The sequence below is a fragment of the Muscardinus avellanarius genome (genome assembly GCF_963383645.1).
Source record: "Muscardinus avellanarius genome assembly, chromosome: 2".
NCBI classification, from domain to species: Eukaryota; Metazoa; Chordata; class Mammalia; order Rodentia; family Gliridae; genus Muscardinus; species Muscardinus avellanarius.
This window is the reverse complement of record NC_137787.1, coordinates 16,340,336-16,412,424: the sequence shown is the minus strand read 5'-3', so window position 1 is coordinate 16,412,424 and position 72,089 is coordinate 16,340,336. Positions and strand designations below refer to the sequence as shown.

General features: G+C 39.9%; 1 protein-coding gene across 2 annotated transcripts; it reads left to right on the top strand.

Moving 5' to 3' along the window:
• Window positions 1-27,913: 27,913 nt before the first annotated feature.
• ACSL3 (acyl-CoA synthetase long chain family member 3) lies at window positions 27,914-65,983 on the top strand (the record flags this gene model as incomplete). Of its 2 annotated transcripts, none has more annotated exons than XM_080688963.1 (14): window positions 27,914-28,291; window positions 40,428-40,605; window positions 42,376-42,485; window positions 43,881-44,019; window positions 46,424-46,574; window positions 47,530-47,653; window positions 47,890-47,961; window positions 49,650-49,789; window positions 50,789-50,961; window positions 52,070-52,144; window positions 53,209-53,400; window positions 54,706-54,820; window positions 57,147-57,304; window positions 65,826-65,983. In XM_080688963.1, the coding sequence occupies 14 exons, from the start codon at window positions 27,914-27,916 to the stop codon at window positions 65,981-65,983; spliced, it is 2,163 nt and encodes a 720-aa protein (XP_080545089.1). The 2 variants fall into 2 exon arrangements, with proteins under 2 accessions (XP_080545089.1, XP_080545088.1); XM_080688962.1 differs by having other exon boundaries at window positions 46,424-46,581; window positions 47,474-47,653.
• Between the last annotated feature and the right edge of the window lie 6,106 nt (window positions 65,984-72,089).

Genomic DNA, 72,089 nt, shown 5'->3' with positions numbered 1-72,089 from the left:
CCCTGGCGGGGATGCTGGACCCATGGGGTTGGCAAAATGGCCTCAGGTACAATTGGAGGGTGTTGAATAAAAAGGGAGCTATGGAAGAGTCTAGGAAAGCTCTGAGTAATTTTACTTTTGAAAAGGAAGTGGTAAATCAGTAAATTTGGGAATCTTCCCAGATCCCATGGGAAACGCCATCATGCCCTGATCAGCAGGCCGAGCTGGTAGAAACCAGAGGCCGACCCTGTCTTCGGCCAGTTCTTTTCTCTGTGCCTGCCTCTTGTTAAGCACCAAGTATTTCTACATCAGGTGGTAGAGAGAACTGATAATACGGTTAAGTCAGAGCTCAAACATTACCGTGCACATGATTCGCCTTGTTAAAAGCTTGCTGCCAGCTTCCTATTCAGCTGACCCGGGCGGGGGCCTGGGCCGCTGCCTCTCTCTCACAGTGGTAACTGTGCTGCTGTTCCACGGAACACATTTTCTTTTTTCTTTTGGTACTGGGGATGGAACCCAGGGGTGTTCTACATCAGTGCTACACTCCCAGCCCTTTTTAAGTTTCAAACAGGGTCTCACCCTTGGCACATGCTGTCCTTCAAGCCGTGATTCTCCTCCTCCTCAGCCTCTTAAGTACTGGGATTACAGGTGTCACGACACAATTTAAGCAACAAAGCAAAGAAGTCACGGGGTAGGTTCCCAAGCTTTCTTTAATGCTGCTCTGTGTGTGCTTCAATGGGGTAAATTAAATATTCTCCCTGGACTTTTAGTTAATGCTTTGGCTTCCATGATTTATACAACTTTGTGCACCATGCTCTTAAGCAAGGTGTTAGCACATAAAGAAATTTAGAGTGTTTTGGACTAAAGATCACATATGATGCATACCTGGGCATGGGGGCACACACCTGTAATCCCAGTACTTGGGAGGCTGAGACAGGAGGATTTGAAGGCAGCCTCAGCAAGTAGTGGAGACTCTCATCAACCTACTGAGACCCTGTTTCATAATAAAAATAAAATAGGGCTGGGTGACCGGAGGTTGAATTCCCCTGGGTTCGATCTCCAGTAACTAATACACACACACAAAACCACCACCACCACCACCACAACAACAACAACAACAATAACAATAGAACCCAAACAACAAAAACTGCATTGTATATGTTTTGTTTTATTTAATTAGAAAAAAATCCAGACAGTAGAAATACCACATTTTTATTTAGCCTCTCAAACAATAAACAAGATGAGAAATCAGCATTTTAATTATTAAGAATTTTTATAAAGTTTAAATATAGTCCTATACTATATAGTGTACACATTCCATTATATGGAGATTATAATAAAGAAATGTATTGCCCAAATCCTACTCATTTGCCTTATGCTTATTGATGGGGGAAAAGGGTTCTATATTGGTTTTCCTCTTAGAAGCGATTTGGTTTTTCTAGAGTTTCCTCTTGGCTCTAGAAGGCCTTTGAAGATATGCACCCCTTTGCAGAGCAGAAATTTTGCATTCCGCTTATTTTCCCAGTCTCCTTTGATAGCATTTAATCAGATTAATAAACAGAGGAACGGAGCTGCCAAGTTTTCTAGTGGGAAAACAGGTCGCCTGAGTCAGGTATTCATTCCTTCAGGTAGCTGAACTGGCCCAGGCCCAAGGTGAGTGTGAGCTTTCTTTGCCTGGTGTATCATGGCTCCACCTAATTCAAGTTCTGGCAGCTTCCTGATTTTGAGATTCTATTGGGAAGCCCGTCCCTGTTCTAGCCTAAGGCTGGCTCATGAAAGCAACCTTTCACCTACTTAAAAAAAAAAAAAATCACAGACTAAATAATACGTTAGGTTAAGAAAAATAAATAAAGAGCTCCAATCCCACTCCTATTAGGTTAATGCAAGTCTTCTTTCTTATAGTCCATTGCGGCTGTCCCTGTAGTCACTTGTGTTTTGTTGTCTGTGTTTTATTTCCTCGCAGGAAGGGAGACTACCTGAAGTGGATGTCTTTTTTTCTTCTCCTTGCGCAGCGTCCAAAACAAGATGCAATGGCAAACTTTAAAAATAAAGAAACACTTTTAGATTCCCCAGATCGTTCAAAACCAACAATTTGAAGTCAACTTTATCCTTTGAAAACAAATATCAAACTTGCACAGTGAGTATATTTAGGGGGAAACGGATGCTATGCCGGGTTAAATGAAGCCCACACAAGAGAAAGAATAAAGCGTCTGCTTTCAGCTTTTGGAGACCCTTCCCGCCCCGGCATTTCCAAAAGTCGTTTTATTTTTCAAGACTTGCCATAAATTTATCCTGTAAAAACAGGATAACGAATCTACTCTAGCGAAGCACAAAAAAAAAAAAAAAAGCCTATACGCGCTATTTCATGATCTATATTCAGATTTTTACATTATTCCAAAAAAATGCGTTTGCAGCTCTTGATGTTTTTTTGGGGGCGGGGGAGTGATCTTTTTTTTTTCTTGAGGGAGGTCCCTTTTGCACACCCTAAGGAACCCGCCTCTCCGCCTCCCCCTCCGCGGCCGTCCACCCGCGCTCTGCCCGCGCGGGCCGCGGCGGCCCCTCCTCGCGACCCCTCCCCGCCCCGCGTCTGCGGCGGCCAGGTCCGTCGGCGGCGGCTCCGCAGAATGACCCGTAGTAACCCCGCCCCGCCCCCGGCCGTCTGCGCCGCGCTCCCCGGCCGGCCTGCGATAGGCCCAGCCCCGCACGCGCCACCGCCCGCGGGCCAATGGGCGGCGGCCTCTCTGCATATGCAACGAGCGCGGCCGGGGGTGCGCGTCCCGGGGCTCCGCTCAACAGACGCTGCTCCGCCGGCGCCGGGGAGCGACGCTGCGGTTGCGGCTGCGGTCGGGGTCGGGGCCAGGAGGCGGCGGAGCGGGCGGCGGGCGGCCGTCCCCTCGCGGTGCGGCGGCGCCAGGGTCCCCGCAGGCGGCGCGGGGCGTGGATGCCCCGGGGCACGGCCGGGCCTGCGTGGGCCCGAGCCCGAGGACCGCGCGCGGCCCCGGCGTCGCGGTGAGTGCGGCGCCCGTTGTGGGGGCTGCGGGGCCGGTTGGCGGCGCGGCCTCCTCCGCGCGCGGCCGGCGGGGCCCGAGGGGCGGCCCGGCTCGGGCTGAGGGGGACGCGGCGGCCCCGGGGCTCCTCCCGGGCGGTGCGCGCAGGCGGCGGGCCGGGTGGGAGGCGCCCGCGCCCGCCGGGATCCGGGGATCCGGGGATCCCGGGGCCCACGTGAGCGAGCGGGACGCGGCCCCGGGAGGATGCGCCGGTCCCTCCCGGTCCCTCCCGGCGCTGCGGGGCCGGGGGCGGGGCCGCCCACTCTGCTCAGGTGGAGCGGTGCCCGTGGGAGGAAAACCCAGGCTGGAGCCGTGGGACCCTCTCTTGTGCCTGCGACCTTGGCTGTTTGTCCTGGACACTCCCATGGGGGGTAGGAGTGGGACCGAGACAGATGTTTGGGATGGCGTGTTGGTAGCTTTACTTTTTCCTAAGTGCCCTTAAAACTACGTATTCGTGTGTTAGAGAGTGCGTAATACTGACGGGGTGCTTCTCACCAGCGGTCCTGCAGGGTAGGTATCATCAGGCCCGGCTTCGCGGAGGAAGACCCCCTCCCCCCCCAAGGCACAGATTGAACTGGTTTGCCTAGCCAGTCTGGTTATAGAAAATGTGCTCCAAGCTATATGGTCCAGGGCCTCTCCGAAATGGAAAGCGCAGAACAACGTCTAGAAAATTATATGGAAGCTAGAGAGGGGATAGGCTTTGTGCAAGGGATCATAGCTGAATAGAATGACAAATAGCTGGCGTTTATTGAGCCTTGATTGCATGTCATGCACTGTTCAGTCGCAGAGCTTTCTGTGCAGTGTCTTTGCATTGTGAACAGCCCTCCAGGTGGAATTTCCATCTTTTCCGCGAGAGAAACTGCAGTGTGGATACATTAACGTGCCTCAGATCTGGGCTAGTAAGAGGAGATGCTGGGACTCAAGACAGGCCCAAGTCTAGAGCTCTCAAGTCCAACCACTATAGTATACTGCCTCTCCTTGGTGGCTGGCTGAATAGTTTCCATACTGGATTTTCCTCCTGGTTGGCCAGGAGAACTGTAGTTTGATGATGATACCATCTTCTTTCTTGATCCTTGCAACCTGTTTTGTATTCCTGGACTGGTTCTGAGTTGAGCGGTGCTGCTGAGGTCCTCAGGAAAGTGTTAGGTTCTCACTGGGGAGGTGTTGGGACCTGGGAGTTGGTTGCACTGACTTTATTCCTGTGCTTTCTGGTATCTTCCTGTGCACGTCTCACATGTAGGGATGAGTAAGGCTGCTGTGGTCACTCTCATACAGTTTTTCTTTAGACATTTTCTGACTTTTCTGTCAAAAGTTTTGTTTTGGTGTGGTGGCAATGTTGTTGGGAGACAGGGCAGAATGGCACGTTGGGGTTAAGGGTCAAGGTGACAAGTCACCTGGTGTCTTTGGGTCTCAGTTACTGGATTTGTAAGACGTTTATTTTAGACTGAGTGAATTAAAGCTCATATATTCTCAGTCTAAAGATGTCCTCTTTGAGGGAAGAAAGGAAAGGGAGAAATGAAGGACAGAGAAGTTATGAGGGGGAAATCACCCTCTGGGGTTTGGGAGTGGGTGGATCAGGTTTTAAAGCCTCTAGAGCTACTTCATTGTCTTTTGTGCTTCTCTGGTCTCTGGTTCCATTTAAATGACTGGTTCATTCTTCATTCAATTAATTGCACAGCTGGGGCCTTTTAACTTGTGTTATATACCAGGCACCTTGATAGGTGCTGGGAATATAGCCAGTAAACAGGGTTGATGTGACCTGTGCCCTTAGGCAAGAAACAAACTCCAAGCATATGATCATACAGATAAATCTGATTGCAAGTTCAAGTACATTCTGTGAAGAAAGATATTGGTGTAGATTATAATCAGAATGGTGATTTAAATGGAAATCTAGGGAGCTTTTTTGAATTGATATGGTGAGATTTTACTAGATGGTAATCTTGCATTCTGAGGCTATAACTAAATTAAATACGTAACGTAAGAGCTTGAGAACTTTTGAGCAGTGGAAATTCATTTGAGTGTTTGCTCCTATCCAGGATGTTGTTCCAGCTCATATTGCAAGATTCATAAAGGAGACAGGAAACTTTTTCAAGCAATCATTCTGTCTTCCTTCTGGGGATATAAAGCTTAAATATTCTTGTAATACTTAAGTGTTCCTGAAATAATTGCCTTCCCTAAAGAAGGAACATTTGGGAAGCTAAGAGTCTCTTGTGAGAGATAGGGATCTGAAGACTGGATTTAGGTATTTCCCCCTAGAACGCTTATTTGACAAATGAGGACGCCACAGCAATGGGGAGTCTAAGTGACGCGCCCTGATGGGCGGTGGGCTTCATTCCATGCGGTTTGGTTTAAGTCTCATTACATTTAGACCCTCCCCCAATGAAAGAACATTTGGGAAGCAAAAAAACTTTTATGTGAAATTTGTATTTGCAGATTGGATTTAGAATTTTTCTGGGAAGCTGGGCTAAATATGATAGACTTTTCTAATTTTAGATAAGCAGCATCATAATTATCGAAAATATCCATTATAGCTTATACTCTTCAGAGTGATTTAACCAAATTCTCAGCTTTTAGGAGGCAAAGAAGGGATGGTATTAATTGGGAGATATAAACAGTTAAGTACAGAACTGTTGCCGTTGAACAGGGATGAGTCCAATACAAATAATTCATCGCAATGCATGTGCTGAATGCAAGCTGCATTTTAAGCAGTGGACTCCAGTGTTCTGTGTAGAATAAATATAAAAATGGATGTGACACAGTTCCTGTTTTCAAGATACCAATTTAATGAATACGAATACTCAAATTTAACTTTTTTTTCCTTTTCCAAAGTATTGTCATGCTGGCTCATTGATTCTTTGAAGAGCCTGAGAGCAAAAGTACTGAGAAAGCAAAGATTTTATGTATGTATGTACCAGGGATTGAACCTAGGGGCATCTACCTCTGAACTACACCCCAGCCCTATTTTTTATTCTTTGTATTGAAACAGGGTCTCACTAAATTGGGAAGGACCTCACTAAGCAGCTGAGGCTGGCTGTGAACCTTTGCTATTCACAGACCTGGGGCTTACTGGGAGAGAACTAGGTTTTGGATACGGGGACAATGACTTTAGTTTTGGAAATGATCAGTTGGAGCTGCCTTCTAATGACGTGCTGGTTTAATCTTCAGAAGTGAGGTGGACAGTTAACATTTTCTGGCTCTCAGAATAGCAGTGATAGCTGAATCTGTGGCCAGGAGTGAGTTCGCTGTGGTTTGCCTTTGGAGGGACCATAAGATAAGACCAGAAGAAGGCCTGGGATGAAGGAGACAGGAGGAGTGGCCAGGAAAGGAGAGGAAAGCTGGAGTAGATATTCCTACAGGGGAGGTGGGCAGTACTGTGGAGTGCACCTGTGAGAAGGGACTTGAGACCCATCCATTGTATTTAGTGCTGTGGAGATCATTGGTGAGCTTCACAAGAGATGGTGTTCTGGTGGTAGGGAGGATGGGGAGCAAGAAGGTAAGGGAAACAAAGACAGCAAGTAGGAAATTGTTTCCAAGAGTTATAATTTCAGCGTGTTTAAAGGTTGACGGAAGGCTTGTTTGAAAGGGAGGTTGGAGGAAGGTGACAGAGGGTTACTCATTTGTGCCTATTTCCCAAGAGGATGGGAGGGGTGGGATCCAGAGCACACATGAGGCCTGTGACTTGGCTGGAGGAAGGGACACCTCTCTTACAGCACAGAAGGCAAGCTTAGGATGGACCCCACCCAAGTCAGTCAGTACTTTATGATGGAACCCTAAGCACGTTCCTTAAAATTGCCAAGAACTGTTGAATTTCTAAAAATCAGCCTAACTTTAGCTGAGTCATGACCTACTAGTCTTTTAGAAAACCTTACCGCAGAAACATTGTGTGAAATTTATTTAGTACGTGGTTTGGTGTTGATTTCATCTACCTCAATAACATATATACTTTCAACTGATGTGTGTGTGTGTATGTGTGCATGTGTGTGTTCGATACTGGGGATTGGACTCGGCATTCTACCTCTGAGCTATACTCCCAGCTCTATTTATTTTGAAATAGGGTAAGTTGCAGAGACTGGGACAGTGGCCCTGTGATCCTCCTGTCTAAGCCTCCTTAATACTTGGGATTGTAAGTGTGTGCTACCATACCCAACTTCAACTGATTTTTTATTATAGTTTATCCCTTTTCAGAGAAAGAAGGTAAATATTAAACCTGTGACTCCTTGCCTACATGCTTATTTTTCTTTTCGTAGAAAAAGTTTGCATACTACTACTGTTTTTCTGACATTTTAAGTGCTTTTCTTATTCTTTTTAGTTACGTTTTAGCATCTGTTATTACTGGGGTATGTTTACTTACTGCTACTGTTTGCCATTTTGATGATTGAGCAGCTAGTTGATATGCTTATTTATTCAGAATTGGAGCTCCTCACTAACCTTTTTAGATAAATCACCTCCAAATATAGATAGAAGTTACTTGTTCTGTCATTATAGGGGCATCAATTCATTTGTATATTTATTTAGAGCTTGTCTTGAATTGTACTGAGAAACAACTCAGAGTTAATTTTTTTTTTTTTGGTATGGGGATTGAGTACCCAGAGGTACTCTTCCTCTGAGGCCAGTCTTTTTTATAATTTAATTTAATTTGAAGTTGTTAAGGGCCTCCCCAAGTTGTTGAGGCTAGCCTTGAACCTATGATTCTCCTGTCTCAACCTCCCAAGTACTGGGATTACAAGCGTGTACACTGTGCCTAATATAAGAGTCAGTTCTTACAGTGGGAGAGGTACTGCAGAAGAGTAAATAAGGATTCAAAGTGTGAACAACTTGAGCCACGGCTGCAGGGGGTGCTTGGAGAGCATGGGGAACAAAGGCCCTTCCCCAGGCTGACTGCAAGGATGCAGAGAACTTGTTGAGCCTGAAGGTGGACCTTCCTTGACACTTCAGAGCCCAGTCCAACTGACATTTTGATTTTGCTTTGTGAGACATTGTTTAGAGAAACCAACTGAGCCCAGTCAAACTTTGGACCTATACATCGATGAGATAATAAATTGATGCTTTAAATTACTTCGAAAACAATTCCTGCTCTCAAAGAGCTCATGGCCCATGAAAGGAAGGGAGTATATGCACAGGGGAAGGAAAGGGGAGACTTCACAGTGGAGACGAGTCGGGTTTTCCCAGATGGGTTGAAGGTGAGCAGGAGACCCAGGAAATAGACGTTTTGGGGGAAGGAAGTGACTCCAGGGATGCTCTGTCACAGAGTTAAAACCTCATCCCTTTTTACAATTTTGAAACAGGGTCTTGCTAAATTTCCTAGGCTGGACTTGTGATCTTCCTGTTCTGCTTCCCAAGTATTGGAATTACAGGCATGTGACAACATGCCCGGATGGCAGGAGATTATTTTAATTTGAATTTGGGCCAGCTGTGTGTGTACATACACAGATATGTACACATTGTAGAGGTTATAGCAGTATTGAGTGATTTTGCTAGAAAATTTTCTTCTTACTATTACATTGATTGTTCAAGAGGTTCAGAGCTGCCCCCCTTTTCCCCTGTTCTGTCTTGACAACTTCTGTCCCCTAGTTGATGCAAAAAGTAATTGGACTTAATTATATTTTTCTGATACAAAGCCTGGTTTTTCTTTGGAATGAGGAAAATAGCTAACACATTTACAGTATCCTGTGGATAGGTACCGTTCTACTTTTCTTTCTGATCTTACGAGATGGGTTCTTCTCTCATTTTATGTATGAGAAATTTCAGGCAACAGGGAGCATAAGAGGGGAACTAACTCTTAATCGTTTCCAAGTGATTAGTACCTGAGTGTGTGGTGGCTTTCATCCCACGTCTTTGGTTCCATTTTATGTTCTTACCTAGCTGTACTTCTCTAGGGTGGCCCTTGTCTTGAAGTACACAGTGACTTCTGAAGGCATGATTTTATCCGAAAAAAAAGCTCATGATGACGCTCTGGGGCAATGTTTTTGTCTATTTTAATTGCACATAGTTAATGCCCCAATATATATATTAAAATATATATTTTTAATATTTTATATATATATATATATTTTTTTTGGTGGCACTGGGTTCCTGGAAGCCCTTCTACCTCCGGGCTACACTCCCAGACCTATTTTTACATTTTCATTTGGAAACAGGGTCTCCTAAACCAGCGCGCGGCTGGCTTCGAACCTGCGCGATCCTCCTGTCTCTGCCTCCCAAGCGCGGGGAGTACAAGTGTGCGCCACCACGCTCGGCCCCAATATATTTTTTTATAATGGGTAACACATAAGGAATAACAAACCAAACAGAACTTTATTATAATTTTCCTTTTGTACTTTAATATAAATACTTGAGGATACACTCTCTTTTTTAACATTCCTTCACATAAATAATTATCATTAGCCTTTTCTTCTTTTTTTTTGTGGTACTAGGGGTGGAACCCAGGGGCTTTTCTACCTCTGGGCTATACTCGCAGACCTATACTGCTATACTTATTTGGAAACAGGATCTTACTAAGTTGCTGAGAGCCTCACTAAGTAGCTGAGGCTGGCTTCGAACCTGTGCCATTCTCCTGTCTCAGCCTCCTAAGCACTGGGATTACAAGCATGCGCCACCATGCCCGGCTAACCTTTTCTTTTTTTATTTGGTACTAGTGATTGAACTTAGGGGCATTCTACCTTCAGGATATACCCCGAGCCCTATTTTATTTTTATTTTGAAACAGAGTCTTGCTAGGTTGATGAGAGTCTTAGTACTTGCTGAGGCCATCTTTACCTGTGATCCTCCTGTCTCAGCCTCCCAAGTACTGAGATTAGAAGTATGTATTACCATGCCCAATTTAGTTCATTTAATTTTCCTCTGACATGTCATACATTTTAGGACTATACCACATTTATTTCCCTCTTGTTTTGTTGGTAGACCTTTAAGTTGTTTCTATTTCTTTTTTTTGTTACAAATATTAATTACTATAAGAATTCTTGAACAGAGTCTTTCTATAGATCCATTTTGATGTTGTAGTTACCTTGCGCTCCTTTTTTTCCTTTCCATTCTAATCTCAGCCTTCCTCTAATCTTTAATCTTTTCATTATTTGATGGTAGGGTTTGAACCCAGGGATATACTACCTCTAAGCTACATTCCCAGTCCCTCCCCATTAATTTTGAAACAGGGTCTTGCTAAATTGCTGAGGTTGGCCTTGAACCTGTGAGTCTCCTGCCTTAACCTCCTAAGTACTGGGATTATACGTGCGCAGCACCATATCTGGCTTTTTTGTGTGTGTGTGTGTGGTGCTGGGGACTGAACCAAGGGGCATTCTACCTTCAACCTACCCCCCAGCCCTATTTTTATTCTTTATTTTGAAACAGGATCTCACTAAATTGTGGAGGGTCTCACTAAGTAGCTGAAGCTGGCCACTAACTGGGATCCTCCCGTCTCAGCCTCCCAAGTAACTAGGATTACAAGTGTGGGCCACCACGCCGGGCTCCTGGCTTCTTTTTATTATTTGATTTAAGGTACTTTTGCCGGGCTCCTGGCTTCTTTTTATTATTTGATTTAAGGCACTTTTGGCCACTGTACTTACAGAACAAAATTATAATGGATACTTTCCTCTAAGACACTTTTTAGTAACCTTTATTAATGTTTTCTTTTTTGTCTTAGTGTTTTACAGATATATAAATACTATTTTACTTCTAGTTCCAATTAAGATTCTGTGTAAGGACATCTGACATATGCCTTTTCTCTTAGGCAGTTTTTCTTTGTTAATGGACTTTTGATTTAGCCAGTTTTGTACTTTAATGCTTGTTTCCATTAAGAACTTTACTTTAAGCCAGGTGTGGTGGCTCATGGCTGTAATCTCCGTACTTGGGAGGCTGGGACAGAAGGGTCACAGGTTGGAGGGCAGCCTCTTCAACTTAGACTCTTAGCAACCTAGCGAGACCCTGGTTTTTTTTCTTTTCTTTTTTTTTTTTTTTTTTTTTTTAATGGGCTGGGGGTAAAGCTCAGAGGTAGAATGACTCTGGGTTCAATTCCTCTCTTTCCTCACAAATTATACTTTTTGACTTCTCTTTGAACTATCACTGTCATATATATATATATATCCTCAAAGAAATGTCTCATGTATTAATCATTTCTTGTTAGTAGAGGTTGGAAATTTTGTAAATAGTAGAACATTGTAAATTGAGGAACATTACTGAGATTCATATGTATAATATAAAAATATATTTTTTGGTGCTGGGAATTGAACCCAGGGGCATTCTACCTCTGAGCTATACCCTTAGCTTTGTTTTATTTTTATTTGGAAAGAGTCTCACTAAGTTGTTGAGGCTGGCTGCACACCTGTGACCCTACTATCTCAGCCTCGCAAGACTGGGATTATAGGTGTATGCTACCACGTCCAATGATTTTCTTATATTTTAACATCAGTCATTTAAAATTTATCTTGTGCTTAAGTTTCCTTGGAAATATGTATACAGGGCATTGAAAGCAGGTTGAGATTGTGTACTTTTCATTCCAGTAACTAATGAGAGTCTGCTTTTTTTTTTTTTTTTTTTTTTTGGTACTGGGGATTGAACCCAGGGGCATTTTACTTTTGAGCTACATCTCCAGCCTTATTTTATTATTTTTTTAAAAATAGGGTCTTGCTAAGTTACTGAGGGTGATATTGAACCTGTAATCTTCCTATCACAACCTTCCAAGTACTGAGATTACAGGCATGTATCACAATGCCTGGCAAAGTCTGCTTTTATTAATTACAGATGCCTTTTGTAATATGATCCTGAGAATAATTCAGGTGATATTTAAAATTTATTTTTATTAATTTTTTTGGTACTGAGGATTGGACCTAGGGGCATTCTACCTCTGCGCTACACCTCGAGCCCTATTTTATTTTTAATTTTGAAACAGAGTCTAGCTAGGTTAATGAGAGTCTCACTACTTTCTGAGCCTGTTCTTGAATCTGTGATCCTCATGTCTCAGCCTCCAAGTAGTGGGATTACAGGCATGCACTACCACGTCTGGCTCCTTCAGGTGACATTTCTAAATATATTATCCTGTGCATCAGTAATCTTGTATTGCTGAGGGAAGAAGGAACTTCCCATTGCCATCTATGTGTATGAATGTACATTTGAGCTAGTTACTTAACCTTTCTCAGCCTTCCATTTCAAATTTCTGTAACAAAGATTTTGATTCTTAGGGGATTATGATGATTGAGGGGAGCAATACCTTCCAGTTTAGGGCACACACTTGACTGCCTGTTAGTTGCTTTCTTTATTTCTCTGTATCTCTCTTCTCTTTGCATTTTCTTTTTTCCTGTCTTCTCTTTTCTTCTCCTTCTCCTTCCTGTGCTTTTGGATGAATTATAACAAGGCATTTTAATCCAGAAGATCAACCATCCTGTTGTGTAAATCAAAGCACACCTCATTTAAAGCAGAGTGGGACATGTTAATTCTTTAAGGTAAAGATCTTTCAAGCTGTATGACATGATCGGTAAGATATGGTAACAGTTCAAGGAGCAGGGCAGAGGACAGAGGTTATATTTGGCCAGAGTAGCTATGCAAGGATGAACCAAGCAAAATGAGATTTAGGATTAGAAGAAAGATTTGAGATTGAGAAGGTGCTCAGGTTGGGTGGCTGAGCAGCGAGCTGGGAAGAGCAGCCTTGACAGTCTTCCTAAGCAGCCATTAACTGCTGAGGGGAGGACTCAGGAGCCGGTGAGGATAAATCAGAGACCCCAGGGGAGAGACGGGGAAGACCTTGCATAAACTCATTTCCTTATTGATTCAACTCGGAAAGTAATTGTTGAATGAATTAAAGGCTCCAGGAATAGAACAGATGAACAGCCAGCAGTGGAGAGGACAGGAAGAGTGCTGGTCTGGCTCCTGTGGTTTGTCAATCTGCTGTGGGGACTGTGCTGCTCCCCAGGGCAGTTGGTCTTACCGGACCTCAGTGTTCGTATTCTCCTTCTTTCTTTATAATCAGTTCCTTCCTTCCCCCTCTTGCTCTCCCTCCTTCCCGCCCTCCCTTTCTTTTTCCTGGAGTAAACTCTTGGGGCATTCCATCTTTGAGCTATACTGCAGCTCATTTTATTTTTTGTTTTTGAAACAGGATCTCCCTAGGTTGCTGGAAGTCTTGCTGCTTGCTGAGGCTGTCCTTTAACCTGCAACCCTCCTGTTGAGCCATCCAAGGACTGGGATTACACCTGACATGGAATGTTGTTCTTAATTATAACAATATATATTTACTGAAAGAGTAAAGAAGAAAATAAACATTGCAACTAATTCTACATTTCAGATGGAGCCACTACTGAGATTTGGTGTTTTCAGACTGTGTGTTAGTGTGTTAGTGTGTTAGAGTAGAATTATATTGTGTGTATATTTAACATTTAACCTAGTCTGTCTCATTTATTATTAATTACATCATGAGGAATTCCCCTGTTACTTAATGTCCTCTAGTTGCATAATAATTTAGTATATATGTGCATATCATAAATATTTGACCATTTCTGTTTTTACATATTTTATTTCATTTTCCTCATACTATAAACAACTAATGGAGATATTAAAACATTGTTTTCTTCATTAAAGATTCACAGAAGTAAAATCACTAGATCAAAAAGCTATGAAGCTATGAAGAATTTGAAGGCTCTTAGTAAGAATTACAGAACTGAGCTAGTTGTGATGTTGCATGCCTGTAATCCTAGTACTTGGGAGGCTGAGACAGGAGTATCACAGGTTCCAGAATGGCCTCAGCAACTTAGTGTGACTCTTAGCAACCTAGCAAGATGCTGTTTAAAAAAGGAAAAGGGGCTAGGGATGTAGCTTGGAGGTAGAATGCCCTTGGGTTCAATCCCCAGTACTCCCTGTACACAAAAATTGCTTTTTAGAGTGATTGTATTGCTTTTGTGCCCTCTAGTGGCTTGTTAGAGTCTTCACATTGCACCTGTACAGTTAAGTATTGAAAATGAAAAGATTGTTTTGTATTAATATTTTATTTAGTTAAATTTCTTAGCAGCATGAGTATTTATTTCAGTTAAATCCATCTTAATCTCTGTGTGATTTAAAGAATTGCTCTTTTATTGATTAGATGTGTCCTAATAAATTTAAGGAACAGAAAATTTCTGTATTTAAAACTTAAAGGTAGCTGGGCTTGGTGGTGTACACTTGTAATCCCAACATTTGGGAGGCTAAGACAGGAGGACCATGGTTTGCACAGTCTCAGCTACTTAGTGAGGTCCTTTGCAACTCAGTGAGACCCTGTTTCAAAATAAAGAAAAAATAAAAAATAGGGCTGGGGGTAGAGCTCGTAGGTAGAGTGTCCCTGGGTTCCATCCCTAGTACCACACACACATACACACCAAAAACAAAACAAAACAAAACAACAACCCCCCAAAAAAAACAAAAATTTTTGTTTTTTGTGAAAATTTGAATGGAGAGGAAGTTGGAAGTAATTAAATTTAGAGCCGGGTGCAGTGGCGCACGCTTGTAATCCCAGCATTCAGGAGCCTGAGACAGGAGGATTGTGGTTCCTGGACAGCCTCAGCTACTTAGTGAGGCCCTCTGCAACTTAGTGAGACCCTGTTTCAAAAAATAAAGAATAAAAAATAGGGCAGGGGGTGTAGCTTGGTCGAATGCCTCTGGGTTCCATCCCCAGGTCTGCAATAAATAAATAAATAAATACATAAATTTAGTTTTTGGGTTACCTTTTTGAGTTAAAGATACAAAGTCTTGGGTTACCTTTTTGTGTTACCTGTTAGTATTAAAGGTAACGCAGTCAGAGTGATTAGGACACATGTAAAATGCTCATTGAATGCACTTGCTTTTTTGTAGTACTGAGGATTGAACCCTGTTTTTATCTTTTGTTTGGAAATAGGTTCTTACTAGGTTGCTAAGAAGAGTCTTGCTAAGTTGCTGAGGCTGTCTTCAAACCTGTGATTTCCCAAGTACTGGGATTATAGGCATGTGCTACCATGCCGACTCCTATTATTTTTATTATAAAATTTTCTCTCTTTTTGCTACCAGAGGTAAATACAATGTCTCTCAAAGTGCCTTTTGCTCCATCATTAGTACTATCAAGAGAAATGGGAAAAGAAGTAATGGCGTTTTTTTTTGTTATTGTTTTAGTAAAAAACCCTGATGAGTGGTAGGGTGAAGGGAGGAACCTTCCATACCCATTAGTCATGATTCAGATAAGGATAGTAGCGAGTTGGCCGGGCGTGGTGGCGCACGCTTGTAATATCTGCGCTTGGGAGGTGGATAAAGGAGGATCGCGCAGGTTCGAAGCCAGCGCGCTGGCTTAAGAGACCCTGTTTCAAAAAAAAAAAAAAAGTATAAAGTATAAAATAGGTCTGGGAGCATAGCTCAGAGGTAGAAGGGCTTCCAGAAACCCCAGTACCAAAAAAAAAAAAGTGTCTGTATTCATCAAGTCAGTAAAGATTTATTAAACATATAGTAACTTTTTAGATTATTCATCATAGATGAATCTTTAAAATGTCTGTCTTTGGAATAGATAGTAGATAAAATAATAAGCATAATTCATGTGAAAAGTACTAATGTAGAGGTATGTTCAAGTGTTTGGGATTTTTAGAGGAAGGAAGAAGATTGAGGTGACATTTGAGCTGGAGTTGGGACTTTTTATACTTGTGTAAAAGTACTGGAATTAGTGACTTGGGGGAGGAGCAATAGAGTAGGATTTGTAAATCATAGTCTGATCGCAGGTTCTCTGCTTCTATTGTAAAGTAAGATAGCCTTGTTCATGAGATTTTTGTTATTGTTGTATTGGTGATTAAACCCAGGGTCTTGCACATACTAGGAAAGTGCTCTACCACTGATATTCCCGGCCCTCGATGGATATTAGAGCATGCTATAATTATTACTTTTTGGCTTTTAATATTTTTTTTTTTTGAGCTGGGCACAATGGTGTGTACTTGTAATCTCCAGTTAATACAGAGGCCAAGGCAGAAGATCTTTAGCTCCAATGTCAGCCTAGGCAACATAGTGAGAATTGTCTGGGAAAAAAAAATTATATATTTTTTGCGGTACTAAGGATGGAACCCAGGGGCATCTTGCCTCCAAACTACATCCCCAGCTCTATTTTTTATTCTTTGTTTTGAAACAGGGTCTAAGTTGTGGAGGGCCTCACTACACAGTTGAGGTTGGCCGAGAATCTGTGGTTCTCCTTTCTCAGCCTCCTCAGTACTGGGGTTACAAGCGTGCACTACTGAGCCTGGCTTGAAAAAATATTTTCTATACCTATTTAAAATATTGAAAATAAAGAGTAGATAAGATAGTTCCTCGGAGGAGGTTGGCTTGGGTGAATGGAAGAAAGGAATAACTTCGACTATTTTTAAAGTATCCATATGTAGAAAAACAGATGAGAGTCAACCAAAGATGGATTAGACTGAGAAATTAGACCCGAGACTTTGTAGTTACTTGAAGAGGGCATAGGACCAATGCTTAAACATATAGGTACTGGTATAAACTTTCTCAATAAGACTCTAACGGACACAAGAAATTAAAATAAGAATTAATATGTGGGCTCGCATTAAACTGAAGAGCTTCTGTGCAGCAAAGGCAGCTATCAATAACCTCAAGAGAGCCCACAGAATGAGGGATCTTTGCTAGATACTTCTCCACCAGAGACTAATATCTAGAATATACAAAGACCTCAAGAAACTCACCACCAAAAAACCAAATAGCTCAATCCAAAAATAGGTAAGTGAACCAAATAGACACTTCACAAAAGAAGAAATACAAATGGCCAATAAATATATAAAAAATGTTCAACATCATTACCAATCAGAGATGCAAATCAAAGCTAACCCCCAAAAGAACAAGTCATTAAAAGCACAAATAATAATAAATGCTGGGGGAGCATAGGAAGTAGGAACTCTCATATGTTGTTGATGGGTTGGAAATTAATGCAGCCAGTTTGGAAAACTGTGTGGAAGGACTTCAGAAGGATGGGAATAAACCTACCATATGACTGGGTTATACCACTCCTTGGTCTCTACCCAAAAGAATTGACACCAGATTACCATAGTCATGCTTGCATATCTATATTTATAGCAGCACAATTCATAATTGACAATCTATGGAACCAGCCTAGGTATCCATCAGTAGATGAATGGATTGCAATACTATGCACACACAATGGAATTCTACCTAGCCATAAAGAACAACAACAAAGTTATTTTCAGGCAAAATGGGTGGAACTAAAGAATATATTATGCTAAGTGAGATTAGTCAGTCACAAAAAGGTTGGATGTTTTCCCTTTTGTGGAAGCTAGGGAGAGATTGGGACACGGGAGGGGCTCCAGAAAGGAGGAGAAACCTTAGTGGAGTGAGGGAGGGGATGTGATGGAGGAAAGTGGGAGGGGAGGCAGACTCAATGGATTGAGCAACGGATTGTCTTCAGGCAGGTGCTGGTTGGTGCCGTTTCCGCATCCAGCCTTCCCCGCAGCCCTCAGCCCTCCTGACAGGGCCTTCTTGAGCCTGCACTCTGCCCTCGGCTGCCAGGGCAAGGCACTACTCCCACTTCTTCATCTTTCTTGCTGTTTCTTTTAGGTATCTGTCCTTAATTATTTTGCAACTGAAAATACTATTTTGGAGGGGTTGCATGGTCTATGATAAAGTCAGCGATAACTAAATTTAACTGACATTTTTAGTTCTGACGGAGCCTCAGCTCTCTTTTTCTGACAACATACTGAGTATGCCTTCTGGTCTTTCTTACAAACTTAGTATCCAGTCCTATACTCATGCACTCTTGTATTTTTCTCCATTATTCTTCATTTTTATCACAAACCACATCTTCCACACTAGAAATGTTGGCACTAGTTTTCAAAGCCCTTACTCTTCATATCCTATTGTGATAGGTCCTATAATTTTGCTTCAGAAAAGTCTCTGCAGTTGGCCCTGTTTATTTTCTACTGCCTTAAATTTTGTACCTTGTTATTTTTCACTTGTCTGAAATCCCTTCTTGTTTGTTTTCTCTGTTGACCCAAGCAGTTAATCCACAGAAAGTGCATTTGGTCAGAAGTCCCACTTACAAGCCTCCCTGTGCCACGTTTTCATCCCTCACTCCTCCTGTGTCCAGGCTGTGGTCATTCCTCCTCGTGTTCATTTGTGCATCTGTGGAGGGAGGAATCGCAGTGTGGAGGAGTGGCTCTGCTCTGCGGGTCCATGGAAGGAGGACTTCACAGAGGCTTGAACGGTGCCTCCACCCCAAAAAGAAAAGAATGATTGTAACTCCCTTTTCCATTCTTGGGGATTTGGGAGAGAAATACTAAGTGGGCTGTTTGGTTCCTTCAGGGATCTGCTCTTATTTCCAGAACTTATTTCAACCATTAGCTCAGGCTTGATTTTTCTTTGGTGCTATGCAACTTAATAATTTTTTTACTCAGTAATCTACAATGCCACCATTGTTAACTCAAAAGTCCCATGACACTTGTGGTTTTAAAATTGTTTCAGAATAATAATGTTCATTTTGATAACTATAGAACAAATATAAATTAAGTACTTTTTAAATTTTTATTAGCTAATATCAACTTTATCTTTCTCATAAACTGTAGAATTAATATAAAATAACCATCCAAGAAAAAAGTAAGAAAAATAGTAGTAGGATTTTGAGAATTTCATTGGGTTTATAGATTATTTTGGCAGAAGGATATTTATCCTTTTCACGCAGGAACAAGTCTGTCTTTCTGTCTTTCTAAATACTCAGGATTTTTAGTGTGTATCATAGTAGCATTTGGCATATATAGATACCTATATATTTGTGTGTGTGTGCACGTGTGTGTGCACGTGTGTGTGCCAGGCAAGCAGTCTACCACAGCTGCATCCCCATCTGTGACATGGGTGCTGTAATTACATGAAGTGTTTTAATGCTATTTTTGTTACTGTGACTAAGATCTTCCATGTTTTCTCTAACTGCCTGTAAATATAAGAAAAGCATCAATATTCATTACTACCTGGAATTTAGATACACTTGTGAATTCTCCCTCTTTGGAACAGTTCTCAGTATCATTTTATCTGTGCCTCGTGATGTTTTCTGTCTCTTCTGGCGTTCATACTCATTTCTTTTTCTCCCTGCACTGGATAGACAGCAGCACCATCCAAAAGAATTGTATTGAAAGCTGTCCATGTGAGCCATATATGTAATGTTGCAATTTTAGTTGTCAAGAAGAAGCAGATAAAATGAACTTTAATATGTTTGATTTAATGTAATAAACCCAAAATGCTTTATTCAGTGTCTAATTAATATAAAAATTATAAATGAGCTATTTTAAATATTTTTTCATGTTAAGTCTTTGGAATCTTATGTGCATCTTACACTTAGACTATATCTCAGTTTGGACAGCACAGGGTTAGAGTCTTTAATGGTGTAGAGTAGTTGTGGTCAGTCGTAGTTGGTCTCCTTGATTCTTAAATAGAAATTGCTTTTGATTACTGGTTTCTGATTAAAAAAAATACCACTTTTTTTTTTTGGTGGTATTGAGGTGGAACCCAGGGGCTTTCTACCTCTGGGCTATACTCCCAGAGGTAGAAATATATATAAATTTGGAAACAGGATCTCACTAAGTTGCCGAGAGCCTCACTAAGTAGCTGAGGCTGGCTTCGAACCTGTGCGATCCTCCTGTCTCAGCCTCCCAAGCCGGGGGGGTGGGGGGCAGATAACAAGTGTGCACCACCATGCCCAGCCTCCACTTTTTTTTGTGGTGGCACATGCCTGTAATCCCAGTACTTGGTTTGAGGCCAGCCTCAGCAACTTCAGTGAGACTGTGTTTCTTACAACTTTTTTCTACTTCTTTGCTTTTTCCTTCCTTTCTGGAAAATAATCTTAACTTTGTCATCTGATACTTATATTGGCTTTAGTTTCAGCTGTTATTATTAACTTCCAAAAGGTTTTTCTTATCTTTATTTCTTCTCTATAGCATTCTAGCTAGTCTTGTTTTTTGGACATAAATAATAGTTTCTTTCCTGTTGAGAATTTTAATTACCTACACATATTTAAAATTTTCTCTCATTTCCTACATTATCTATTTCCATTGAAGCACATTTTCCTTCCGTTTTCTCTTTTATAGATTTTTTTCTTAACTATCTGGTGATCCAGAATTGCTTATATCTTCTGTTCTAAAATTTTTTCCACTTTTAGTATCTTTTTCACCAATTGTCAACTCTGCCCCCAGATTTAACATTGTGAAACAGAGATCTGATCCCGTCATTGTGTGGTGACATCTCAGTCCTTGGCACTGCAAGCGCTCGCTGTGGCAGTGAGGAATTGCCTTTGCTTCCTAGGGCAGCTGTGACGAATCAGCACAGACGTTCAAAGCAAGACACTGTTCCTCTTACAGTCACGTAGGCCAGGAGGTGCTGTCGGCATCGCCGGGCCCAAATCCCAGTGTCCACAGAGCTTTGTTGCTGCCGAGGGCCTAGGGAAGGAGCTTATGCAGACCGGGGGCCGGTGCATCCTTCCATCAGTCTAGTTTCTCAGGTAGCATTTTCAAACCTTTCCGCTGTTCTCACGCCATCCTCTCCTCTCTGTGTGTCCCATCTCCCTCTGTCGCTCTCTTGTAAAGATACGTGTGATGCTATTTAATAGGGTTCATTGGATAATCCAGGATTATCTTCTTGTCACATAATCCTTAATTTAGTCACATCTTTGAAGATCCTCTAAGGTAACATTTGCAGTTTCCAAGAATTAGAGCCTGATACCTTTGAGGTAATTTATTCAGCCTACTATAACTACTTAGAGTTTTCTATATGTTCCCTTTTATTATTTATATACCTTGGTGCTTTTGCAAATACTGTTATTACTTCCATAGTTATTGTTCTACTTGGACAAAAAATGCATCCACTCAGCTCATGGTGACTTTCTGGACCTTCTATTTCTCTTCCCAGACAGAGGACTATTTGTTTGCTGTTTTTATAAAATAGTTTTTGTGCTTGTCTAGTAGTATTTGCTGTGTTAAAGCAATTTGTCTTATTAGGCTTTATACTGGACTATGAGCTTTATGAATATACTGTGGTTTTATTCTTGGAATGAGAAGCCTCAGGACTGGAGCCAAGTAGGCATTTAGTGAATATTTACTGAAGAGATTCTTAGTATTTATTGGAGGCCATTTAAATACCAGGGCCTGCCTGTCACATTGGACCATTTCAAAAGCAAAACAAAGCAGACCAAAGTAAGTGCACACATGTGCCAAACTTTCTCCAGGGCAAACATCTTAAGAGCCATTTGCTAGGTCATAGGAATTTATATTTTCCGCTTTTGCTAGATACTGCCTAATTGCCCTCCAAACTGGCTACACTTGCACCAAAGTACCAAGAGCTAACCTGCATCCTCTGTCTTTGCAACACTTGTGGTTTTCTTTTTATTAAAAAAATATGACTGGGATGTGACATTGTTTTCATTTGCATTTCCTTGAAAATTAGTGAGGTTGACTAAAGTTTTTTCAGTCTATGTATGAATTTTCTGTTCATATATATAGTCTGCTTTTTTTCTTTAGTCTTTTAAAATTTTTTTTTTTTTGTACTGGGGATTGAACTCAGGGGCATGTACCTCTGAGCTACACCTCTATCCCTTTAGCCGTCTTCTCTTTTGAAATAGGATCTTGCTAGGTTGCTGAGAATCTCAGTGTTGCTGAGGCTGTCCTTGAACTCACAATCCTGCCTCAACCTCCCAAGTACTGGGATTACAGGTGTGTGCCACAATGCCCAGCCTGTTGTCTTTTTTATTTATTTATAGATATCATGTGCAAAGGTGGAGACGAGTTGTTTATGTATGGTGCTATTTTCATTTATAAACGAGGAAACAGGCACAAGAAATCAACAAGGGAGTTTATAAGGTATTTCCCCCCATGCGTAGATGAATGAGTCTAGTGTCATAGCTAATAAGAAACAGAGTAGGGATTTTGAGCCCAGATAATTCTGGGTTTAAGACCTGTTTCTTTTTCAACTCTCTCTAACTGGTTGCCTTGAAGAGAATAAGGAAACGAGACAGTGGTATGCTAAATTTTGACTCAAAATAATTAGTAGCTTTTATTTATTTATTTGCTTGCTTGCCTTACTGTGGATTGAACCCAGGGATTTGTTCTAGGATCTACAAGCATGCCCTTTTTACTTTTTATTTTGAAACAGGGTATCACTCAAGTTGCCGAGGGAATTTGCTGAGTTGCTGAGGGTAGCCTCAAACCTTTGATCCTTGGGTCTTGCCTCCCAAGTTCTGGCATTACAGGCATGCAAGACACCATGCCTGGCTAATACTTAGTTTCTCTAGGTCTTCTTTCTAGCTCTGTGAATTTGGGCTAGTGTTAAACATTTTTTAAGTGGCTACATTAATGATAGCTAATCTATTTGCTTTATAGGTGATTGAGAAAATAATTGAGATAATGTATGCAAATTTTATAAACTGTGCCATTGAATATAATTTCAGTAGTTATTTTTTACTGTCATTATAATGAATAAAGAAATTCAGCATTTATAGTATATATATATATAGTATATATGTAACATTAGGAGTGTATATATATTTATTTATATATATAGTATTAGGGGTGGAACCCAGGGGCTTTTCTACCCCCAGACTATACTTCCAGACATATTTTATACTTTATTTGGAAACAAGTTCTCACTAAGTTGCTGAGAGCCTCACAGAGTAGCTGAGGCTGGCTTTGAACCTGTGCGATCCTCCTATTTTAGCCTTCCAAACGCTGGGATTACAAGCGTGCGTCACCACGCCCGGCTTAGTGTACTTTTTTTTGAGTTTTGGATGTACCTGTATTACTTACTTACTTACTTACTTATTTAACTTACTTCCTTTGTGGTACTGAGGATTGAAACCAGGGTTATTCTACCTCTGAGCCACACCTCAGTCTGATTTTAATTTTTATTTTGAAACAAGGTCTCACTAGGTTGGTGAGAGTCTCACTACTTAGTGAGGCTGTCTTTGATCCTTCTGTCTCAGCCTCTCAAGTACTAAGATTACAAGCGTCCAGCACCATGTCCGACTTTGGACCTTGTTTTTTTTGTTTTTGTTTTTGTTTTTGGTGGTACTGAGGTTCCTGGAAACCCTTCTACGTCCGGGCTACACTCTCAGACCTGTTTTTATACTTTTTTATTTGGAAACAGGGTCTCTTAAGCCAGCGTGGCTGGCTTCGAACCTGTGCGATCCTCCTGTCTCTGCCTCCCAAGTGCGGGGGTTACAAGCGTGCGCCACCATGCCCACTTGTACCTTGTTTTTAATAGACTATTTTTAAAAGTGGTTTTAGAGTTACAGTGAAATGGAGAGGAAGGTACAGAGTTTCCATATATGCCCTGCCCTAGGACACACAGCTTTCCTCATTATTAACATCTCTCACCAGGGGCAAACGTCTTAGAGTTGATGAACCTATGTTGACACACCACCCACAGTCCATAACTTACGTCAGCATTCGCTGTCGGTGTTCCAGATTCCATGGGTTTTGACAAATACGTAATGGCATGGGTCTCTCGTAAGAGTGTTACCCAGGATGTTTTCCCTGCTTTAAAATCCTCGGTGCTTCTTTCTGCCCCAAGCCCATTGCTTCACTGTCACCACATAGCTACCTTATTCTTCATGTCCTGTAGTTGAAATTATATAGGATGTATAGCCTTCTCATACTGCCTTCTTTCACTTAATAATATGCATTTAAATTTCTTCCACGTCTTTCCATATAGCTTTATTTTTTTTGGAGGGGGGTGGTAGTGGGGATTGAACCTAAGGGCATTCTACCTCCAAGTTGCACCTCCAGGCATTTTTTTTTTTTTTTTTTGGTGGTACTGGGGTTCCTGGAAGCCCTTCTATCTCTGGGCTACACTCCCAGACCCATTTTTACATTTTTCATTTTTATTTGGAAACAGGGTCTCCTAAGCCAGCGCGCGTGGCTGGCTTCAAACCTGTGCGATCCTCCTGTCTCTGCCTCCCAAGTGCGGGGATTACAAGCCTGCGCCACCATGCCCGGCTCCAGGCATTTTTTGTTTTATTTTGAAACAGGGTCTTGCTACGTTGTTGAGAATCTCAGTTGCTGAGGCTGTCCTCAAGCCTGCAATCCTTCTGTCTCAGTGTCCCAATTACTGGGATTACCTTGTCCAGCTTGCTCCTTTCTTTTTAGTACTGAATCGTATTCCGATGTTGGTTGTGCCACAGTTTATTTACTTATTGATCTATCAAAGCTTCTCTCATATCTTGGTTGTTTCCAGGTTTTGGCAGTTATGAATAAGGCTGCTATAAGCATTAATCGTAGTTTTTTTTTTATGGGCATGTTTTTATCTATTTTGAGCAAATACAAAGGAGTATGATTGCTGGATTACATGTTAAAATTTTGTTTAGGTTTTTTTTTTTTGTGTGTGTGTGGTGTAGGGATTGAACCCAAGGGTATTCTACCTCTGACCTATACCCCCAGCCTGATATTTCTATTTTTTTATTTTTGAAACAGGGTCTCACTAAGTTGTGGAGGGTCTCACTAAGTAGCTGAGGCTGACTGTGAACCCCAGATCCTCCTGTCTCAGCCTCTAAGTACTGGGATTACAAGCATGCACCACCATACCCAGCCTTTTTTTTTTTTTTTTTTGGTACTAGGGGTAGAACTTAGGGGCATTCTACCTCCAAGCTACACCCTAGTCCTTTTTTAATTTTTTATATTGAAACAGGGTCTCACTAAATTGTGAAGGGCCTCACCAAGTAGCTGAGGCTGGCCGTGAACCTGCGATCCTATTGTCTCAGCTTCCCAAGTACTGGGATTACAAACGTGCACCACCATGTCTGGCTAATATTATGTTTAGTTTTATAAGACATTTTCTCTTTTTGTGGTACTGAGGATTGAACCCAGGGGCATTCTGCCTCTGATTTACACCTCCAGCCCTATTTTATTTTTATTTGGAAACAGGGTTTCCCCAGGTTGATGAGAGTCTCACTACTTGCTGAGACTGTCCTTGAACCTGCAGTTTTCCTGTCTCAGCTTCTCAAGTACTGGGATTATATGCACCACCATGCCTGCTTTATAAGACATTTTCTCCCTCTCTTTCACAGTGGATGTACCATTTTGCGTTTCTACCAGCATGAGCAAATTTCCTTCTGTTCCTCATCTTTGTCATCATTTGGTGTTATGGGTATTTTGGATTTTGGTCAGTCTAATAAATGTACAGTAAATAAGCTGTACTTTTTTGGACAAAGGTTGCTTATAAAATGTCATTTGCTAGTTGATAGAAGGTATTTTCAGGAAGACTCACAGGAAGAAATTTTCCTGAGTTTTAGAAATAAAGTATCTTAAAGAAAAAGTTAATGTTTGTCTTTAATTAACTGGACTATGAGTAATGCCTGTTGTATGTTATGTATATGTATATGTATATGTATATGTATATGTATATGTATATATATATGTATACATGTATGTATGTATGCTTGTTTGTTTATTTGTTTGTTTATTTATTTATATATTTATTTATTTATTTTAACAGGTATTGGCCCAAGCGTGCATATATCAAAGACACTAGTACCACCACTGGTACCACCTACTATTATCAACTGGTAAAATATTTAATTTTTTATTATGAAACATTTCTTTAAGCATGAATTATATTAATTTAAAACCAGTTATGGCTAAACTGACAGGATAAATTTGAAATTCCATTTGTGTTATAGAATTAGAAAAGTTATGAGAAGGTAGTTTCATACTTTAGTTTTTTCTTGGTGCATTGTAACATACATGGTGATGAAGATCAGGGTGACAGGCATACACACACACAGCACTTGTTGAGCCTCGCCTAGCTCCCCCCATGACCCACACAGGACACTGATTAGCACTGATGAATGTGTGTACGCTCATCGTGGTCCACTGAGGTACTCTTCAAGTGCTCCTCCTCCTCCTCCCGCCCTCCCTCCGCTGAGATTCCCTCTCCTTCGTCTGAAGTCCCTCTTGTGTCCCAGTTTCTCCCTAGCGTCCACATATGAGGGAAAATATCTGACCTTTCACTTTTTGTGACTGATCTCGCTTAGTGTACTGTTCTTCAGTTTCATCCATTTCCTTGCAAATGTCATAATTATGCTCTTCTTTATGACTGAGCAGAATTCCATTGTGTGTATATCCCATAATTTTGTAATGCATACTTTAATTCCATACAAATCTGTTGAGTATTAAACCATGTTGTTGAGCAATATTATGTCATTTCCTCATTTTGGTGAACAGGGATATGGACTCCTTAACCTTTTTATTTGACAGTTTCATTCACCATGTTTACTATTTTAACCCATGACGGTCATTTTAAATTTGTGTTAATTAGTATTACTTTAAATTTCTAGTTGGACTTTTTTTGGTATTATAGGTTGAACCCAGAGGCATTCTGTCTTCAAACTACACCCCTAGCCCTATTTTATTCTTTATTTTGAAACGGGTTTCACTGAGTTGCCGGAGCTGGCCTTGAATTTGTGATTTTCCTGTCTCAGTCTCCCATATCCTAGGATCGCAGGCGAGCGCCACCACATCTGGCTCTAGTTAGATGTTTTACCAGAAATTGTAGATTCAAGGTCAGAAAAACAGCAGTGGGCCTGTGCAGAATCTTTGTGCCACTGAGATGGGGCAGGGCCAGTGGCTTCATTTTCTTATAGTTGTCTCTGCTCTGCAAATGATAGCTAGGCCATAGATATAGCTGCTGTTGTCGGGTTGGAGTTTCTCTACCTGCCCGGGACCTCTACCTTAAAAGCGAGCTGAAGCAAAGGTAATTCTTCTTGTCTATTATTCATGGCCTGCTGTGCCTGGATTAGTGCTCTTGTTCTATGAGTAGGAATTGGGTAAAAGAAAGGATTCCTCAGATCTCAGCCACACTTACCTGGAATAGAATTTTTGCAGCATGGAGCTGAGGGTTAGGGGATGAAAACTACTGGCTCCTTGCCTCTAGTGGGGCATGAAACATACCATAAAACGGTATTTTAGCTAGGTATGGTGGAGCATGCTTGCAGTACTTGGGAGGCTGAAACAGGAGGATTGCAGGTTCTAGCAACTTACTGAGAACCTGTTTCAAAATAAAACGTAGAATAGGGTTGGAGTGTAGCTGAGAGGTAGAATACCCCTGATTTCAATCTCCAATACCACAAAAAAAAAAAATCTCCATACATCACAGCCATTTCCTCTGCCTATAGTATTCTTCTCTAGATAGGCACATTACTCTTACGTATGTTGTATGCGTATGTGCATATCCACATACATGCATATGCCTTTGCTATCTGCCTCTTCCAGTGAATGTGTGGGTTCCAGGAGAGCAGGCACAGTCTGTTTGTTTACTGTTATATTCCTAGTTCTTAGAACAGTGAAGTTGTAGTAAATTTGAAGAACATCAGGTACAGATTGAGCACGGTTCACACTGGCTTATAGCTTCCCAATTTGACTTCCCTCAGTTGGCTAATTTGCCAACTCCATTTACTTTCCATTACGTAGAGTGAGAGCAGGGCTCACTAGGGAAGAGTGCAGGGATTATTTGGCAGTGGCTGATGCTGGGGACATGAGAGAGGAGAATGTGTCATGTGTGTAAATACTGGGCATCTTTAATGTAGTGAGATGGTAAGAAACAGCAAACGGGTAAACCTGTGGTGTCCCTCTTCTGCTTTGCTTCCCCCTCACTGCTGGGCAGAGTTAGGTTGGAAAGACCAGCTGTTTACAGTATGATGTGGAGGTTCCTCTTTCCATTGCTAATGCGCGTGCTACACAGATGAGTCTACTAGAAACATTAGGACATTGCAGCCCGCGCACTAACTCCTGCCTGATTGAGAAGACGTCTTCATTTGCCTAACTGATGTGAAGAATTTTTCTTTAAAATTGTTTTAAAAATGAGTTTGAACTAATGTATTTTCTTTATCTTTCTTCTAGATTCTCATTGAAATCTCTTAGTTCTACATTTTGAGCACTTATGAATAACCACGCATCTTCAAAACCATCTACCATGAAGCTAAAACAGACCATCAACCCCATCCTTTTATATTTCATACATTTTATAGTATCACTTTATACTATTATAACATACATTCCATTTTATCTTTTGTCTGATTCAAGACAAGAAAAATCAAACCAAATTAAAGCAAAGCCTGTAAATTCAAAACCTGAGTCTGCATACCGATCTGTTAATAGTTTGGATGGTCTGGCCTCAGTGTTGTACCCTGGATGTGATACACTAGATAAAGTTTTTATGTATGCGAAAAACAAATTTAAGGACAGAAGACTCTTGGGAACACGTGAAATTTTAAGTGAGGAAGATGAAGTACAACCAAATGGAAAAATTTTTAAGAAGGTAAGATGGTCTTTGGGTGCTTTGACTTCCCTCTGATATGAGGCCCTCTCACCAGTGGTGCCAGGGGACAGGCGCAGCCTGATTGTGCTGGACCGTGCCCACGTGGCCGGGGAGGGGCTGCAGGCTGCTCTGACTCTGGGAAGCCTGAGTCATCGGACAGCAGCCCCTGGGGTGGGTTGGAATAGAGTCTCGGGTAGTTTTGGGTTTGAAACCACACTCCCGGGTTTCTAGGGCCACCTGCCTGTTTGGGATGGATGGCTATAGAGTTTGGGGTGTGGACCTGCTGTTCTAATTTTCATATTGGTTACAGTGGATGCTTAATGTTTTGGTACTTTGGTTGTCACACTGGCATGGTTTTAAAAATTTATTTATACAACTTTAGGGGAACTTGCCTTTGTTGATTTGAAACAGAAAGCCAGCTGTCATCAGAGGCAGAGAAGCACTGGGGTTATGAGCCTCGATTCCAGACCCAGACTATATGTTTGAATCTTGGCTTTACCACTTACTAGCTTATGTACTTAGGGAAGTTATTTAATAAACGTGCCTTAGTTCCTTTTCTGTAACATGGAGACAAGGATCTCTTTCCTTTTTCTTTCCTTTCCTCCCTCCTTCCCTATTTAATTTATTTTTATTTATTCCTCCTTATACTGGGGATTGAACCTAGGGGCATTTTACCACCAAGCTACACCGGTAGCCCTATTTTATTTATTTATTTATTTATTTATTTATTTATTTATTTATTTATTTATTTATTTTGAAACAGGATCTCACTAAGTTGCTCAGGGCCTCACTGAGTTGCTGAGGCTGGCTGCAAATCTGTAATCCTCCTGCCTTAGCCTCCCAAGTACTCGGATTACAAGTGTGTAAACCATGCCCGGTTTACCTGCTTTTTAAGGCACATTTCCTGTTTCTTGTTGCTGACTTAGAAAAAACTTAATTTTACTCCTAAACTAATGTAAGCTTTGACTGGAGTTATTAGCATGTTTTGGAAATTGAAGTCATGTGGTTGAAGGTGATTTTCCAATTATTTTTATCTAGCCAATAGATTATTATTTGCAAATATTTAAAAATAATGAAGTCTGCTTTTTTTAGTTGCTCCTTTTTTAAATGTGTGTGTTACTAGGGGTGGAACCCAAGGGCATTCTGTATTCACCCTATACCCTCAATTATATTTATGTGTGTATGTATATATTTACTTATTGGTACTAGAGTTTGAACCCAGAGGAATTCTACCTCCAAGCTACAATCTGGCTGTATTTTATTTTTTTATTTTGAAACAAGATCTTGCTAGGTTGATGGAAGTCTCACTACTTGCTGAGATTGGCCTCTAACCTGCAGTCCTCCTGTCCCAGCCTCCCAAATACTGGGATTATAAGCATGAGTCACTATGACTGGCTCCCCATTTTATATTTATTTATTTATTTATTTATTTATTTATTTATTTATTTATTTATTTATTTAGTGGTACTGGGGTTCCGGGAAGTCCTCCTACCTCCGGGCTACACTCCCAGACCTATTTTTACATTTTTATTTGGAAACAGGGTCTCCTAAGCTAGCGCGCGCGACTGTCTTCGAACATGCGCGATACTCCTGTCTCTGCCTCCCAAGCGCGGGGATTACAAGTGTACATTCTTTTTTTGTTGTTGTTGTTACTGTTGCACTGGAGATTGAGTGCCCCTCCATAGTTCTTTTTATCTTTTTATGTTGAAACAGGATCTCACTAAATTGTGGAGGGTCTTGCTAAGTTGCTGAGGCTGGTCTTGAGCCTGTGATCTTCCTATTCTCAGCCTCCTAAGCACTGGGATTACAAATGTGTGCCACCACCCCTGGGTCACTACATTTTTTGTACTAAATTTTAATACTCAGTTTTTTTTCTGTGTTTCTCATATCTAAAATTATTTATTTTTATCTGTTTTTGTCTCTCTTGCTGTTTGAATTAAAAGACTGGGTTTTCTTACTTTGTCATATATATATATATATATATATATATATATATATATATATATATATATATATATATATGTTCTGTTTTATAGGAGGCTTTGTTTTTCTCCAATATCCCACATATGTAATATAAGTTTTGTTTTGCTGGCATTAAACTAGTTCCCAGTTATGTAAAAAAAAAGAAAAAAGAAGCCTTATAACTTTGTGTGTGTGTGTGTTACTGGGGATTTAACTCAGAGTTATTCTGTCTTTGAGCTACATCCCCAGCTCTATTTTATTATTTTATTTTGAAACCAGATCTGGCTAGGTTGATGAGAATCTTTGTACTTGCTAAGGCTGTCCTCAGACCTGATCTCAGCCTCCCAAGTACTGGGATTACAGGTGTGCTCTACCACGCTTGGCTTGAAACTTCTGAATTCATGTTAATAGTATATTAATGACAGCATAAAAATCTTAGAGCTGTCATAATTATCCTCTAAATGTGGATAGCACAGTGTACAAGAGGAAATAGGATGGACACGTTTTTTTTTTTTTGTTGTTGGGTGGACACATTTTATGTGAAGCACGAAGTTAGAAGGTGAGTTGATTTTAGTCAGCAGCCTTTTCTGTCTGTAGTACATTATTATGAGTTTTTATTAAGTATAGCTTTGAGTTTCCATTGTCTTAGCATTTATGGTTAAACAAACTTTCTTCAGAAGCCTATAGATAGACTGAGAGAAACATATTTTTTTCTTGTCTGAAATTAGGTTCACTGGGAAAGTAGAATTAACATGTAGGTTTTATGTATAAGTGAAGGAGTTATTTCTGCTGGCCTTCCTGGAGAAGAAAGCATTCATTGCCACCAGTTGGCCAAGACTTGAGATTTTGTTGGTCTTGTGCTACAGCTGTGGCAGTGTCTTGTGATGGGAACCGGGGTTTCTCAATGCGTGTTAAACTCGTGAGGCTCCCCAGCCCTTGGTTTCTTGTTACACTCATTGTGCTGAGGCAGTTGAGGCATCTGCTGTGATACAGGATGCTAAGTGCCTGACTTTTGCCCTTGGTGTCTGATAACCAGATCAAGTTCAGCAAGAGGTCAGAAGACACATTTTTGATGAAGTGTCTGCATTAAAGTAGTTACCATGCTTCAGTTGGAAGAACAAGCTAATGATGTAGCAATATCTAGAAGCTTCTTCCTTGCTTTGGGAACAATACTTTTGGGGATTTAACCCAGAGTGTGTCTGATACAGTTATAGCAAAGCTATAAATACATATATGGTATAGACCTTATTTTAACCTTATTTAACCTACCTCTCTCTCCATACACACACACACACACACACACACACACACACACACATACATATATGTAGTGTATGTGTATGTGTGTACAGCTGGGGATCCAACCTAGGATCCCCTATACATGCTAGGCAAACAGTGTACCACTGAGTTATGCACCCAACTTCCTCAAATTAATGAACTTCAAAGCTTTGTTTCCATCTTGGCAGCCACCTTTTCTGGACAATTGTCATTTCCTTTCAAGTTTCATATGTTTTATAAAGTGCAGAGTATAAAGGATCTGGAATTTGTGTTAGTTTCATCTGACTCCAGTCTTCCCAGCAGCAAGCTCACTGTACTAAATGTCTTGTTGAAATGAAGAACAGAGAATGACTGGAAACCAGAGCAACTTAAAGCTTAACCAGAATCCTTCTAGAGCTGATAAATCCAACCAAGTAGCCAGATACAAAATCAAGTTACAAAAAATCAGTTATAACTAATTACTTTGAAAGAGAAATCCAGAAAACAATTCTGTTTACAATGGCCTAAAAAAAAAAAAAGCCAACATAGGAATAAATCTAACTGAAGAGGTTAAAGACTGCTACAATTGAAAATTACAGACCATGAATGGAAGAAGATCAGCTGGGTATGGTGGTGTACCCATGTAATCCCAGTACTTGGGAGGCTGACAGGAAGATCACAGGTTTGCAGCCAGCCTCAGCTGCTTAGGCTTTCTGCAACGTAGTGAGACCCTGTTTCAAAATAAAGAATAAAAGAGCTGGGCATAGTGGCACACACTTGTAATCCTAGTACTTGGGAGGCTGAAACAGGAGGATCACAGGTTCGAGGATAGCCTTAGCACGTAGTGAGACTCATCAATCTAGCAAGACTGTGCTTCTAAATAAGAAATAAAATTAGGGTGGGGTTGTAGCTCAAAGGTGGGATGCCTCTGGGCTGGCTTAATCCACAGTATTCCCCTACCCAGGAATAAAAAATAGGACTGGGGGTATAGCTTGGAGGTAGAATGCCCCTGGACGCCATCTCTGGTAACACACACACACACACACACACACACACACACACACACACACACTGAAGATCTTAGAAGATGGAAAGACAACCCGTGTTAGTGGATAGGCAGAATAAATTGTCAAAATGGCATATTACTGAAAGCACTCTATAGATTCAGTATAAATTTTTGTCAATACCAGTGTCATATTTCATAGGCCTGGACAGAAGTCCTAAAATTCATATGGAAGAACTTGAATAGACAAAGCAGTTCTGAGGAAAAAGAACCATGCTGGAGTTATCATAATATCTGATATCAAAATTATGCTATAGAGCTATAGTAAACAAAAACAGCATGGTATTGGCACAAAAGCAGCCAAATAGACCAATGGAGTAGAAGATTTAGAAACAAATCTGTATACTCGCAGCCAGCTGATTTTTGATAAAGGAGACAAAAACATATTGAAAAACAGCCTTTTTAACAATCTTTTTTTTTTTGGATTTTTTTTATTTTTATTGGTGCAATGTATTCATACATCATAATGGTATAAAGAAAATACTTTTGTAGACATACATGCACACATCGCCCAGTTAGCCCCCACCCATTCCCCACCCCGATCCCTCCCCAATCCTCCTTCCCATGCTTGGCTTAGTGGTTGACATCTAGTTTTATAGCAATTTATCCAATATTAACGATGATAATCTCACAAAACAGTTTCATTTGTCTGATACCAAGTTTTGATGACTAAAAGATAACAGTTCAATATTTCTTTTTACTTTCTTTCTTACCAGAGAATATTTTTTTCTTTTTTTTTTTTTTTAGGTGAAGCTATCATACATTTATTTATTTATTTTTCAGAAAAAATCTATCCTGATATGGAATATGGACTCTAGATACCCAAAACAATCTCAAAGAAGAACAAAGCTAGAAGATGTATATTTTCTGATTTCAAACCATATAAAGCTACAATAATTGAAACAGTGTAGTACTGTTCTAAAGGCAGATATATAAACCATTGGAGTTAAATAAAAGCTTAGAGATAAATTCTAACATATATTGTCAAGTTATTTTTGACAAGGTTTCCACGAACATTTGGTGGAGGAAATAATAATCTTTTAACTAAATATTGTTGAAAAATAATAATTACATGAAAAAGAATAAAATTGGACCCTTACCTAACACATATACAAATATTAACTCAAAATAGATAAAAGACCTAAATATAAATCTTAATACTATAAACTTTTAGAAGAAAATCTGGGTCATAAAACCTCACAACATTGAAATTGGCAGTGATTTCAATGGCACAGGCAACAGAAGAGTATACAAACTCCCTAAAAAATAAAAAAATATTATATAGCCAAAGACAATGTAAACAGAGTTAAAAGTTACTGATAGAATGGGATAAAATATTTCCAAATGCTATATCTGAAGGTATATTAATATTCCGACTAGAAATCCTAAAAATTAGCAACAATAAAAGCAAACAATACAATTTAGAGATAGGTAAAAGACTAACATAAATAATGAATCTCCACAGATAACCAATCTTAGTTGTCTGTTGGATGGAAAATCTTATTTCTCTGGTTCCGGTGTGTGTTACCTATTTCTTCTTTGTAGTTAATCTCTTTGAGTATTTTCTCTAGCGCTGGTTTTGAAGACAAATTCCTTCAGTTTCTGTTTGTCGTGGAAGCTTCTTATTTCCCCATCAAATTTGATAGAAAGTTTTGCTGGGTAGGAAGTTTTTGGCTGGAAGTTGTTTTCTTTCAGAGTTTGGAATATGTTACTCCAAGCCCTTCTGGCTCTCATGACTTGGTTTGGGAAGTCTGGAGTGATTCTAATTGGTTTGCCTCTGAATGTCAGTTGGCCCTTTGTTTTTGTTGCCTTTAAGATTCTTTGCTTGGCTTCCACATTGGTCATTTTGACAATTATGTGGCGTGGTGATCCTCTTCTCTGATCCTGTCTAAAGGGAGTTCTATAAGTTTCCTGGACCTGTGTATCGACCTCTTGCTCTATGTTTGGAAAATTTTCTGCTATTATTTCCTTGAAAAGATTGTTGATCCCTTTGGTTTAACCTTCTTTTTTCTCCTCTATTCCAATAATTCTTAGGTTAGCTCTCTTAAAATGGGCCCATATTTCTTCAAAATCAGATTCCTGCTGTCGGATATTTTTTTCTAAATTAGAAACTATGCGTTCATTTTTTGAATGATCATCTTCTAGGAGCGAGATTCTATTCTCCATGTGGTCTAATCGGTTGTTTGTGCTTTGAATTGAGGCCTTTACTTCATTAATTGCATCCTTTATCTCTCTTTGGCTCTCTCTGAATTCTTTTCGAAACACCTCTATTATTTACAGTTATTTTCCTGATTTGATCTATAAATCTCTGCATTTCTGTTTTATCAGGTTCTGATGTTGTGGGGTTGTGGGCATTCATTGCTCCATTGTTATTCCTCTTTCCCATGATTTCGGAAGTTTGTGCCTTCTCTGGGTTCTTCCCTGGGTCACTACGACTTCAATTAAGGTGCTGTGGATCTCGAGTCTGTGGTATCTCAGTCCCCACTACTCCTTTACTGGGTTGTATCGCAGAGTCTCAGACCCAGGGAGTCAATCGAGGCTGCTTTAGACCATGGGGTGTGCCAGGTTGAGCGTTCTCCTATGGTGTAATATCTCTGCCACCACCACTCCCCCACTGGGTCAAGTCCCTGGGAGTACAGTACTGGGATTTCTCCTCTAGGGGCTGCAATTTGACTCACTGTTGAGTGCGTAGATGGAGCTGTCGTGGACTCGGTGAATTTGATGCTGCTGCCGCCGGTAGCAATATGGCGCCGCTGCCACGCCCTCGGCTATGAGGCTGGCGTATTTCTTTTCTGTTTTTGAACTCCACTCTGAGTTCCTGCAGGGTGTGCTGAGCCCAGCCCCTGGGAGCTTTAGCTGCTCTCTGCGCTGAGAAATCTGCTGAATCCCGCCCGGCTGTTCCGCAGCGGCTCACCTCGACTCGCTGTCCGCCGCTCCTCTCTGGAGTTTGGTGGGCTGTTGAGTGCGTTGGTCTGGTGCCGTCCAGTGAATTCGCCGCTGCTGCCAGCAGTAAGGCGCTGCTGCCGCGTTCTCGGGCGTGAGGCCGGCCTATCTCCTCTCTGATTTCTGAGCTCCGTTATGAGTTCCCTTCCTCTCTGGAGCCTGGTGCTGCAAGGCAAAATGGTGCCCACTGCTTCACGCCGTGGCTCCGGCTGCAGCACTGCGGTCTGGTTTCTGGTGTCTCGTTTTTCCAGCCCTTTTTTTCTCTGTCCCTTAAAATTACATTTTTTGTTTCTCTGCTGATGGTGTTTTCTGGCTATGAAAGGCGCTGATTTTGTGGTAATAGAGATTGGTTGTTAGCGGAGCTTGTAAGCCCCGTTTTGCTCCGTCGCCATCTTCCCGGAAGTCTTCCTTTTTAACAATCTTGATGCTGAGAGAACTGGATATCTATATGCAGAAAAATGAAATTAGACCCCTATCTTTTGCTGCATAAGAGAATGCAAGATGAATCGAGACCTAGTAATTAGACCAGAAACTTTGAAATTACTAGAAGAAAACATAAACTCTTCAAGAGTTGACTAGAAGAAAACCAACTCTTCAACATATAAGTTCTGGTAGAGACTTTTTCAATAAGACCCTCAAAGCTCAGTAAATAAAACTGAGAACCAGTAAATAACATCAAATTCAAATGCTTTTGCACAGCAAAGGAAGCAATCGGGAGTCTGAAGAGAATGCCTACAGAATGGGGAAAATCTTTGACAAGCTACTGCTCTGATAGAAGACGAATATCTACAATATACAATCAATTTAAAAAAGTTAAAGTTAAAAAACAAGTAACCCAGTCAGAAAAAGTTTAATTAAACTGAATAGATGCTTCTTTTTTTTCTTTGCGGTACTGGGGATAGAACCCAGGGGCATTCTACCTCTGAGTTACACCTCCAGCCCTATTTTTTTCTTATAATTTTTTATTGGTGCATTGTAGTCATACATCTTAATGGGATACAAGATGGTGGAGGCATGCATGCACACATCACACAATTAGCCCTTACCAAATTCCCTTCCCACACTCTCTCCCCTCCCCCTTCTCAGGTTTGGCTTAGTGATTCACTTTGATATGTTTGTTAATGTACGTCGTGAACATTAGAGAATTTCTCTCTTTCCCCCTCTCATTCCCTCAGGTTGCCTTATGCTCATCTATGGTATCCTCCTCTTCGTCTAGAGTTCCTCCTATGACCCATTTTCTCCCTAGCTTTTGCATATTAGAGAAAGCATCCGATTTCTTGTTTTTTGTGACTAACTAATCTCACTTAGCATAATGTTCTCCAGTTCCATCCATTTCCCTGTAAATGATGTAATTGTGTTTTTCTTTATGGCTGAGTAAAATTTCATTGTGTACATATTCTATTGTTTTGTAATCCATTCATTAGTTGATGGACATTTTGGCTGGATCCATAGTTTGGCAATTGTGAATTGAGTTCTGTTTTTTATACTTTCTTTTTCTTTCCCTCCCCCCTCCCTCCCTCCCTCCCTCCCTCCCTTTCTTTCTTTCTTTCTTTCTTTCTTTCTTTCTTTTTTTGGTGGGTCTGGGGATGGAAACCAGGGGCATTCGACATCTGAGCTACACTTATTCTTTATTTTGAAACAGGGTCTCATTGAGTTGTGAAGGGCATCACTAAGTAGTTGAGGCTGTCCAAGAACCACGATCCTCTGGTCTCGGCCTCCTGAATGCTGGGATTACAAGGGTGTGCCACCACACCTGGCCTGAATAGACACTTCTAAAGAAGAAATACAAATGACCAATAGTATATGAAAAGATGTTCAACATCATTAACTGGGAAGTGCAAATCAAAACTAAAACTGAGAGTTCATATAGCTCCAATTAGAATGGCAGTCATCAAGAATACAAACAGTAATAAATGCTGCCAAGGATGTGAGGAAATGAGAACTTTTATCCACTGTTGGTGGAAATACAAATTAGTACAACCACTGTGGAGATTAGTATGGAGGAACCACCATGTGACCCAGCTATACCACTCCTCCATGTCCTTCCAAAAGAACTAAGGAATACTCTGGCAATGCATGATATCCATGTTTATAATAGCACAATTCACAATAGCTAAGTTATGAAAACAATCTACAATTTTTTTAGCTGATAAGTAAAAGTATGTTATATACACAACGGAATTTTACTCAGCCATATAGAACAGTAAAATTATGCTATTTGCAGGAATGGGTAGAACTAGAGGATATGATGCTAAGTGAGATCAGTGAGTGTAAGAAAGTCAGGGGTCGTATGTTTTCTCTCATGTGGAAGCTAGAGAGAAAATAGGGAACAAAAGGGACTTCTGATAAACGAGGAGAGAGACCAGTAGAATAGTGAGTCAAAGGAGCAGAAGGGAGGTAAATGGAGAATTAGATAAAATGGAGAATTTCCCAATTTCGGAGTTTGCCAAGTGTGATGGAATAGTTAGATGTATAGTTGAACACAATAGGTAAAGTTGGATATCCAAGTGGTGGAAGGTCTGGACTGGGGAAATAGAAATTTGGGGAGTCCTATGAAGTACAGCCCTTGGGAGTCTGGTTTTTGTCAGGGACACTCAGCTGTTTGGCCAGTATGAGTTACAGATCTGTGTAGGTTATCAAGTTCGATGGTAGGTAGATAAGGGCATTTTTGTTTAATTTCTGATTGTCTAGTGAAGTGTGAGATGGTGCTTGATCACAGAGACGTGGAGAAGGGAGGATGTTGAAGTAGGATGAAGGTATCAAAGCTATTTCAGAGGGTGAAAAAAATGAATATAGTAGGAAGCATACTGTGATTATAGGGTGGTGATCTCTGGTGCTGGATTATAGGTGGTATTTAACAAGGTGGAGTATTACTCTGCAGCAGTGTTTAACAATAAAGGAAGATAAATTAATGAGCTTAATCTTGGGTTGGGCTAACCATAGGGACAAAAGAACAAAGGATTAGAAACTGCAGTGCAAGTGATAAAATTATAGGGTAAATATGGTCCTCTAAATGTAATTTTTATGAGAAATATAATTACTAAAAGACTCAGTCATTTAAGTAATAACTGAAACTCAGATTGTAGCTTACATTTTTAAATGTGCGTTTGTATATATGAGGAAGCATTACCCTTGAATTAAATCTGTGATTTTATTTCTTTGCCACATAGTGACACCACTGCATGAGTTTATACATTTGATCTTGAGTGTCTTTTCAGAATACTCGTATTCTTTGAAATTTAGAGAGCCTGTCATTTACATTAGAATTTAGAAGGGAACTCTATCTTATCTTTGGATCTTACAATGGTAATAATTATAATCCAGTTCTTGCACATTTTGGCCCAGTTCTCATCTGTCTTCTCACCCCCGCAGAGCTCCTTTTGAAGTCATTGGAGCTCCCTGTGCTGAGTATTTCGTGGGGGTGCAGAGCAAGGTGAGAGTTTGGGACCATTACAGTTAAATAAGTATCATCTTAAATGGCATTCGCCTGATCCGTCAAAACTATTTCTGAGCATTATCATTGAGTAGGACACTAGGGGGCAGCATTCATCCTTTACTCCATTTCTGTCTTCACCCAACCTCTTCCAGAAATCTCTTGAATGTTGTTTGCATATTAATAATATGGTCAGATGACTTTTAATGTGTTTGAGATATATATGAATAACACAGCTGTGTTTGGGAACTGTCTGTATATTTTTTCAGAGTCTGCTTTTTATCCAGCCTTTATACATATTGGGGAATTTATGATTTTGTTTTAAGGAAAATTGCTGAGGGCAAAAATATGCTAACCAATCTTAAAAGGATTCAATCAATTATTATTGATACAAACTTGATATTACCTGCGATTCCAATGTAAACACAAAACATTAAAAGCCTGGGGGTGCCAGTGAACATTTAAGGCTTAAAGATAGGGACGTTGATGGATAGTATAATTAGTCCACACTTGGTTGCATAAGCAGGGACCTCTGTGCTTTGCTTATTCTGATTTAGATAGAATAATTCAAATTGAACAGCTATAAATGTTTCTATTCGCTTGGAGAATAAGGTCAGTTTCTACTTATGGCTCATCTAGTATTGAAATCCAGACATAATTTTAAGTAGAGGGAAAGTAAAACTTTGGCATCAACAGTGCCTAGTTCTAGCTTAAAATTTAAATTAACACCTAACTCATTTAATTAAAGAAGATCTATGCTGAATGTAGTGGCGCATGCTTGTAATCCCAGTACTTGGGAGGCTGAGACAGGAAGATAGCCTGAGAACAGCCTCAGCAAGTACTCTAATCGACCTAGCAAGACCCTGTTTCAAAATAAAAAATAAAATAGGACTGGGGTTGCATCTCAGAAGTAGAATGCCCCAGGATTCAATCCCCAGTGCCACAAAAAAAAATCTGTGAGTAAATTACCAGTATATGTGTATTTGTCCAGAACCTTTAAGATCCCATCTAAATGAATGTTATTGAGAACCAAAGAGAAAGCCCCCATCAATTAAAAAAAAAAAGCCAAATCTTGTCACAGTTAAAGATTGAGCATAAGATTTAACTTGTCATAGAAGATATTACACAATAGCTAATTTTTAGCTAGAGCACCTGCAATCTCAGTACTAAAGAGGCTAAGACAGAAGGATCGCAGATTTGAGAACAGCCTTTAACAAGATCCTGTTTCAAAATAAAATAGTCTTGTGTGTAGCTTGGAGGTAGAGCACTCCTAGGTTCAATTCCTAGAATTAAAAATAAAAAAGCTAATTTTTGGAATAGATTTTCACTTGAAACTCAGTTTCTAATTTTTATCAGTCCCTAAGTTTTATCTGCATAAAACTTTTTGATCTGTTACAAAATTCAGGGTATCTCAGTTTCTTTCTGTAAATTAGTATTTTGGTTATATTAAAAGCTGTTTGTATTTTTTGTCTTATCAGGTTATTCTTGGGCATTATAATTGGCTCTCCTATGAAGATGTCTTCGTTCGTGCCTTTAATTTTGGAAATGGCTTACAGATGTTGGGTCAGAAACCAAAGACCAACATTGCCATTTTCTGTGAGACCAAGGCTGAGTGGATGATTGCAGCACAGGCATGTTTTATGTATAATTTTCAGCGTAAGTAGCCTTTCTTGCCTTCTGGAAGAGTGGACTTAGGTCTTTTAGGAATAATTTTTGTTTTTTGTTTTGCGTGGTACTGGGGTTCCTGGAAACCCTTCTACCTCCGGACTACACTCCCAGACCTATTATTTTATACTTTTATTTGGAAACAGGGTGTCTTAAGCCAGCAAGGCTGGCTTCGAACCTGTGTGATCCTCCCTTCTCCGCCTCCCAAGCGTGGGGATTCCAAGCGTGGGGATTACAAGCGTGCGCCACCACGCCTGGCAGGAATGATACTTTTTTGGTGTGTGTGCTGGAGATTGGATCAAAGGGCATTCTACCTCAGAGCTATACCCCCAATCCTATTTTATTTTTGATTTGGAAACAGGGTCTTTCTAAGTTGCTGAGAGCCTTGCCAAGTTTCTGAGGAGGCTGGTTTTGAACCTGTGATCCTCCTGTCTCAGCCTCCCAAGTCTTGGAATTACAAGCATGAGCCACCACATCTGGCTTAAGAGTCCCCCTTTAAAATTGCTGTTAGCTGGGCGTGCTGGCTCATACTTGTAATCCCAGTACTTGGGAGGTGGAGACGGGAAGATCACAGCTTAGAGGATAGCCTCAGCAAGTAGTGAGACTCTCGTTAATCTTGCGAGACCCTGTTTCCAAATAAAAATAAAACAGGGCTGGGGTGTAGCTTGCAGGTGGAGGACCCCTGGGCTCAATCTCCAGGGCCATAAAAGAAGCATTGCCTTTTTGTTCCCACAGGTTTGTGTTTATAGTGGTGCTTCTTTTGAGAAGCTTTAAACTAATTTTTTTTCTTCTTTCTTTTTTGATGCTGGGGATTGAACCAAGGCATATTCCAAGCTACATCTCTAGCCATATTTTTAGTTTAATTTTTGAAACAGGGTCTCTCTAGGTCGATGATAGTCTCACTACCTCCTGAGGCTGTCCTCGAGCCTACGATCTTTCTGTCTCTGTCCCCCAAGTACTGGGATTACAAGTGTGCACTCCCGTGCCTGCCTAAGAATTTTCATTTTCAAAATCATTTTATCTCTAATTTTTTAGTTCTTCACAAATAAAATTAAATCCATGTTACTGTTTCTGTAATTTCAACATTTCTAAGAATGTTTTTTAGATTTTTCTGCTTGAGCATACGCAGTGCTACTGTTTCACTTGTTCATGCTGTTTCTTTCCTTTTTTATTTATTTATTTTGGCAATACTGGTGATTGAAACCAGAGACACTCTACCTCTGAGCTGTACTTTTTATTTTTTCTTTTAAAACAGGGCCTCACTGAGTTGCTGACAGAGGCTGGTCCTGAACCTGTGATCCTCCTGTCCCAGCCTCCCAGGTACTGGGATTCCAGGTGTGCACCACCTTGCCTGGCTATCTTTCTATTTTCTTGTGCCATCTTATTTTGGTGTGTGTCCTTTTTTTTTCAGTTTAGTACCAGGTAGTCAATAATTTTAAGATTTCAAACTTAGAAATCATTTATAATTCCTTCCCATTATATTAATGTCAGAGTAATAGCTATAGGTGAAATAGAGTAAAATGATAAAAATACTCATCCTAAAATACTGGAAATCTTGAAAGGGGAAGTGTGAGTAGCTATAATAATGATAGATTATATTAAAATAATTTAGAAAACAACACTGTTTCTCAGAGACTATGAATTTAATAATCTAGTGTTCACAGTGTTTTTTGTGAATCAAGTCTAATTCCAGAGGAGTTACTTATTTTTAGTAGTTCATGAACAGTGTGAATAACTGACTTGTGTTTCTTTTTCTTATAGTTGTCACGTTATATGCAACCCTAGGAGGTCCAGCTATTGTTCATGGATTAAATGAAACAGAGGTGACCAACATTATCACTAGTAAAGAACTTTTACAGACAAAGTTGAAGGTGAGGACTGTATTATAACTGATACTTTTTATGGTGATGGGCTTTATTATTGATGCTTAATTCCTTTATTATCTTTTAAGTCTTTAATATCTGCTTCAATCAGTATTTTTAGTGCTTTAACTCAAATACCTGAGGCCCACAGCTTAGAGGGAGGAAGATTTATTTGCTCCTGTTGGTGGAAGTTTCAGCCTCTGTTAGGCGAGGCCGCATCTGAGAAGCACAGGCCTTGGTGGTGGAAAGCCCAGAGAGCACGGAAGGGGATGAGAGACCTTGCAGTGCTCAAGCCTCCCCCCAGGGCCCTGCCTTCGTAACCACACCAGCCTGCCCCCCTCCCCGAGGCAGGCCGCTGACCCACGATGGACTTGCCCACGCATGAGATTAGTCGTTTCACCTGGGAACAGTTTTCAGTTGCCAGTGTGTGGGCTCTTTCAGGAGACGTTCTATATCCCAACATGACATTATCCTTGCAAGCTTTTAGTACTTCCACATGCCATTCTTTTCCTTTAGAACACAAAAAGTAGATTTCATGTATATTCATATTCATAGGGAGATCAGAGTTACAAATTGTTAAGATGTCTATGTCTAAATTGAAGGACTTATTATACTAATCTGTTTTCTAGTCTATTTTAAATAAGTTTATTATTTTGAAGAGCCTTATTTTTTTTTTTTTCGGTACAAGGGCATTCTACCTTTGAGCTACACCCCTAGCTCTATTTTTTATTCTTTTATTTTGAAATAGGGTCTCACTGAGTTGCAAAGTGCCCCACTAAGTAGTAGCTGAGGCTGTCCGTGAACCGCCATCTTACTATCTCAGCCTTCAAAATGCTGGGATTACAAACATGTGCCACCATGTCCAGCTTGAAGGGTCTTATTTTTAATTAGTTATTCATTTACTAACCACCAAATAATGAGTATTATAAATGTTAAAAAGATACTTCTTTTGCTGTACTGAGATGGAACCCAGGGCCATTCTACCTCTGAGCTATACCCCAGTCCTATTTTTTTATCCTTTACTTTGAAACAAGGTCTCACTAAGTTGCAGAGGGCCTCAGGAAGAAGCTGAGGCTGTCTTAGAACCTGTGATCCTCCTGTTTCTGCTTCCCAAGTACTGGGATTACAGTCATGTACCACCACACCCAGCTGTTTCATTATGGACTTAGCTGTCTCTTCTAGTACGATGTGTGTCTCCTCTGTGTTGACTACTATAATGAGTTTTAGTGTTGAGTTAAACTTAGACCAATAATTCTCCGTAAAAAAGTTTTCCTTATGCCAGTCCATTTTTCTCTTGCCTTTTGGAGGCAAAAAGTTAATAAGTCATAGAGCATAGTAAGGTACTTTTCTTGGATCACTGAATTATTTGGAAAGTAGGAAACATGAATGCCTGTGCTTTTTCAGGATATAGTTTCCTTGGTCCCGCGCCTTCGGCACATCATCACTGTTGATGGGAAGCCACCAACCTGGTCCGAGTTCCCCAAGGGTGTCATCGTGCACACCATGGCAGCAGTGCAGGCCCTGGGAGCAAAGGCCAGCTCGGGTAGGTCACAATTCCCTCCGTCCTGCCTGCGCTCTCCAGTCACCACGTTCTCCAGAACTGTTGCAAAGACCGTCCTGAAGTTAGATCAGATCCTGTATCATTTGTCTAGATGCAGACAAGTGGATTCTTCTAGGAGTACTGTCATCTAGCTTTTAAAAAAAGAAAGGTTTAAAGAAAAACATCAACATTAGTTTATTTAAGTTCTAAAAGCTATAGATATTAGAAATAAATTTAAAATACCTTTTTATATCATTTTGTTTTCCTTCCCTTTTTCTTATAGTTTTGGATAGTTTAAAGTTAGTTTTATAAATACTTCCATTGCGTTTACCCATGTGAATCACTTATATTAATAGGTAGAATGGCTAACCCTGGAGCCCTCCTTTTATTCCCTGCTTCAACTCTATCCTTCCAGAGGGGATAACAACTTTTATCTCCAACTAGGACTTTCAAAGCCAGGTGTGGTGGCACATGCTTGTAATCCCAGTCAGTACTTGGGAGGCTGAGACAGGATTGAAGGTTCAAGGCCAGCCTTAGCTACTTAGAACCTCTGCAACCTAGTGAGATCTTGTTTTAAAATAATGAATAAAAATAGGGTTGGAGGTGTAGCTCAGAGGTAGAATGCCCCTGGGTTCAATCTCCAGTACTGGAAAAAAAAAAAAATAGAAATTAGGACTTTCAGGTAAGCATCAGAAAATGTTAGAGAATGTACAGGCATTTTGAGGTACTGCAAAAGCCACTGGGATGCTGGAACTCTTAATTTCTTAGTAGCTGGAGACTTGGTGATTAATTTGTTGTAAATCCTCACTGCCTAGAGCCATGGCTATACTGACATTGCTGGTGAAACTAGATTGACATTCATTTGGGGTATAGTGAGTTTTAGGTGCTGGTGGGATACGCAGACGCACACATTTAGTGGGCGTATGAGCGTAATACACCTGAGTTACGTTTGGGCTTAGGGGATTTGGAAACTAGAATCAGGTATTGTGGCTAGGGGAGCAGGTGAGGCCATCCACACAGAATGAGGGCCCCAAAGGCCACTGCGGACCAGTCAAGGAAGGAAGAACTCAGGTTCTGTGTGGCTCATGGAAGCCGAGGGAAGGAGGTCTGGACAGTTCATTGGCAGGATGGAGTGTGGACAGGTCAGGTGACACAGGTGGTAGAAGGGCCACTCAGCTTAGCAAATGCTATGTTAGGAAGGATAGTGTTCCAGAAGTGGTGGAGACTGATGCTGTGTGTTGAAGGAGCCAGTGGCAGATGTGAAAGATGTGAATGACGACAGTTTTTAAGAAATCTGTTTAGTGGTAGTGTATACCTATAACCCTAGTTAGTACTGGGAGGCGGAGACAGGAGGGTCACAGGTTTAAGGACGCCCTTAGCAACTCATTGAGACCCTGTTTCAAAGTAAAAAATGAAAAGGGTTGAAGGTGTAGCCCAGAGATAGAATGCCCCTCCATTCAGTCTCTAGTACCAAAAAGAAAAGAAATCTGTCTAGACAGGCAGGAGAGGAAAGGTGTACTCTCCTGGGAATATGTTTAAAGAATTTTTTTCTATTTTTTAGTTGAATTACTAGAAGAGCCTTTTGTTTCTCTGATTCCTTTCTTTCCTTTATAAAGTCACGTTGCCACACAGCAGCCAAAGTCATCCTTGTCACTGATGATGACATGTTCTGTTCAAAGCAACATTTCTTCCCATCACAGACAAAGTTCAGAGCTCTTAGCCTGGTTTCCAAGGTCATACGTGAAGTCCAGAGCTCTTAGCCTGGCTTGTGAGGCCCTACGCAAAGTCCAGAGCTCTTTGGCCTGTCTTGTGAGGCCCTGTGTGAAGTCCAGAGCCCTTAGCCTGGATTCTGAGGCCCTATGTGAAGTCCAGAGCTCTTAACCTGTCTTGTGAGGCCCTACGCGAAGTCCAGAGCTCTTAGCCTAGCTTCTGAGGCCTGATGTGCGCGCTCCTGGCTGCTGCTCACTACCATTTCCCGGCATTCTTCGTCTTCCTCCCTTCATTCCCATCACCCTCGTACGAGCTGGGCTCTGCGAATGCTGAGCACTCTTGCTTGAGAGCCTCTGCGCCGCCCATTTGCTTCTCCTTGGAATGCTCTCGTCCCAGTTTCAGGGTTTTAATAGTGCCCTCCCTCACTTTATTTAGGTCTTTGCTAAAAAACAACTCTCTGAGAGGCTTTTCTTGACTTTTTCACTTAAAACCATCTACTTTCATCTTCTCACCTTCTCTTTTTCTTTATCCCTCCTGTTTCATCCTGGACTTAGCTGTCCTAATACCATATATGTCTCCTATGTGTTGAGTGCTATTATGAGTTTTAGTGTTGAGTTAAAAAATGAGTGATTGATTATGAAAAAAATAGTGATGGCTGAATTTCTCAGAAGTGTGCACTTATTTTTCTCCAATACAGAAAGCAAACCTCATAGCAAGCCACTGCCCTCCGATATTGCAGTCATCATGTACACAAGCGGGTCCACGGGACTTCCCAAGGGCGTCATGATCTCGCACAGCAACATCATTGCTGGCATAACGGGGATGGCGAGGAGAATTCCAAAACTGGGGTATGTTGTAGTCGGGTAACAGCAAGTAAGTGTTCAGCATTGATACCTGCTGCTATAATAGTAACTCCGTCATTCTAATATTGTATGGTTAGATTATTCCCTTGAATTTATTTATGTTGGGCCTTTTCTTAGATAAGAAAAGCGCATTAAAATTAACTATAACATGCCTATAATCTCAGTATTGGAAAGTTGAGACAGGAGGATTGCACTTTCAAGGCCAGTCTCAGCAATTTGGGGAGACCTTATTTCAAAACAAAAAATTAAGAACTTGGGGGTATAGCTCAGGTAGAATGCCCCTGGGTTCAGCTTCAAGTACTAAAAAAAAAAAAAAAATAGTAATTAAAAAGTTGTATGTATGAGGGTTAAAATATAGTTTATCAGATACCTTTTTTAAAAGTATGAATTTTAACTGACTTCATAGTTATAAATCTCTTCAATTATTTTAATCAGTGGGTGTAATTGTCTGGCATGGGTAGTTTTGTATCTAAATGTAGTTCAGGTACAGAGGTGATTTAATTTATGCGGTAAATACTCACTGAGCTCCGTTTTCACAGTCCCTGGTTTGTGTTTCTCAGACAGACTCCAGTGGCGCAGGGGTGGGGGACATAATGCAGTGGGAACAGACAGATGTAGGAAACCAGATGGAAGTTTAAGGGAATGTTTAGGAAACATCCCAGGGCTGGGATCAGCACCATGATGGCTGATACGGTTGGATATGGATGGCTGATAGCGTTGGATTTTGTGATGCCTTTTTGCACAGAAGTTCCACATGCACACGCACAAACACACGGTTACCATGACATCCTCAGCATCCAGTATCTATCTCTTCCTGTGTCTCTCCCCCGCTGCCAGCAGGGGCCCAAATGGATGCCTGCAGGTTCTTGCCAGGCTTGTTCCAGTGCAGTCACTGGCAGAGCACACACCTCACCTTTGCTTCTCATGTCTCTTTTTTTAGAGAGGAAGATGTATATATTGGCTATTTGCCCTTGGCCCATGTTCTAGAACTAAGTGCTGAACTTGTCTGTCTTTCTCATGGATGCCGCATCGGCTACTCCTCACCTCAGACCTTAGCAGATCAGGTAAATGTTCTGTGACTGGAAATGCATACTAAAAAATTGTTTTTAACACTTTTTTTTCTGTCAGTGTGACAATATATTTATAAAGTTAATAGTCATCTAAAAATAAGTTTTTGCTTTTTAGAATATAAATACATTAAAATGATGAATTTATAATGGGCTTTGTTCTAAGAATTCCACTTAGTTTCTAAAATAAGGATGGCTTTATATGAACCACTTTCTTTTTTTCTATTTTATAGTCTTCAAAAATAAAAAAGGGAAGCAAAGGGGACACAACCATGTTGAAGCCAACACTGATGGCAGCCGTTCCGGTAAGAACTGACCATTGCTTGCTCTCTCTCCTCCCGCCTCCTTCTCCACGACCTTTTTCTCTTCTTATTGTGGTACTGGAGATTGAACTCAGCAGCTTTCTACCTCTGAATCTTCTACCCCCAGCCCTTTTTAAATTTTTATTCTGAAACTTGGCACGCTAAGTTACTGTGCTCTGACTTTTAGCCTGCAATCCCCCTGCCTCAAGCCTCCTAAGTACCAGGATTACAGGTGTGCGCTACCATACCAGGCTGAGAATTGATCATTACTTAACATTGAGTATGAAAGAAGTATCATCAGCCAAGTTGACAGGGTGATTTTTTTCTTATTTATTAAACACTTAACATAGTTTCAGCCTGACATATTGTCAGCTCCTTTCCCTACATGGCTTCTTGTTAAAATCCTTTTTGTGCTATCTGACTGCTGATTAGTTAGAAACCTGAAGCACGGCAGGAGGTAGAAGGCTTTGAGATCACTTCCTTCTGCACATTATATCTTTTGAGTCCTCAGAGAAAGTTTGGCCTATCTACCAAAAAGAATAACAGAGAAATCTTGATGAATTACCTGTGAATCACTATGTATCCTAGAATAAAGGGGCTCTGGGAATAAGATAATAGAGGTGGAATGGCAGTAGTCTTCTGACTCCTTTTGTAGCCTTTATATAGTTTTTTTGATTTTGTTTGAAAGTATTGGGAATTATTCTCAGATACTTACATGTTTACATTGAGCATGGTTACATAGATATTCCAAAGCCAAACATAATTGAGCAGTAATTTTGGAAATTCTTTAAATGTAGTTTCTTAAGTAGTATCTTATTTTAAATTCTGAGTTCATTTAGACATTAATATAATTGTGAACTGGAATGGAAAAATTATTTTGTCATTAATTTATAGGTCACAGTAGTGGACCTAACAAGCACAATATAATTCAGACAAGGAAAATCTCTTTGGTATAACATTATAAGACAGCAAACAACCACAGCCACAACAATAATACAAACCATGGTCCTTTTGTGAGCAAATATGTAAATGAAATTCACAAAATAAACCATTAAGTATTTGAGTTTCTAAATTCACAAAATAAACCAATAAGTATTTGAAACTCAAATACTTATTGGTTTATTTTGTGAATTTAGTTTTTAGTTCAGAATTAACAAGATAAATAAGCAAAGCAGTATGAATAATCACTAAGGTAGTCTCCTGTCTTAAGGAATTCCTTTTTTTTTTTTCCTATTACTCATCTGTGTATCTCTTTCTGCTATTAAAAATTATTTTTGCTGCCAGGCGTGGCACACACTTATCCCAGCATTTGGGAGGCTGACACAGAAGAATCACGGTTTGAGGGAAGCCTCAGCTACTTAGTGAAGCCCTTTGCAACTCAGTGAAACCCTGTTTCAAAATAAAGAATAAAAAATAGGCCTGGGAGTGTAGCTCGGAGGTAGAATGCCCCAGAGTTCAATCTCTGGTACAAAAAAAAAAAAAAAAAAAAAAAAAAAAATATATATATATATATATATATATATATATATAAAAATAAATAATTTTATTTCTAAACTAATTGTGGATCTATTTAAAATTTTAGTCCTGATAAAATATATCTTTTTGAATGCCTTAATAATGAAATATTAGATGTTAAGATTTAACCATGTAAGGCAGCTGGTAAAAATATTAACTCATTTTTATATGCTTAGGAAATTATGGATCGGATCTACAAAAATGTCATGAATAAAGTGAATGACATGAGTAGTTTTCAAAGGAATCTGTTTATTCTGGCATATAACTACAAGATGGAACAGATTTCAAAAGGACGTAGTACTCCACTGTGTGACAGGTAAGGAAAGAGCCGTCTTCTGACTCACTCTTTTCCTTCCCTTCCCTTTCCTCTCGACCAGTGAATGATTTAGTTCATTTCATCCTATGAATTGAGATAGTTATAAGACATAAGTTTATTGTTAAAAGTCAAAAGGAGCTGGGCGTGGTGGCGCATGCTTGTAATCCCTGCATTTGGAAGGTGGAGACAGGAGGATTGCGCAGGTTTGAAGCCAGCCTCAGCTGGCTTAAGAGATCCTGTTTCCAATAAAATATAAAATAGGTCTGGGTGTGTAACCCAGAGGTAGAAGGCCCCTGGGTTCCATCCCCAGTACCACCAAAAAAAAAAAAAAAAAAAAAAAAAAAAAAAATTTGCTTTTATTTAAAAAATTATTATTATTATTATTATTATTATTTGGTGGTACTGGGGTTCCTGGAAACCCTTCTATCTCCGGGCTACACTTCCAGACCTATTTTATATATTTTTTTATTTGGAAACAGGGTCTCTTAAGCCAGCAAGGCTGGCTTCGAACCTGCGTGATCCTCCTGTCTTCGCCTCCCAAGCACGGGGATTACAAGTGTGCACCACCACGCCCAGCTAATTTGCTTTTAATAAAAATTACAATGATGCGATTTCTCATTACTAACGTACAGAAATAATGATATATAGCGTGTGAATACGTAATATCAATAATATCAATGATATATAGCTTGTGTGTAAGTATATATACACAAGAATGTAAAATGAATTGCTCTGGCATAAATAAGGGACTTCCATTACTCTTCAAAATTGAACCTGACAAATTTGAATTCAAATATTACTTAAGAAATTATATCTTTTGTACTTGAATGAAGCACTGAAAATTAAGATTTAAGTAGTAGAGTCATGAGAGTCTCTTGGATTTGCTGTGTGACCTCAGATAAGTCACTTAATATCTTGTATAAGAAAATTGAGAAATTAGATTTGGAAAATGCCATTCAGTTTTAAAATCCTGTCATTCTCTGATCATTATTGTTTTAGATTTGTTTTCCGGAAAGTTCGAAGCTTGCTAGGTGGAAATATTCGCCTTTTACTGTGTGGCGGTGCTCCACTTTCTGCAACCACACAGCGATTCATGAACATCTGCTTTTGCTGTCCTGTTGGTCAGGGATATGGACTTACTGAGTCAACTGGGGCTGGAACAATTACAGAAGGTGAGTGTTGTCCCTGAACTGTCTTTAAGGGTCCATCAGAGTCTGGGGTACAGTGCCTGGCTTTCATTTTTGGTATGAATTGTTTTTAAAAAATTATATTGATGAAGAGTAGTAAAGCAGAATAGTGGTAAATTTCAGGAACTATGATTGTTACCCCTTTTTAGAATATACCCCTTTTTAGAATGTATTAAATTCTTCTATAGTCATTAATTCATCCAAAGTAATTTTTCATATTATGTGCTGTGCAATAATTTTGTGATACCGGGGGTGGAACCCAGGGGTTTTCTACCTCTGGGCTAAACCCCAGCCCTATTTTATAATTTATTTGGATACAGGGTCTCACTAAGTTGCTGAGAGCCTCACTAAGTAGCTGAGGCTGGCTTTGAACCCGTGTGATCCTCCTGTCTCAGCCTCCCAAGCACGGGGGTTACAAGTGTGTGCCATCATGCCCGGCTCTAAGTAACATTCTTTAAAGTGTTCTGTTTCTGATGTTGGAATGATCTTGCAGGAGAAAATAGAGTGCAGTAGTATTTCATAGGAGCAGGGAGGCTCTTTTCCCAGCTCCTTGGAAGCTATCAGGCTTATTCCAGCTTGGCTGTGAGCTATTCCTAATGAAACTTAATAGGACATGATGGCATCAGTGGATGGGAAGGAGGCTACATTGATCTCATTTTGAAATACCTACATGCGGGGAAAGATGGGAGAGGTTGCGGTTGAGTGCTGTGAGACTGAGTAGCACCGTACATCATCTTTTAAGATAGGGCTGCAAACCTAACCGGCTGGGCAGCTACTTTAATACTTAAATGGGCCTTGATGTAAGAAAATTTGATGGGTAAGGATTCTGGGGGGGCTAAGCAGACTTTCCTCCTCTGTGGGCCCATAGTTGCTGTACATTCCACACTTGGTGAACATTCCAGTTTTTTAGATGGCAGTAGCAAATTTAGTATGCCTTGCAGGCCACAAAGCCTGTTTCAGGTTTGTGACTTTCACTTTTGAGAATTCTCTGGGGATGTTGAAGCTTTGGGGCTAAATCATCATTTTTAATAATGAAGAAAAAAGTGACTTGCTAACTACTATTCTCAAATATCTACTCTCCCTTACATTTTAGTGTGGGACTACAATACCGGCAGAGTGGGAGCACCATTAGTTTGCTGTGAAATCAAATTAAAGAACTGGGAGGAAGGTAATAATCTGTTTAAACCCCAAAACATTAATTTCTGTAAGATTAGAATTTAAAATAAGTATACTTCATACTTAATCATATTTTAAAATATAAAACCACTCACAAGTCTTCATTTTTGTCCTTTATAATAACTATATTTTATCTAGAGCTATATATGATGGATATATTTTGCCTGTTTCAAAAATGGTTCTGTAGAATTATAATTGTTTTTTATTTGCTTAAATTTTGTATAAATACAAGTAACATTTATGGCAAAAACTTGAGAAATATACTGAATGAATAATGTTAATAAATTAGGAGTGATCACTTTTGTAGAAGCAAAAGTATAAAATTTATTTCATGAGGATTTTTACCTTTTTTTTCTTTTCCCTGTGGGCTTCAGCCTAGAATTATCAAAAGGATATTTTTTTCTGTAATTTCATAAAACTTTGTTTATTATGTTATTTAAAATACAAATCACTTTCTGAAAGTTCTATTTAATCATATTAAAGTCTACAAATTACAATGATTAATGTACAAATGAATAAAGTGTACAAATCAATTATAATTGATTGTGATGTACCTTTCTGGTATACAAAGTAAGGATAAAGGTTCCATGACTGTCATTTTTCAGCTGCTTTTAGCAGAATTAGTGAAAATATTTAATAATTTAAAACTTGGAATTTACAAATAATTCAGTCTGAATTATTTGTAAGAATAAATCTAAATATAGAGTAATATAGTTTTATACATAGACTTGTTCTATTATTTAATAGATGACAATACTTTTATTGCTTTACTATCATGATATTTAAGACTACAGAAATTTTAAGACAGTTTGTGTAGTATTTTTAATTTATGTAATAGATGCAGCATGTTGGCTTTAGAGTATAATTTTTGGATAAAATAGTAGCCTAAAAGCATAAATGCTGATAGTAAGCAACTTAAATTTTGCATCTAGGTTTTATGTTGATAAACTTTGTCCAATCATAGTGTCTGCCTGGTTTCCTTTTGAGAAACTGTAATTTGATATAAGAAGATATTCCTATTTAATAGTGAATTAACTCTATAATTATTTTTATTAGGTGGATACTTTAATACTGATAAGCCACATCCCAGGGGTGAAATTCTTATTGGTGGCCAAAATGTGACAATGGGGTACTATAAAAACGAAGCAAAAACAAAAGCTGATTTCTTTGAAGATGAAAATGGGCAGAGGTGGCTGTGTACTGGAGATATTGGGGAGTTTGACCCGGATGGTTGTCTGAAGATTATTGGTGAGCCGTCAAATATTTTTTCTGAAAGTGACTGTTTCTGAAATGGTTTTATGCAAGAGTATCATGTATTAAGAGCAACAGCGAACAGCATAAGAGTATATCTTTATGTAACGTTGGCCTGATCAACTACATCATTCTCAAATAGAAACATTTTTAATAGGGATTGAAGAATTTATAAGGCTTGACATATCATGAGGTCTCAAGCTGTTCATTAGTGGTAATGTCTTTAATTACTACTAGAAAAGTTTAATTGCTTTTTTGTGCCTGTGTAGGGAATGTTCCTATTTGTGAACTCTTTGACATCTGTAGGTTATTGAGCAGGGCTGTCCTGTCTGAATTTAGTCCTTGCCTTGCCCAAGAAAACAAAGGAAGTCCTGGAAGCTCAAGTTGTGTGGCCCAGATGGACCCAAAAGCACCTTCCCTGGCTTCTCTCTTGTGAATTTGTTTGTTAATGACTTCTCTAGAAGCCCAGGAAGAGAGGAGAGACTCTTTCCTCCAGTTTCTTACCATACCTATTCTTGTATTCACTGATTTCCCTTATGAGATGTGCCTAAAAAACATACCTTTTCTTTCATTGTCCCTCCTACCACGTTTGTAGGTCAGCACTGGACCTTCTGCCAGCCTGTTTCTCTGTGTTGGCACTTTACTGACAGCACGTAATCACTAACCACTTTATTGCTGAAAAGCTTTCATGGCTTCAGGTGACTCGTTGCAGGACCACTATCCCTTCCCACCCTTTCTTCAGCTCTTTCATTCCTTCTTGATGCTGCAGTAATCCAGCTGACCTGCTTCTGGCCTTTGCCAGAGCTGCTCCAATGGCTTCCTCTCACTCTTCCCTCAAGACTCAGCTCAGGCTTCACCTGATGGGATTATGTGTGCACCTGCACGCAGGCAGGGGAGACTCAGCACTCAGCACTCTCATACCGTGTTGACATGATGTGCTTGTGTTCTGCCACTCTCCAGGCAGAATGTGAGTTTGCTGGTGCCCTTCGAGTCTTACCTGCCTGGTGCTGATGAGTACCAGAAGCATACCTGTCCAGCAGAATATACCCGAAGACCCGATGGTGGCATCCCTTAAGTAGAAGTTAGTCAGCGTTCTTTTAAAAGGATAGAATTTAATCTTATAAAAAATAAAGTCTAATTTTCCTTTTAATTTCAATATAATGAATTCCTAATTCAGCAAACTTTTAAGTAACTTGATGGCACGTTATCTAGGGAATGGCCAGTATTTATATATATTATATTATAATAATAGTGTTATTACTATTCTCAGTGTTTCCCTCATCCTGTCTTTGTTTTACACAGATCGTAAAAAGGACCTTGTAAAGCTACAGGCAGGAGAGTATGTTTCTCTTGGGAAAGTAGAGGCAGCTTTGAAGAACCTGCCACTGATAGATAACATTTGTGCGTATGCAAACAGGTGAGGAAGTGAATCTTTGCCGCGTGTACTTATCGTTTGTTTGTTTTGTGGTACTAGGGATTGAACCCAGGGATATTCTACCTCTGAGCTCTACTCCCAGCCCTGTTTGATTTTTTACTTTGAACAGCATCTCACTAAGTTGCTGAGGCTGGTCGTGAAGCTGCGGTCTTTCTCTCTCGGCCTCCCAAGCTGTGTTAAGCTGGGTTTGACACATGGCATCACAGCTCACCAGGAGGAAGGCAGCTAGGAAGGGGAGTTTACAGTTAAAACCCCAGACCTGCATTCTTAGGAAAGGTGTTGGGATTTAGGGTCAGAGCTCTAATTACATCTTCTACTCCAGTATTGCACATAGTAATTATTTTACGGTGATAATATAATCCGAAATTTTGTGGGTAAGCCTAGGAAGCTGACACAATTCTTTTGGAAGAAATAAAATCTTTTTTTTTTTTTTTTTTTTGGTACCGGGAATTGAATGTAGGGATGTTCTACATCTGAGCTACATCCCAGTCCTATTTTATGTTTTATTTTGAAACACGGTCTCACTAAGTTGCTTGAGGGCCTTGCTAAATTGCTGAGGCTTACCTTGAACCTAGGATCCTTCTATCTTAGCCTCTCAAGTACTGGGATTAATACTAGCTCAGAAAAACTGAGAACTTGTCCTGTATAATCCTAGTACTTATGAGACTGAGACAGGAGTGTCACAGGTTCAAGGACAGCCTCAGCAACTGAGTGAGATTCTCAGCTACTTAGATGGAGGCCCTGTTTCAAAATGAAAGGTGGGTATGGTGGCTCATGCTTGTAATCCTAGTGCTTGGGAGACTGAGATGGGAGGATCATAGCTTTAGCAACATAATGAGGTCCTCCACAACTTAATGAGACCCTGTTTCCAAATAAAAATAAAATAGAGTGGGTGGTATAGCTCGAAGGTAGAATGCCCTGGGTTCATCCCCAGCACCACCACCACAAAACTGAATGAATGAATGAATGAATGGGTTTAGGGGTGTAGCATAGAAGTAGAATGCCCCTTGATTCAATCTCCACTACTAGAAAAAGAGAAAGAAGAAAGAAAAGGAAGGAAGGAAGAGACAGACTGGGGTATAACTGGATTTCAAAACTTTAGGTTGAATATTCCTTATCTGAAATACTTAGAGCAAGAAGTGGTTCAGGTTTTGGAGTATTTGAACTTTAGCACATTAGCTTGGACTTTCCTGGTCGAACAGCCAGTACTTTACTTTAAAGATGATTCTGCCCTTGCTCAGGTGATGAGCTAAGGGCTGCTCCGCCCTTCTTGACACTGCTGCTAGGTCTTCAGAAAGCATCCAACTTTGGATGTACTCAGAGTTCCTTCACAGAACACAGACTGTCACCATAAGAGAAAACAGGTATCACTAATTTTGATTTGCTGCCAGATTTCTTCAGTTATAGCTTCAAATTTGTGTTAGAATTTATTTTTGTTTCACCTATTGTCATGAATTACTGATTTTTAAAAATTTTGCAAAATATTCTAAGTTGCCAAGGCAGGCTTTGAACCTGTGATCCTCCTGTTTCCCAGGTACTGGGATTCTGGAATGAATGAACCACTATGTCTGGCTTAGAGAAGGTTTTTTTTTTTTTTTTTTTTTTTTTTGGTGATACTGGGAATTGAACTCAGGGGCATTCTATTCTGAGCTATACCTCCAGCCCCTTTTTAAAAAATTAATTAATTAATTTATTTTTGTGGTACTGAGGGTGGAACCCAGCCCTATTTATTTTATTTTTTGAAACAGGATCTCATGGAGTTGCAGAGGGCCTCACTAAGTAGCTGAGGCTGGCCACAAACCTGGATCCTCCTTTCCCAGCCTCCTGAATGCTAGGATTACAAGAATGTTTGTTTTAAAAAAGGTTCTCACTAAGTTGTAGAGGGATGCACTGCATTCCTGAGGCTGTCCTTGAACGTGTTATCCTGTCTCAGCCTCCTGAGTATTGGGATTACAAGTGACATGTGCCACAATGCCTGATAGAGAAATATTTTTTTAATATTTATAATTTTCTTTTAAGAAAATCTGTGCATGGCATTATTCACAGTAGTTATACATACTTGAAATTAATCACAAAATGTCAAGTTGAGGTTTATTTAGCAGGGAACTCTGCTAAAGTCCTGGAGTGTATTATGAATCAAACAGTGAAACTGTTGCATGAAATTAAAGCATGCTAGTACCAAGTATGGAACATGCATCTTTTTTGAAATAGTAAACGGTGAGTTGCACAATGTCAGGTAATGAGTAGTAGCTTTAGTTACACGGGTACCATTTTGTTTCTTAGCTGAGTTATCCTTTATATATTTCAGTTATCATTCTTACGTCATTGGATTTGTTGTGCCAAATCAGAAGGAGCTAACAGAACTAGCTCGAAAGAAAGGACTTCAAGGGACGTGGGAGGAGCTGTGTAACAGTAGTGAAATGGAAAACGAGGTCCTCAGAGTGCTTTCTGAAGCTGCTATTTCAGGTGAGTATTGACGAACTGAGGGGCAGAGCATGTGTATATCCATCTAGCCTGTTACATCCTAAGAGTTAGGATGCGTTCTCTCCTGCTCAGGAACCATTCTGCCATTAGTAGACAGAAGGATATATCCTCGCCAGTCTCTCCTCACCCCATGTGCAGGACACACAAATCATGCCTCACACCAGTGGATGCACCTGCCCCCGGAAGGCCTTCCTCTTGTCCGTTTTGTTCTTTCAGCCGGTCCTTTCTCCACTTGTCTCCGCTGTCTTGAAGTCCTGCCGAGTCTGCTGACCTGCCACCTCCCAGCGGAGGTCCAGAGCTCCTTTTGGAGTTTTACACACTGTTGGTCTCCTAGTTATTAGCTATACCAGTATGGCCTACGTCCTCTTTTTCTTCTGCTCCAAGACTAGTTTAATATTGTTAATTTAGTAAAAACATCTCTGTGTTTTGAGTTAAACATTAAGTGTAATGTAATTATTATAGGAATATAAAAAATTAAATTTGCAATTAGCCAAACTGAAATGATATTTTGAAGCATATCACCACCAAAATAGTTTTCAAAGAACTTAAAACCATGCACTGATGCTAACCAATTGATTGAGTTAATTAATGGGTATACATTTAAAACCTACATCATTTCTAAGTAAGGTTGGATACAGAAACATTAAAAACTGAACAACCTAGTCTATTTAAATAGCTTTATTGAGATATAATAACATACCATACAACATATACATACAACACATACAACATATGTGTGAGGGGGACTACTGGGGATTGAACCCACGGGCATTCTACCTTCAAGTTACAACCCCAGCACTTTTTATTATTTGTTTTGAAGCAGGGTCTCAGTAGGTCTCTGATAGTCTCACTGTGATGCTGAGTCTCCCTTCTCCAGCTAGTCATGTGGTTGTGCTGTGTATTTTCCTAAAGCATGGGTTTAGGTGGTGTTAATACATACTTAAAAAGATAATTTTGAGTCCAATCATAGAATGAAATGCTGAGCAGATTAACATTTTACAAAACTTTACTTAATGGTCTCCCTACATCTAAGTACTGTCAGGGTCCACTCTGCTGTGCTGTGCTGTGCTGATGCGCACCTTGTTTCTCCTCTTGCAAACTATTCCTGAAATACTTTTAATCTTTAAAGACTCAGAACTTGTGTTAAAACAAACTTGTGTGTCGTTTCCATGTTTACTTTTATAAGCTAGAGTTCACAACAGATTATTTTTTTAACTCCCAAAGCATGTAATCCCTTTAATTTAGTGCATCTCTCTCTTTTTTTTTTATTGTAGTAAAAAAACATGTGGCATAGAGGTCTGGTTTTATTTTCTGCATACTGACACCTCAGTACCACTTGCACTCCTAGGACACAATGGTGCTCCAGGATTGTGCTGAGTGGCAGTGGAGAGGGTGCGTGTTCTTGTCTCACTCCTCATAGTAGAGGGGGACTTCATTCCTTCACCACTGACATTCATGATAGGATTTACATTTTTATTATGTGGAGGTAGTTTCCTTTTGTTCCTAGCTTGTTCTGTGTTTTGAACAAGAAATGGTGTTGAATCTTTTTGTGTGTGTGTCTGGTACTGGGCATTGAATTTAGGGGCATTTTACCTCTGAGCTACACCCCCGGCCCAATTTTATTTTTATTTGAAAACAGGATCTTATTAGGTTGATGAGAGTCTCTTAGTGAGACTGTCCTTGAACCTATGATCCTCCCATCTCATCCACCCAGGTATTGGAATTGGAAATGTGTGCACCACACAGGGCGTTGAAACCTTATCAGATGTTTTTTCTTAATCAGTGGAAATGATAGTCTGGTATTTAATCACTTGCTATCTTAATTTGGGATTCTACATTGATTTTTCTCATGTTGAGCCATCCTTGCATTTCAGGTATAAATCCCACTTGGCCTTGATGTGTAAATTTTTTTGTTAAGGATTTTTGCATGAATGTTTATTAATGGTATTGGTCTGTAGTTTTCTTGTATCTTTGGTTTTGATATCAGGATATTTTTTGTCTCATAAAATGAGTGTAGTCATCTCTTCTTAAGCTCTTTTATTTTTTATTTTTTGGTACTGGGGATTGAACCCAGGGGCATTCTACCTCTCACCTACATCCCTAGCCTTATTTTAATTTTTATTTTGAAACAGGGTCTCAATGAATTGCAGAGGGCCTCACTAAGTTGCTGAAGTTAGCCACAAACCTGCGATTCTCCTGTCTCAGCCTCCCAAGTGTTGGGATTATAAGTGTATACCTCCATACCTGCTAACCTCCATCTCTTTGGAAGAGTTTAATGAGTATTGGTAGTCATTTCTCTTTAAAATGCTAGAATTTTCTGTTGAAGCTATATTATAAATTTCGAAAACATCATATTTTCCTGATGTCTCATCTCATCATCCTATAAGCAATCTGTGAGCAGGCTGCCCAGGCAACAAGGTATGCCAGTATGCTACAGCAGGTTCCTATCCAAGCCCTCTTCTTGCTCTCCCCTCCTGTGACCTACTGACTTTCAGACCCACTAGTGAAATCCTTTCACACATTTGAGTGCATGGTCCACTCTGAGGCCCAGTAAAGAAAGACACGTGTGCACGTCCCCACTCTGGGCTCCTGCCACGTGTTTCCATGGGTGCCATGCCATCCCTTTCTTTTTAGGATCTGGGAGCAATAGTAATTGTTTTTCACTTTCATATGCCTCTGGAATTATTCTGTATCTGTACTTAACTGATTGTCAGAAAATCTCATTTTAAGTGGTTCTGTTGTTTCTTACAACACAGAAGCCATTAGGTCTAGGTCTGTTCTTTGCTGGAATATTTTTGATTACTGCTTCAATTAGTTCTTAAAAGTTTGTTCAGATTTTTCTTATGATTTTTCTTATGATTCAGTCTTAGTAGGTTATGTGTTTCTAGGAGTCTGCATTTCTTCTAGGTTATTGAATTTGCTAGCATATAATGTACATTTCTAATTTTACTTATCTTTTTTAGTTTAGTTTACTTATCTTTTTTACTTACCTTTTTTAGTTTAAAGGGTGGGAGGGGGGAGAAAGAGAAAGGAAGGGAAGGTCTGAGATAACAGTGTGTTCAAGGACACGCTCTCACCTCTCAGTCTCCCCCCCTAGAGCCCCTCAGTGGGTCGGTCCACAGTGAGGTCAGGCCCCTGAGCTCCCACCACGTCCCCAGCGCCCCTCCAACGCGGTGGCACAGGGCCAGCTCTCCAGCATGCGCCATCCAGCCATGATCATGGGGTTCTGATGGATTTTTATGCTTTATTTTTTAAACGTGGTTTATGCAGCTATGTTATATTATTTCTGAGGCCTATGTCTCTGGGTTTACATCCTGGAGTTTTACGTTCAGCTGTGTTGAAGTCATTGTTGCCGTCCTTTTGCTTCACTTTGAGAAACTCACCTCTTCATGTCTTATACGTAGGGCCGCTCTAGTGGTGATGGACCCTCAGATACTGTTGATTTTGGGAAGTCCTATTTTTCTCAGTTTTGAAGGGCAGGTTTACCAAGTATAGTATTCTTGGTTGGCTGTTTTTTTTCTTTCTTCCTTGACAATTACTTTGAGTTGTAGCATCCCATTTCTGTCTAGCCGGCAAACTTTCTGCTAAGAAATCTGTGACTTTTTTTTCTTTCTGCTAAGAAATCTGATAGTTTAATGGGGCCTCCCTTGTACATGATGTACTTTTGCTGTTTTGAAGAGTTTTTGTGACTTTTGACAGCTTGATTATGATGTGTCTCGGTAAAGTTCTTGTTAGATTAATTCTAGTGAAGTACTTTCAGCATCATGAATTTATATTTATTTCTCTGCTCAGATATAGGAGGATTGGGCCATTATTTCTTCAAATACTCTGTTCCTTCTGTCTTTATTCTAGTATATCTACTGTGAACCTTGGTTTTCTACTTGGTAGGTTTCTTAGGCTCTCTTTTCTTTTCTTTCCTTTCTGTTCCTTTGTAATTTCAGAAATCCTATCTTTTAGTTCACTGATTTATTCTGTCCTTCAGTTCCAGAATTTGATTCTTCCTATTAGGGTTTTTTTTTTTTTCATTTTTTAATCTCTATATTCTTATTTTATCATGAATTGTTTTCCTGATCTTTTGTTCTCTTTTGCTCTGTTAAAATTCTTTGAGCATTTTTATGACAGTTGTTTTGAATTCTTTGTCAACTAATTCATATGTGCTTATTTTTTTGGTTCCAGTTGATGGAGATTTAGTTTGATTTTTTTCAGTGGGTCATTTCTCTATTTCTTTTTATGTCTGATTGTTGAGATTTGTGCATCTGAATAATCAGCTACCTTTTTTTCATCTTTGTAGTCTGGTGGGGTGGTGAGAAGACTTTGTCCAGTCAGCCCAGTAGAAGATCTGGCTCTGTCTCAAGCATGAGACAGCATCCTCTCTGGCTGGAAGGGGTTGGGGACTTGTTGATGCTGAAGCCTCTCGTAGAGTGCAGGGACTCCATGTGAAAACGGCTTCTGGATTTCTCACCCAGGCAGTAAATAAGTCCATCTGTCACTAATATCAAAGTCTTCATTGGAGAGTAGGAGCTGCGTTTTCCTAGTCTCATCCTGCTGACCCCCCAAACCCCAGCACTTTTCATTTGTATGTCATTATGACTGCACAGGGTGTTTACCTGTTTTCCCTTGTTGGCTTGCCTGCCCCTGCAAAGTGGAAACTATTTGTTGTTACATTTTTCTAAGAGTGATTAGTAAAGCACAGTACACATGGTAATGTTTCAGTTTTTTTTAAATTGTTTTATTGGTGCACTGTATTCATACATCATAATGGGATAAAAAACTTGTGTAGACATACATGCACATATCGCCCAGTTAGCCCCTACCCACTCCCCACACCCTTCCCTCCCCATCCCTTCTTCCCATGCTTGGCTTAGTGGTTGACATCTAATATTATAGCAATTTCTCCAAGATTAACAATGATAATCTCACATAACAGATTCATTTGTCTGATATCAAGCTTTTGATCACTTAGAGATAACATTTCAGTATTTTCTTTTCTTTTTTTAAGGTAAAACTATTATACATTTATTTTTTTTTTCAGAAAAAATCTATCCTAACATGAAATATGAATAATACTCAAAACAATCTCGAAAAACAACAAAGCTAGAAGATGTACATTTTCTGATTTCAAACCTTATAGAGCTACAATAATTGAAACAGTGTAGTACTGCTATAAAGGCAGATATATAAACCAGTGGAGCAAAATAAAAAGCCTAGGAATAAATTCTTCCATATATGGTCAAGTTATTTTTGACAAAGTTTCCAAGAACATGTGGTGAAGGAAATAATCTTTTCACTAAATATTGTTGAAAAAGAATAATTACATGAAAAAGAATAAAATTGGACCCTTACCTAACACCATATACAAATATTAACTCAATATAGATAAAAGACCTACATGTAAATCTTAAGACTATAAACTTTTAGAAGAAAACCTGGGTGATAATACTTCACAACATTGAAATTGGCAATGATTTCTTGGATATGATTTCAAAGGCACAGGCAACAAAAGAATAAACAAACTTCCTAAAAAATAAAAAATATTGTACATCCAAAGACAATGTAAACAGAGTTAAAAGTTACTAATAGAATGGTATAAAATATTTCCAAATGCTATATCTGAAGGTATATTAATATTCTAAATAGAGATCCTAAAAATTAGCAACAATAAAAGCAAACAATACAATTTAGAAATACAATTTAGAAATAGGTAAAAGACTGAAATAACTAGTGAATCTCCAAAGATTTTAACCTATAAACACATGAATATATTCTTTGCTTAGTTGTCTGCTGGATGGAAAATCTTGTTTCTCTGGTTCTGGTGTGTATTACCTATTTCTTCTTTGTAGTTAATCTCTTTGAGTATTTTCTCTAGCGCTGGTTTTGAAGACATAAATTCCTTCAGTTTCTGTTTGTCGTGGAAGCTTCTTATTTCCCCATCTAATTTGATAGAAAGTTTTGCTGGGTAGGAAATTTTTGGCTGGAAGTTGTTTTCTTTCAGAGTTTGGAATATGTTACTCCAAGCCCCTCTGGCTCTCATGACTTGATTTGGGAAGTCTGGAGTGATTCTAATTGGTTTGCCTCTGAATGTCACTTGGCCTTTTGTTTTTGTTGCCTTTAAGATTCTCTGCTTGGCTTCCACATTGGTCATTTTGACAATTATGTGGCGTGGGGATCCTCTTCTCTGATCCTGTCTAAAGGGAGTTCTATAAGTTTCCTGGACCTGTGTATTGAGCTCTTGCTCTGTGTTTGGAAAATTTTCTGCTATTTCTTTGAAGAGATTATTGATCCCTTTGGTTTCACCTTCTTTTCCCTCCTCTATTCCAATTATTCTTAGGTTAACTCTCTTAAAATTGGCCCATATATCTTCAGTGTCAGATTCCTGCTGTTAGATTTTTTTTTTCTAAGTTAGAAATTATGCATTCGTTTTTGGATTGATCATCTTCTAGGATCGAGATTCTATTCTCCATGTGGTCTAATCGATTGTTTATACTTTGAATTGAGGCGTTTATATCAATGATTGCTTCCTTTATTTCTTTTAGACTCTCTCTAAATGCTTTTCGAAAGTCCTGTATTATTTCTACAGTTATATTCCTGATTTGATTCTCTGGAGATCTCTGAATTTCTGTGTTATCAGGTTCTGATAATATGGGGTTGTGGGCATTCATTGCTCTATTGTTGTTCCTCTTTCCCATGATTTCAGAATTTTGTGCTTTCCCTGGGTCACTATGACTTCACTTAGGGTGCTCTGTATCTCAAGTCTGTGATAATCCCAGCCGATACTACTCCTTTACTGGGTTGTACCGCAAAGTCACATACCCAGGAAGTTAATTGAGGATGTGCGAGACCATGGGAGTGCTGGGCTGGGCATTTTTCCACAGGGAGCTGCGACTAGGGTGTGGTATCTCTGACACTGCTACTCCTTCACTGGGTTGGACTGCAAAATATCCGACCCAAGGAGAGTATCAAAGCTATGCAAGTCCCTGGGAGTGCAGTACAGAGATTTTTCCTTTAGGGGCTGCAGTTTCTCTCACGGTTATTGTGCGCGCAGATATGGGGCTGTGGCGGGGCGCGGTGAACTCGCTGTTGCTGCTGGCAATATGGCGCCACTGCCACACCCTCGGCCATGAGCCTGGCGCTGCTGGCAATATGGCACCGCTGCCACGCCCTTGGCTGTAAGGTTGGCGTATTTCTTTTCTGGTTTTGAGCTCTGAGTCCCTGGAAGGCATGATGAGCTTGGCCACTGGGAGTTTTAGACGTTCTTTGCGCTGAAAGAACTGCTGAATTGCAGCCAAATGATCCGCAGCTGTTCTCTTCAGCTCCTTGTTTACCTTTCCTCTCTGGAGCCTGGTGCTGTGAGGGAAGATGGCACCGGTGCCGCTCCGTTGCCACATTGTGGGCTTGATTTCTGGTCTCTGGTTGTTCTTTTAGTATTTTTTATTTTTCTGTCCCTTGTGTTTACATTTTTTATTTCTCTGCTGATGGTGTTTTCTGGCTATGAAAAGCGCTGATTTTGTGGCAACAGAGATCGAGTTTTAGCAGGACTCGTAAACGCTGCTTTTCTTGATTGCCATCTTCCCAGAAGTCTTCAGTTTGTTGAATGAAAAATAAGTCAGTCTTATTACGGACAGTGTTTCTTTAGGCCACACCCCCTGACTTCCTCTATTGCTTTCCTTTCCTCCTCCCTGTTCTCTGCCTGTATGAATCCACTGGACCAGGGAGTGTGTTTGGAACTAAGCAGTGAGTTCATTTTTTCATATTTCCTATTGCAGCCTAATGTGAATATCTTGCCTCAGTGTTGAAATTCTCTTTAAACTTAATTATTGTTACTTTCTCAAGTAATTGTTCTCTTCAAAATAAAATCCACCTTTTTCTTTTCTCTTGGCTCTGAGGCCCGGGTACATGGTTTGGGGTATTTTTTCTCCAGCAATCTAGATGCAGTGTTCCACTTTGTACTACAGCTTGCCTTTTTTGTTTTGTTTTGTTTTGTTTTTAGTGGTATTGGGGATGGAACCCTTCTACCTCTGGGTGACACTCCCAGACCTATTTTATATTTGATTTGGAAACAGGGTCTCTTAAACCAGCTGAGGCTGGCTTTGAACCTGCAGGATCCTCCTGTCTCCGCCTCCCAAGCGTAGGGATTATAAGTGTGTGCCACCACGCCCGGCAGCTTGCCTTTTTTAACTTACTAATATATTGGATAATCATCTGAATCTAACTTGTTTTAATGACATAAATATTTCATTTTATATCTCTAACATAATATAATTCAGTTACCTATTGGTAGGTATTTGTTAAACATATTTGAAGTTATAGCTCCCATCTTTTTTTTTTTTTTTTTTTTTTTTAGCTTACACTAGTATTTTGAGGAATCTGTTGTTTAGAAGTGAGGTCCAGGGGATATTCACTGGTTGCACACTTTGGCGGGTACTCCATTTGGAAAGTTATACCATTTGCTAAGATCTTTAATTGTACATTTTTAATACCTTTGCTTTTTTCTTTATCACCTTAGCAAGTCTGGAAAAGTTTGAAATTCCAGTAAAAATCCGTTTGAGCCCTGACCCATGGACGCCTGAAACTGGTCTGGTGACAGATGCCTTCAAGTTGAAACGCAAAGAGCTTAAAACGCATTACCAGGCGGACATCGAGCGAATGTACGGGCGAAAGTAATTGTTCCCTTTCGGTACCAGTTTGCTCCAGTGAGCTCAGATCAAATAGGAAAATACTTGAAATGCATGTCTCCAACTGTGAGGCCAACTCATTCCTCTTATTAAACCTACACTGTTATTTCTCATGACATCACCATTTTTAACTGACAGGATTAGTAAAATATTAAGACAGCAAACTTGCGTCTGTCTCTTTTCTTTCCCCTCCTCCAGTTCACTACCATCTGTGACTATACTTGTCAGTCGGAGCATTTTTCTGAATCATATTGAGGAAGCAGTGATTTTAAAACCTCAAGTTTTTAAACATTTATATGTTCTGTATAATGTTCAGTTTGTAACTTTTTAAAGTTTGGATGTATAGAGGGATAAATAGGAAATATGAAAATCGGTTATTTGGGGGGTTTTTTACTGTATTTAAAAGTACAAGGGTATCAATGTGAAATTATGTAAATTTCAAATGCTTATGAATCAAATCATTGTTGAACAAAAGATTTGTTGCTGTGTAATTACTGTCTTGTATGCATTTGAGAGAAATAAATATACCCATACTTATGTTTTAAAAAATTGAGATCCTGTGAATATATGCCTGATAGTGTCTTCTTTATATATTTATTTTTTATTAGAAACAAAATGTAGTTTGGTTGGGGCTGCATGAAGAAAAAACAGGAGAGAAGTATGCTTTAATAGTGAAGGAGGTAACACAGTACTTGTAGCACCAGTTCACAGTCAAGTACTTTAATACTAAAACAGTGTTGAGTGTTTCTGTTTAGCTGTCGAAACTCAATAAATACCCCAGATTAAATGGGAACAATTCTGAAAGACAGAATGTTGAAAACAAAAGAAAATTATTCTTTAAGTAATTGATCATGAGTTGTTTATATTTATGACCACATTAGTTATGGAAAATTATTCTACCCAAACTCTTCTACTTCTAGTCTCATCATATATATTATTTTAAAATTAGAGGTTCTTAAAGAGAGTTTGTGCTGGGTGCGTGCGTGCGTGTGCGTGCGTGCGTGTGTGTGTGTGTGTGTGTGTGTGTGTGTGTGTAAGCGATTGACTCAGTGCTGGTAGGTTATTTTAAAAAGCACCTATCTTTTCTTTCTACCATAATCTTTCTATATTAAAAAAGGAAATAGTTTAGAATGCTTCTGATAATAGCATTCTCACTAAGATACAAAAGAACTTTATAAATGAGGTAAGATTTGATTTGTAGATTTTCATGTCAAACTAAAAGTTGTTTGGTTAAAAAACGTTTGATACATAGTCTTTATAGATATTGGTTGTCTTGTTAATTCTGGATAATTAGTAGTATTGCATCAATTAAGACATGTCCAAATTAGGACTTAAAAAGTCAAAGGCAGTACTTTTTTTCATGTAAAACTAGTTATTTGATTCTTAGTTACTGTAGGCATCAAAAGGCAAAAGAAAAGATAAAAATAAACAGGAATGTAGATCTGTGTGAGGGGAGTGGGTGTGGCAAGGAGGCAAGAGATTGTTGTCTATCTGGACATACTGCAATAAGGTGTTTGTTTCCAGCTCTTTCTGTATTCTTGTATATTTGTACTATGTTTTGGTTGCTTCTCTCTTGTCGGTTTAAATTTTAATGTTTGAGAAAACTGCCAGAAAAGAAGTAAAAATAGAGAAGAAGGTAAATGGAGCTTCTCTGTGTCCGGATGTTGTGATCTAAAAATTAATACAGGGAACGTGAAGGACATTTTGTTTCTGATGCTTTGTCTTTAGAATAATAATTGCTTGTGTTTAAGTGATTAAAAAGATTGGAGTGATTTAGAACAAAAATCTTAATGCTTTAAAGGAGAGATTTTGAACTGGCCGGTTAGCTCAGTTGGTTAGAGCGTGGTGCTAATAAAGGAGAGATTCTGGGAGTTATGACTTGAAACAATGTCAGAATCTAACCCATCACCTGATTCAGGAGAAAGTTTCTTAGGGATTAGAAACATCTATAATTCCTTTCAGCCCTGAAATGTCAGGTGACAAGTGTCAAATGTCACTGTAGAAGATGGAATTAAGTAGAATTCCTTTTCAAACTAATCAAGCCAAGCCACCCTTAGTGACTTGAAAAATCAAATTATTCAATATTCCCCTTTCAAGATGAAAAAACTGGTCAGTCAAAATACTAATAAAACGTCCATCCAACAGTTATTTTATTTTATAAGAAATACTGATTTAACCAGCTGATATTTGAGGACAACTAAGAAATTTCAAAGTAAACTGCTAAATCTAACATGCATTCGTGAAATTAAAGTATGGATCCTAAAAGAATAGTTCTTTAGAACTTCCTCCCCTCTTGGAAAAAAGCTTCTGAAGAATCCTTCATCATTTTGTGATACAGTTAAGTTCACAACTAGAGCATAGACCCTTGCCCCCCCTCCATTCTCCCCAATGGTACACTTTTTATCTTATACTTTATTAGAAAGTTTTTACAGACAATAGGATAAAACTGAAAGTGGTATCTACTTTCTAAATACTACTTTGTTTTAAAGTACTGGAGTTGATATCCATGATGCTCTTTAAAACTTGCAATTTTTCAGCAGTGTTTAAAAAGTAGATTAACCTGGAATAACTTTGCTGCTAACATACTCAATATTTTACAATTTTTAGACAATTAGTCCCTGTGATACAATTTTGAAAATTTTTGGGAAAACTGATGTGTGGGTTCCTTTTATAGGAGACATGTACATCTGTCATGTTTTAAAGGGGATCTGCTTTCAAACAGTGTACATATTGGACCACACTGAAATGTAACGCATCCTTTCTATACTTGTTACTTACTGTGAGTTCATTTCCGTGTATTCTTGGTTATGACTGTTTCCTGCCTGAGGAAGTGTGCATCATAAGGAAGCTTCATGGCTACACGATATGGATTATTTACTTGTAACGTGACATGTTTGAATAAAGAGATATAAAAACGTTTCTGACATTAAAGTTCAATATTTCTTGTTTCCAAAATGATGGGAAAAGAAAAGCTTTTTCTATAGAAGCCAAACTTGAATTGATGTTTCTGAAATACTTGTTAAATAAGGGGTTTGGAGGATTATCTTTCCTGACTTGCCTGTCCAATTGAAGGGATGTTTTTTAAATTCTAGAAACTCTTCCTCTGTCCCTTTTTTTGTAGCCTAACCTTGCCCCAGCCCTTCCTGAGTTTCTGCCTTCCATTCTTCCCTCTTAGTTTTGACTGGACAAGATATGGTATTACATTTTAAAGTTAATGCTTTAAAAACATTATAGCATTGCAGTTTGTGGGGTAGAAGCAGTGGCAGTCACGGAAGACGTCAATTTCATGTCAACATGTCCTTCGTGGGAGGAACAGTTTATCATGCAGTAATATCAAGCTGAGCCCTTCCTGCCAGTACACATCTCTGGCAGTATTGGGCATATGTGACTTGATAGTAATATACTTTTGTAAAAGTATGTATTCAGAGTATCTGGAAGCTTCTCCCCCCTTTCTGGTTTGTTTGTTTGTTTGTTTGTTTGTTTTGCATTAACAAGCAGGTGTGTCTTACTGCGCTTTATTAACTTTCCTCAGATTTTAAAACACTGGTCGCTTCTACCACACCAAATACATGGATGACTAGGATAAAGCAGCTGTATAATTATGCATTAGTTAGCATTATATTGCGGTGACAAGTTGTCTGAGAAAGCTTTTAGGAGGAAACGTTGGGGCTCGTAGTTTGGGAGGTTTTCGGTCCTCAGTGACTCGTCTGCGCTTTGGGTTTGTGGTGAGTCGGGGTCCTGGTGGGCGCAGGGGTGGAGCCCTGTCCCTCTCCAGGGCACGCCCCCGTGACCCGACCCATCCAGTAGGTGCTGGAGACAGCCGTCAACACGTGGGCCTCGGAGACTTCAGACCCCAAAATTGCAGGCTGTGTACAGATACACAGTTTGATTTAAGGAGTAAGATGCGATCAGCCTGCTAAGGGAAAGAGCAGTCTAATCCCGTCTAGTCCAGTTCACGTGGCAGCGTGTAGGGTGAAAGGCCCTGTTCATCTCAGAATCACCCCTCTGACCCCAAGGTGGTGTTCAGAACGGTTGAATGAATTAGAATTTTAACAGTTGTAGTGACAGTGCATGGATATGCCCTCTTCCAATGTTAAATGCCTTTTTCTAGTTCAGACTTTTGTTCAAAAGGCTTTTCAGAGTCGGGCATGGTGGCTCATGCTTGTAATCCCAGTACTTGGGAGGCTGACGCAGGAGGATGGCAGGTTTGAGGAAAGCCTCAGCAAGTACTGAGACACTCAGCCACCTAGCAAGACCCTGTTTCAAAACAAACAAAAAACCAAAACAAAAATGGGATGGAGTGTAGCTCAGAGGTAGAATGGCCCTGGCTTCAATCATACATACATCTATATCTCACGTATATACACACACAGGCTTTTCAGGAAACCCCATTGATGTCCTTATTCAGTGACAACTTTGAGTAAGGTTGACTCCGGTGGGATTCGTTCAGAAGCAACTTCTCCCATCTCCTGATTCCTTTTGATAGCAGTCTCCAGTTCTTGGTGATGGAAGGGAAGATTCTCCTGGGCGCTTTTCTGTGACCCAATAAAATAGTCTCGCTTTTCTGCTTGGATTACTTTTATAGAAATGGTTTTTCTCTCATATGTGTTTTGTGGTGCCAAAGTTTTTCCATGTTGAGTGTATCTGCAGATTTTCTCTAGAAAGTATCCTATATCCTCCCTTGTTGAGGAGAAGTGACCACTGTGGGTACCACGTGCCGTCACGTCACTCTTTTTATGTTTAGACAAGAGCAAGCTCAAGTGAAAATTTCTTTACATTCCCCCCATGAATTCCTTGCTCTTGACTAAGTATTCATCGTAGTCAAAGATTTCCCCTCTTCCTTCATATATATTCATCGTTTTTCTTTTGTGTGTGTGTGTTGGGGGGGGTAATAGGGATTGAACCCAGGCTACACCCCCAGCTCTATTCTATTTTTTACTTTAAAACAATTTTGCTAAGTTGCTTAGGGTCTTGCTAAATTGCTGGGGCTGGTCTCAAACCTGCAATCCTCCTCCCAGCCTTCCAAGTGCTGGGATTACAGGCGTGACCACCACAGCTATATTCACAGCTCTGAGGTGCTTGGTTTGTTGGTTTGCTGCACCAGGTATTGAACCCAGTTCCTTCTGCATGCTAGAAAAGCCTCCTACCGGTGAGCGTCATCCTCAGCCCTTTTACAACTTGTATTAACTTTAATTTGTTGGATAAGGGAGGAGGAGTCTTTAGAAATATTAGACACAGATGGCATGGTGGCGCAGGGCCTGTAATCCCAGTTCTTGGGAGATTGAGGCAGGAGGAGGGCAGGTTCCAGACTAGCCTCAGAAATTTAGTGAGACCCTTGGCGAATTCGTAAGACACTGTGCAGAGCTCAGAGGTAGAATACTCCTGGGTTCAATTCTCAGTGATTTGGGTTCAATTCTCAATTCTCAGTCTATCTCTGAAGGCCAGCACCACATGCCTTCCTTATGAGCCTCCCTTTTTATCAAGCATTTGTCCAGGCTAGCCTGTGGGATACAGGGGAAGATGGCGCACTGTGCCACCCACGCGGGTCCTGTCCTGCTGAGTCTCTGTGGACCCTGTATTAGGATTGTTGATCATTTCCTTCTTTCCTTCCATCCTTCCTCTCTTCCTTTCTTGGTACTTTCTTTCTTGGTACTGGGGATTCGACCCAGGGGCATTCTACCTGTGAGTCACACCCCCAGCTCTATTTTACTCTTCATTTTGTAACAGGGTCTTGTTAGGTTGCGGAGAGTCTTGCTAAGATACTGAGGTTGGCCTCAAACTTGCGATTTTCCTGTCTCAGCCTCCCAAGTATCGTGATTACAGGTATGCACCACCATACCTGCTGAGTAATTTTTTCCCCTGAAAACAGGTGGTAAATCACAACACATTGGGGAATTTATGACAGAAAGATTTCTTGCATCTTATTGGAAAAACCTGTGGAGAAGCCATGCTCTGTAAGACACTGTCAAGGAGTCTCTTGGAATAATCATTACAGCAGTGCTGAGAATTTGCCAAGCCTTGACACACTGATACCCTGCAGCCTCCTGATGGTGCCACATGGATGGTGTCTTAGTCCTCTGCGCCTTACAGTGAGT